Source organism: Cupressus sempervirens, chromosome 4 (genome assembly GCF_028749045.1).
Source record: "Cupressus sempervirens isolate cs-2001-9-10 chromosome 4, ASM2874904v1, whole genome shotgun sequence".
NCBI classification, from domain to species: Eukaryota; Viridiplantae; Streptophyta; class Pinopsida; order Cupressales; family Cupressaceae; genus Cupressus; species Cupressus sempervirens.
The window spans coordinates 588639529-588711617 of NC_143121.1; the positions used below are offsets into that span (position 1 = coordinate 588639529).

The 72089-nt window shown below is 37.0% G+C and overlaps 1 protein-coding gene across 1 annotated transcript; it reads left to right on the top strand.

The window, feature by feature from the left end:
- The first annotated feature begins 17034 nt into the window (after positions 1–17034).
- On the top strand, positions 17035–49067 carry LOC149562574 (uncharacterized). The gene is made up of 2 exons (XM_089827998.1): positions 17035–17229; positions 48093–49067. The coding sequence occupies exons 1-2, from the start codon at positions 17035–17037 to the stop codon at positions 49065–49067; spliced, it is 1170 nt and encodes a 389-aa protein (XP_089684124.1).
- The last annotated feature ends 23022 nt before the right edge of the window (positions 49068–72089 follow it).

The window sequence follows — 72089 nt, forward strand, 5'->3', positions numbered from 1 at the left end:
CACTTCCAGCCCAAGATAAATAGAAATTAGTCCACCCTAACATAATTATCTAGTTAGGGATTGGGGTGTTAGAGTGCTTCAATACCCTCCTAATTAAATATTACATGATGAATACTCACTTAGGATATAAATGTTTAGGCATACAGTGGAAAGACACGTTATTCACTTCTTTAGATATATTCTTAGGCATCCAAGGGTGTAATTTGGGCTCCTACTCGCACTGATGTGGACACCTCCACCTCTTGATGGTGAGGGAGGGTTAATTAGATGCTTGATTCATTCAAGTCTCTTCCAATTTTTTTATGATGTATCATTTTGAGACCTTGATATCAATGTTTAATTAGTTTAAGGATTAGGGTTCAATTTGGTTTGTATTGTTTGATTAGGTTTACATGCTTAGGTTTCAATTAGGACAAGAGTTAATAAATTGAATTAAGTTTTAAAGTGGTAAATTTGGTTTTAGATATAGAATTATAGTTAGAGCTTTTAGATTAAAAACCAACATTAATTCAAAAAAATTAGGTTTGAATTTTGTTTTAAAATGTTGAATATATTATTGAGTTCTAGTTTAGGGTGATTTGGTTTAGTCTTAAGGTCAACGTTTAACTTGGTTCAATCTTAGGGTAACGGTTCAATTTGGTTAATGGTTGGGGAAAGGAGTTAAGGTTAAATTCAAGGCTGGGATATATAATTAGGTTTATGATCATGGTTTAATTCAATTTGGTTTATAAGTATAATATTAATTAGTTAAGGGCCAGGGTTACCTTTCAATCTAGTTTGATTTATTCAATTTGGTTTAGGGTTAACCGAGGGGTTAGTTTATTTTAGTGTTAAATATTAAGATATAATGCTTTGATATCACTCATTTTTTGATATTTTGATTATATCACCCTTACTGTAATGTTCCCATAGTAGTATATAATTTAAATAATAATTAAATATTTTATATAAATTAATATTAATAATGATATTAAAATAATAGTATTTTATAAAGTAATATTACATTCTAATTATATAATAATATCATATCATGTTATAATAACAATATAATATAATATAGCAACGTACTATATTAATAAAGTATTATAATCTAATAAAGCTGATATATTATTAAATTAATATATATTATAATATAGATATTTTGTGATATTATTATAAACAAATAATTATATAATATTATAAATATTAATATTAATATTAATAATAAATAAATATTAACAAGTAAAAAATAAATAAATATTATATATATTTATATTATCAACAAGATATCAAATTGATATAATATTATATTATATCAATTAACATAGTAGCAAAATGTAAATTATGTAAATAATGAATATTTTATTAATGTAATATATTATATTATTATAATAATATAATACAATTATTAAATTATAAGAATATATATTATTATATTATATTATATTTGGTTCAATAAAATTTTAATATAATATGCATGAATTATATATATATATATATATATATATATATATATATATATATATATATATATATATATATATAATGAAAATTTTAAATCCTTCCTATGCAATAAATGATGTAATTAGATATTTGCAAATATTTTTAGATTCACATGTACATGCCATGTAGATGTAGATATGATGCTCCTCTAGGATAATTTAGTTTAAATCATAAATAAGGTTACAATTTTAGGGTTTGACATTTATAAGATTAGTACTCAATGTAAGATAGGAAAGTTATTTAATTATTTATATATTACTTGGTGTAGGTTTTAGCAAATTAAGATTAAGGTTAAGATGATAGTAAGGGTTATGATTAGAGTTAAATTCAATACAAATTGACATTATAGTTAATCCTAAATGACGCCCAACCAAGATATCCAAAGAACTAATAAAAATTTTTACTAAGCAAGCAATACCATACATACAATAATTTACATTTATAAAAAACATAAGAGATTGCATTCCTTAATGAGCACATTTACATTTCATTTTTAAATAATTGTAAGTACTAAAAGTAAAATAAATAACACATCCACATGAAAGAATATTAACTACTTCAGTTCAATCCATTTAAATAATTTATATACATTTATTTTGGATGCCACTTGGCAAATTAATTTAGAATGCACAATCATCCACTGTACATGTCACAGGGTATGAAAGGCTGAAAGAATATACATTTATAAAATAGTTTACATCATCCATTTTCGATCCATGAAACAAAGTACAATACAATTTAAGTAAAATCATTTTAAATACTAGAAGTTTTTTGTTTGGATCCCTTGGCAGGTTGTTATGTGGTTAAGTACTTAGTTATATATGTTTAGGGTTTTATTGTACATAACTATATGGTTAGGTCGAGCTTATAGTTTAAACAATGAATTTAGGTCGAGGTTATAGTTAAAACAAGGTCAAGGTTATATGGTTCTAGGTCGAGGCTATATTTATTTGTAAAATTACATGTTTAAACAATGAATTTACATCTAATCTAATCATTCAACATTTTAATAAATACATAAATTAAATACATTTAAATATATTTAAAATAATAATTTTTTAAATAAACATTTATGAAACTATATTTTAATTAACAAATACAAAAATTTAAACATCTACTCATTGACAATGTAAATATACAATTTTACATATATTAAAAATGAAAAAAACAATAAATTAACATACATATTAAATTGAAAATTGAAAAAAAGTAGTGAAATAGTACAAAACATATTAAAATACCTGGTATATCAAAACTAGCAGCAAGGGGGTGGTCTGTAGGGCTGAAAATCGGGCTCCCATTTTTGAGATCATGAAAATGACTTCAAAAATGCCAAAAAATGGGGTTAAATAAAGTCTTACAAATCGGGTACCCAATTTTTAAAAGTAATCGGGCGCTCGATATTTGAGCGCCTCGAGCACCCAATCAACTTTTAAATATCAGGTACCTAATTTTTGAAATTAGGCTCGGGTGCCCAAAGCTTAATTTTAGAAATGGGTACCTGATTTTTAAAAAATCGGGTACTCATTTTTGAGAAGTACAATTCCATGGATCTGACTTCCACAGAATTGTGACCCAACTTCTTGCGGTCATCCTATATTGTGTAATACCCTCAAACACATCAACTAAAGTAGATTTGAAATATGTCAATCTGATACATCCACACATTGGTAAAGGAATTAAATGTGAACCATTGCTCTATCTAATATGCATCACCTATTAAAACATGTTATATCATCTCATCACATATTACAACATGTTATATCATCTTTGACACTTTAAGTTCTAATGGATACATTTATCAAGTTACACACTAACCAATGGTTCAGAAACATAAATAATACTCTCTAAATAAGATAGAACCAAAATAATTATTTCACCATGTGTTTCACACTAAATAGGTTTAGCATTGAAATAAGTAAGGATAAAATATTTAAAAACATCATTTGGTAAACACTCAGAAGGATTGGTCAAATAAAAAAGACAATGAGGAAATGCATTCAGAGGAGGCAAAGATTTTGACCTACAAAAGGAAAGGAGGAGTTGAAGAGCCCCATGAAGAAGGTGAAGAAAGAGTTTAAGGGCTCTGGGTCAAAGAAAAAGGTGAGTAGAATGCTAATTCCCTTCGATGAGGAGTATATGGAGGATGCTGATGATATGGATATGAACATTGAGGATTTGGAGAGAAACAGGAAGAAAAAAGACTCATTTCCTATTGGTGGAAAGAAATAGGGAAAAATTCCTACAAAGCCCACAAGAAGAGAATGGAAGAAATGTGGTTCGATTTCCCCAAATAAGAGTTAGTGGGATCCTATTAGGGATTTTTTTGAGGTTGACAAAAAAGGTAAAAGGAAGGATGGTGATTCCCCTAGTATTTTGGTTCAGGATCCTCTTCTTGATTTGCCTACTAAACCCTCAATGAGGGGTACTCCTATTAGGGAGAGGAAGGTCATGTGGAAAAACTATAACATGGATTCAATGTGTCTCAGTATTGCTAGTGAGAAGATTCAGATGGAAGTCAAAAGGGATGGGGGACTAAAGTGGATCTTTGGGAGCTCGATAACCCTTCTATGTTGATTTTAAGAAATTATAGCAAAGATTCATCCCCAGACATCCTCAAAAATTCTAGTAATAACCTCTTGGATAATTTTAGGTCTTCTAAGTATCTTTACCATGAAGTCATTGATATGAAGGATATGATGAGCTACTTGAAAGAAAATTGAAATTATTAGAGGATTGTTGATATTAAGGCTTGGAATGGGGTTAAGACAAGGTCTTTAATGGACATGGCTACCTTTTTATGGATTGGAAGTGAAGGTTCTTGAGCTGGATAACAAGACCTCCAAACTGGAGAAGACATTGAAGAACATTGTTGACTAGAGATACAAAATTTTAAAGGCCTCCAATGAACACATTAAGATCCTTATCAACAACAAGGAGGATTATATAGGTGAGAAAGTCACTGTAAAGTTTGTTCAAGATCAGGGCAACCTTGGAGATAGTCAAGGTGGCCCAATGAAAAGGACTAGGTCTAGCACCAGGAAGCAAGTTGTTGCTACCAATGAGGAGGTGAAGAAAATAAAAAGAACATTAAAGGTATGGATTAGCTTGAGTTGCATGCAATGGAGCTTCTTAAGAGAATGGCATGAGTGGCCTATTTTTGTGTAGCCTCTGGTGCTTTTTTTTTGTTTCTATTATGTGTTTTATTTTGGTTGTTGTTTTTGTTAGTTGGCTCTCTGTCTTGTTGCTAGCCTATTTTTGTATACAATGTTTTGTTTATGTGGGCTCAAGTGTATAAATATTTAGCTATTTATACAAGGTTTTAGGGCCCCTTCAAAACCTTTTCTACATAATCAAACACATCATTTTGTAAACACTTCTACCAATACACACAGGCTATCAACTCACATGAAGTAATACACCAAAACTATTAGAACACATCAACTAATACATCAAAATAACTAAAACATTAATGAATTGCCTCTATACATCAAATATGTTAACATCAATGACAATAATTAATGGAAACAACATGATTAACATCAACCTCACATTCTAACAAAGCTACTATATATATTTAATTCTTCACACCCAGGGATCTCCTTTGTTTATTCATGTAAATAAATTTATTTATCCTAAATGAGTTAAAATCAACATTCCTTGAAATACACATAAAATTAGGTGGGTTATCATTATCAGATTGATGAGAAAAGACTCTTTAGCTAATTCATGGGAAAAGGCATTCCCACCATTATAATCTATGTCTAGGAATCACTCTATAGGACCAACTAGATGAGAATAATCCTTAGAAGCATCAAAGAAAGAAACCAACATATGGAAAGAAAATATTGTTCTGTGTTCTCTCTTCTTAATCACCCTAGGTATTTTACACTCATATCTAGAGAAATTGGGTTAGAATTGTCATTTATGCTTCAATCTTACCCTTTTGAGTATGCACTCTAAGAATTTCCCTTACTAGTCATCTTATCATACCCTAACAAAATAGGGGAATACATATTCTTGACTTTCCAAGATGGGAATTTTAGGAGTAGATATATATTATCTTTAATGCTCTCTCTGAAAGAGGATATGAGATAGAAAAACAACACAGATTGAAACTTATGGAGGAAATGGTTGAGCGATACATAATGGTGCTCATAAACTATGGCATAGTACATGTGAAAGAGAAGTATCACACCAAAACCATGAAATTTCCACCCAAATATTATTGATGTAAATCTTCCCACAACTACTTTTTTGCTGATATAAAATGTTGTAGAAAATAATAGAAATAGAGTTAATAGAAAATTTACATGAAACAATACAAATCCTATGATTTTTTCTTTAGTATTTTCTTATAAAGAATGTTTTCTATTACAAGATATTGTGTTATGTAAAATTAGGGCTTTTGGGAAGAAGATTTTTTTTGTTATCAATAAAACTATGCTGCCATAAATGTAGAATGTGGAAGTTTAGCTAAGACAAGAAACATTCATTCCTAGAAACACCTACTCATTGGATGCATAATTACCATTTATAGGAAAACCAAACTGTTCTTGACTAGACATGGGTTGTCTAATTTAATGATTCAAAGAAAATGACACTCATTGAAAGTGACCTTCAAAAATCATTAAAAGCTGAAGAGAAAAAGGGGGCATTTTGAACCTTGTAGGATGCACATGGAACAAACTTCCACCTTGCTGCATGAGATAGGCATGTATGTATATTACGGGAGCAAAAACTAGGCATGTGATCTTACGCATGCAAATTAGGGAAATACAAACCAAGGAAGTAAAATGAAACACAAAATGCCACATTTCTTAGGAGCTTAATTAGTTTTTCATGAAACAAAATTAATAAAGCACTACCAAAAATAGGAAAGACCAATTTACTTCCTCTTGTTACATACAAATGTTTTATAGTAGATTGTACTCAACAATTTAATTATGTCTTCTAGAGTCATGTTTGAGACTAATGCTTTGAAAAGGCTATTATAGGCCACATACTATTATTTATTATAAAACTATAAGTTGTGCATACATCTTTGAGGGAAATTTTGACTTTTAATGTATTAATCATTGTGTATGTTAATATACATATAATGTTCCTAAGAGAAGCAAGGGATCCATTTTATATGTTGCTATTTTTGTTTGATGTCATTAATCTTATTCTAGAGTATGGTGGAGTATTAGAAGTATATTTTCTTATTTGAGCAACAAGTTTTGATGTTTTGGTATTGCAAAAGAGTTTAGAGATAGCAATATCCTATAGCCCTAAAGATGGAAATTTATAGAAGTGTGTGCTATTACACCAAGAAGGATTGGAAGGTAAAAGTCACAAGGAAGAAAAAACCTTACTAATCGAAGGAAATCAAAAAAATGCATAGTAAAATATAAATGTGTACAATGTTCTATGGAAAATTATACTAGGAAATTTTATTTGAACGACGAATGAAAAATCTACTAACCCATGGAAATTGAAATAATGTCCATAGTAAGATATTAGTGTTCATAATGTTCCATATTTTTAATACTTGGGATAAGAAAGCATTATGAATGCTCTAGATTTTAATGGAGGGGTGAAAAGGATAAACCAAATTACATAAAAGCAATCGTGGGGAGACCATTCTAATTAGTTATTTCTTTTGGGGAATACAAGACGGGGAGGTATGGTAGGTTGCCAGTCCTAGTGAATAAATTAGGTTAAAGGAAATGAATTATGGATTCCAAAGGGTAGGAAGTGAGATCAATGGTTAGCAAAATCTATCATCTCTAGTCTAAAATGTGTAAGTTTAGATAAAAGAAGTAATATATAGTTGATTAAGGATTTGGAATATGCAATGATGGGGAGGCAAGCTAAGCTTGGAATTTGGAACTTAGAGAAAAAGAGATATGAAGGATTAATTATACCAAATATTATGTAATTAACAAGTTAATGAATCAATGTAATATTCATAGGACTCATCATGCATGTGCATGAATAAAAATTTACCTTCTATGCACATTTAGCATTGACAAAAGGGATTTTGGAGTAACAAAGACATGAAGTGAACATATTAAATTAGTGTTGAATAAGGAGAATTGGAGAAACTATTGATGTAATATATAGGCATGTTCCCAAAACCCTTGGCCTTTGGTAAAAATAATCATGTAACTATTTTAAATTTAGTAATTATTTCTTTTTAGAATGTATAACTATTTTAAAATGTGTGCTTATTTATTTCTATAATGCACAAGAAATTTAAAATAAGATCAAATATTTTAAGGAGTATCCATTGTATATTGTTATGCATTTTTGTTTGGGTGCACAATTACTAAATACCTTCATGTAATTTTTTTCTGAACAATCTTTTTTTGGGCCTGTGATGCTTACGGTAAGATTGGAATCAACTCTTTTCTCTCTCCTTCAAAGACAAAACATGAGTAGGGAATAGAAGGAAAACATACCAGTACGTAGAAGCTTGGAAACATAATAAAGTCTAGAGACAAATACAAACAACCTCAAAACCTAGTTTTTTGTTATCTTTGTGCAAGTTAGAACATGTGTCGAGTATAAGTCCCAGAGATAAATCATGAATTAAATAATACATTTTGCCATGAAGGCTTGTTGGATGAATTTCGTAATTGGTCACTAATGATTGAATTGTTAGCGTAATCCATTAAAGAAGGCATTCTTGGAAAAAATTAGAGTATTGAGACAAGTTTAAAGAACATCCTCATCAAGTAAAATATTATTTTAAAACTTTATATACAACACCTATATATAACCTCTATTGTTGTCAAGTAAAATATTATTTTAGAACTTTATATACAACACCTATATATGACCTCTATTGTTGCCGCAATCTAACTAGTGGTGTACTATATAGACAGCTAATCATCTAATTCATACATTACACTCCATCACAACACCATAATATATGGTAGTATCCGAAAATCATAGAGACTGCTCCCATTTTAGAATGTACAAATGCATTATTTTTATTTTCATATTAGAAAATCATTTATATGTAATTGAAATTATTGTTTAATTATTAACCATACTTTTACCAAAACTCCAACCAAGAACTAGAGTCCACCATAGAAGAGTTATAATTCTCTTTAATAAATGATGGTTTGGATACCCTTTCTTAATCTATTATACTTAATTTAATATCTATTTTTATTATCTTTTGTACACATTAATAATTAAAAAAATAAATTTCAATTTCCTATTTGTTAATACTTTTTAGAAAATATTTGAATTTGTAAATATATTTTTTGCAATCAAGATATTTCTTTATAATTCAAATACAAAGTAAAAGTATTAAAACTCACACATTATTTGTGATGTTGTTATCAAGAATTAATTGTGTAGTTTTTTGAGTTAAACTTACCGACTTATGTTTCATGAATAATGGTTCACAAAAATAAATGAAAAATTTACATTCACATACTATTTTTTTATCAACAAACCATCATCTAATGATGTAGTGTTTGGGAAATATTGAGGAGTAATTTTAGATGGTGCATAAATTTATATTAACAATGATAATGATGATGTTTTCACGGCTTAATAGCTCTATTTTATTATTGAGCTCTCTAAAGACTCGACTCCAAGAAATGGCATTATTGTTCTATCACTTAATTTTTTATGAATATATATAATCATTTGCAGCTCAATAGTAACTAACACGTATTCATTAAAAAAGTGCCTCAGGGTGGTGTGTATGCTAATGTTTGTCTCACAGAAAGAAGAAAAGAAGTGCCATTATTTTTGTGTGTAGGTGATTAGAATTATGAAGTAGTTTACTGGTTGCTAAACTCTTGTTCAAAATCTCAAACTATGAATGAGAGTGATGTGAGTGGAGGAAACAGACCATTCCATATTGCTGCTAAATTTGAAAAGATGAATAAATTGATAAGTTATGTAGCCAAAAGTCTTGGGGTAGAAGGAGGAAAAGTGCTCAAGAAAGCAAGAGATATGAAGTATAATGGCAAGGATTCAATCAAAGAAATGTTGTCGGGCATGATTAAAATTGTAACAAAAGAAGAGGATATTATACAATTCATGGGTCCTGCTATGACTTGGAGGTTCAAATTTTATGAAGGTGATGAATATTGTCTTCCAAATTCTATAAAGGCGGAAGATATTGTAGAGCCATTATGGAGTTTTGTGTGCGATAGTTTTGCGGGCTACGTAGTAGAAGTTTGTGCTCTTACATGCCTGCGAGATATTCGTGAGATGAAGACAAGAAGCACCTGTCATGATAATATGTTGATTGTGTTGGAAAAATTAAATGTTGAAGAGCCAGCAGGTTGTCCTTGAGCCCGACGCCCATCTACCCTGTCTATGCATTCCATGAACAACTGGCATTTATATTTGGTAGGTGAGATTTTGAATTTGGACATTAAGGGGGAAAATATGACAAAAATGAATGTTTTGAGATTGATTATTTAGAGTGTGTGTGATCAAGCAGATCAGAAAGAAGTTGTAGAGTAGAGCATAGAAGGAAGAAGGAAAGAATTTTGTGCCTGCAGTTGCATGTGTTTCCCCTATTCACTCCATAAGTTTGTCATTCTTGGATTCAACCTGTTGAACCAGTAATTGCTCCAAGCACCATTGTATGTAGCCATTAGTGTTGCAAGTTTAAAGTTTATTGAAGTTTGAAGTTTTACCAGTTTAGGGTTATTTTAGGGTTTTCTAGTTGAAGCCGAATGCTCCCAGATTTTTTAATACTTTAAATCTCAGTTGAATAGAAAAGAAATCAGGCATACTTGAATCTATTGTTCTTCCTCTTCTATTCATTGCATTTGAGAAATTTGTTTGAAAGGTTAAAGCTTGGCTCTCTGGTTTTAATGGTGAAAGCATTCACATTAGAATTTTTCTTAGTTATAATTTTTTCTTAGTTGGAGCCAAGCTTACTCGACATCCATTGGTGCCGAGCATTTCCATTGTTGTTGAGCATTTCTTTTGTGTGCTAAGCTCACTCGGTACCTATTTCTTGTCACACAACACCTTCAAGTGTCAAGAAAATTGCCACTCAACACCTTCATGTGCCAAGCAAAACTGGCACTCGACAATAGTTTGTCCTAAGAAAAATTTTAGGTTTAGGGTTGTGAGTTTTTGAAGTTGATTTATATTCCTCACATGGTATCAGAGCTTTGAGGCCCCACATCGACAGTGAGTTAGGGCAAATTTTTTTTTCTAGGATATTTAACATGGCAAGAGATGCAGGAATGATATGGTAGTAGCCACCACCCTTCAATAGAAAAAATTATGATACATGGGCAAAGAAAATGAAAACCATTATGATTGCAAATAATTTGTGGGAGTTTTTAGTTAATGGGTTCAATGATGTGACAGATGCAACTCAATATGCTGCCCTCACAAATGCACAAAAGACTCATTTGAAAGAGTCAAGGAGGAAGGATGCTAAAGCATTAAGTTTGATTGAAACAACAATGATAGAGACAGTATTCCAAAAAATTGCAGTAGCAAATTATGCAAAAGAAGCATGGGACATCCTTGAGACAAACTTCAAGGGGACTGATAAAGTCCGTACTATAAAGCTATAGAACATAAGGAGGGAGTTTGAGAACTTTCAGATGAAGGAAAATAAATTAGTTACAGATTTTAGTTCAAGAACCTCCAATGTGATTAACCAATTGAAGTCAAATGGAGAAGACTATCAAGAGAAGAGGATAGTGGTAAAGATATTGAGGAGTTTACCTAATAAATATGACAATTTGGTCATGACCATAGAAGAGTAGAAAGACCTCATTGTTTTGACAATGGATAAGTTAATAGGTACTCTTCAAACCCATGAGCATAGGATTAATAGGTCTACATCTGCTCCTTCCCAAGAGCAACCATTCAAGGCTCAATCAAATCCAAGAGGAAGGGGGAGAGGAAGAAATGGCTTAGGTAGAATCTCTAGAGGCAAAGGCCGAAGTAATGGAAGACAAAAAGATGCTGCAGCAGAAAGCTTAGGAAGAGTAGATGGAGCAAGTAGCTCACAAAATAATTCAAAAGGAGGTAAGAAAAACTACCACTCAAATAGGAGTAATGTAGAATGCTACTACTATAAAAATTATGGGCATTATGCAAGTGAATCTCTGGAAGAAGAAAAATGATCAGTCAGGACAAGTAAATGTGGCTGATGTGAACATGAGAAGTGGAAACAATGCCATTGCCTTCATCATGTGTAATGTTGGTGAAGAAGGAAGCCCTGAGGTTTGGTACATGGATAGTGGATGTAGCAACCACATCAGTGGTAATGAAACCTTGTTTTCATTCATTGACAAGAGTTTCAAATCTGAGATTAAAATGGGTAGCAATGGAACCCTACCAGTAGTGGGTAAAGGATTCATTATGGTCTACACCAAGAAAGGTGAGAAGAAGGAAATAAAAAATGTAAATTTTGCCCCTAGTATGAAGTACAATTTTATGAGTATTGGTTAGCTCATTCAAAATGGATATAACGTGCAAATGGAGAATGACAAGTGTATCATCCAAGAAAAAGATGAGAGAAATAATTCACTTGCAGTTGTTCAAATGAAAAAGAACATGATGTTTCCCTTGAGGATAGAGACATGTTTCTCATCTCAAGTTGGTGCTGCACCTCCCTCATAATCAACTCTAAGGAGTGTGATTGATGACCCCTCATGGCTATGGCACCTTATGTATGGTCATCTTGGCTATGCTGGTTTAAATTAGTTATCAAATAAAAGAATGGAAGAAGGTTTGCCACGCATAGGAAATTCATGTGACAAGTGTGAGGCTTGTATTTTGGGTAAGCAACATAGGCTTCCCTTTAATTATATAAATTATAGGAGGGCTAGATACCCATTAGACTTAGTGCATACTAACCTAGTCGGTCCTATGCAGGTTACTTCCATTGGGGGGAGTACTTATTTTATGACATTTATAAATGATTTCAGTCATAGGACATGGGTGTATTTCTTAAAGAATAAATCTAAAGCATTTGATAAATTTGTAGGATTTAAAGCCCAGGCTGAAAGAGAATGTGGACATTATATCAAGGTCCTAAGATCCGATAGAGGAGGGGAGTATACCTCCAATTCTTTTGTAAATTTTTGTAAGAAACATGGCATAAAGAAAGAGCTCATAGCTAGCTATACACCACAGTAGAATGGAGTGGCTAAAAGAAAGAATAGAACCATTGTTGAAATGGCAAGGAGCATGATGAAAGAGAAAGGTCTCCCTATTGAATTTTGGGGAGAGGCTATGGCAACAATAGTTTACCTAATTAATAGGTGTCCTACAAAGGCAGTCTATGACAAAATTCCAATGGAAGTATGGTCACGAAGAAGATGGACTGTTGGACATCTAAGGGTGTTTGGATGTATCGCATATTCACATGTGCCTAAAGAGCAAAGGCAAAAATTGGATGACAAAGGTGTGAAATGTATTTTCATAGGGTAAAACCTAGAATCTAAGGCATACAAATTGTATGATCCATTGAACAACAAGATGATTCTCTCAAGAGATGTGGAATTTTTTGAGAATCAGTCTTGGTATGGCCCAACTGATGAGTCACCAAGCACTTCAAGTAAAGTGCCAGTTATGATTGAAGAAGATGCTGATGAACAGGAAGAAGAAGGAGCAAATAGAAGAAAAGGCAAGCAGGTTCAATCATTGCTGAGCTCCTCTAGGCACGATCGAGTGTCAGTGCCGAGTACCAGCGAAGATCGAGCTAGTTGGCAATGCAACAACAGTGAAGATTCTGATCCCACACTCTCCTCCCTATTACCAGGAAAGAATAAGAGTCTTAGGGAGTTATATCAAGATGAAAGGTATGAATATTATGATGAGAGTGTTAATTTTCCATTATTTTCTCATAGTGATCAAATATATTTTGAAAAAGAAATCAAAGAGAAGAAATGGTGTAAAGCCATGGATGAGGAGATAGATGTTATAGAAATGAATGAAACATGGGAGCTAACTAAATTGCCTCCCAAGAAGCAAGTGATTGGAGTGAAATGGGTCTATAAGACCAAATGCAATGCTAAAAGCAAAATTGATAGGCATAAGGCAAGGCTTGTAGTCAAGGGCTATAAACAGTAGTATGGAAGAAATTATGATGAGACATATGCCCCGGTTGCAAGAATGTAAACCGTGTGTGCTATCATAGCAATTGCAACTCAACACAAATGGAAGGTATATCAAATGGATGTGAAGTCCGCCTTTTTAAATGGTGTATTGAAAGAAGAAGTATATGTGGAGTAGCCACTTGGTTACGAAGTTGCAGGTGAAGAGAAAAAAGTATATAGATTGAAGAAAGCTCTTTATGGGCTCAAGAAATCTCCAAGGACATGGTACAGTAGGATTGACTCATATTTGATGAGCAATGGCTTTAGCAAAAGCAATGGTGAGCCCACTCTTTACATCAAGGCAACAGATGGTAATGTATTGATTATTGTCTTGTATGTAGATGACTTAATTTTTACAAGAAATGACAAGGCTCTAATTGGTGAGTTTAAAGAGGCCATAAAAAGTGAATTTGAAATAATAGACCTAGGTCTTTTGAAATATTTTCTAGGCACAGAAGTAAAAAAAATGCATGGTGGCATCTTTATCTCTCAAGAAAAATATGCAGGGCAGATCTTAGAGACATTTAAAATGTAGAATAGTAATCCAGCCCCCACACCAACAACAATAGGTTTGAAGTTGAGCAAGGAAGACTCTAGCAAGAGGGTGGATCCAACATTATACAAGAGTATGGTTGGAAGTTTAATGTATTTGACTGCAACTTGGCTAGACCTAATGCATGTAGTAAGTATGATTTTCAGATTTATGGAAACACCAAAGGATTCCCATTGGCAAGCAGGACAGAGGATCCTAAGGTATGTGAAAGGTACCAAGGGATTTGGAATTTTGTATACTACAAATGATGATTTCAAGTTGGTGGGATACACAGATAGTGATTGGGCTAGAAGTTTAGATGATAGGAAGAGCACTTTTAGATATATGTTTCATATGGGATCAAGTGCAATTTCATGGGCATCCAAGAGGCAACCTATTGTTTCTCAATCTATAGCAGAGGCTAAATACATAGCAGAAAATGCAACAACATGTCAAGCTATTTGGTTAAAAAGGATTTTGAATAATTTGAATGCAAGGCAAGAGGATGGAACCACAATTTATTGTGACATCTCATCAATTGCATTGTCTAAGAATCTAGTCTTCTATGGGAGAAGCAAGCATGTAGAGATTAGATATCACTTCATTAGAGAGTTGGTGGAGAATGGGGATATCAAGATGGAATTTTGCAAGTCTGAGCAGCAGTTAGCAAACATCTTCACAAAGTCATTAGGCATTGGAACTTTTGTACACCTAAAGTGGTGATCTTTTTTTGTGGGTCTCAAGACAAAGGGGGAGTGTTGGAAAAATTAAACGTTGAAGAGCCAGTAGGTTGTCCTCGAGCCCCATGCCCATCTATCATGTCTGTATGTTCCATGAATGACTGTCATTTATTTTTGGTAGGTGAGATTTTGAATTTGGATGTTGAGGGGGAAAATATGACAAAAAGGAATATTTTGAGATTGATTATTTAGAGTGTGTGTGATCAAGCAGACTAGAGAGAAGTTGCAAAGCAAAGCAAAGAAGGAAGAAGGAAAGAAGTTTGTGCCTGTAGTTGCACGTGTTTCCCCTATTCACTTTGTAAGTTTTTCATTGTTGGATTCGACCTGTTGAAGTAGTGATTGCTCCAGGAACCATTGTATGAAGCCATTAGTGTTGCAAGTTTAAAGTTTATTGAAGTTTGAAGTTTTACTAGTTTAAGGTTATTTTAGAGTTTTCTGGTTGAAGCTGAATGCTCCCAGATTTTTTAATAGTTTAAATCTCAGTTGAATAGAAAAGCAAGCAGGCATACTTGAATCTATTGTCCTTCCTCTTCTATTCATTGCATTTGAGGAATTTGTTTGAAAGGTTAAAGCGTGGCTCTCTAGTTTTAATGGTGAAAGCATTCACGTTAGAATTTTTCTAAGTTATAATTTTTTCTCAGTTGGAGCTAAGCTTACTAGACATCCATTGATGCCATGCATTTCCATTGTTGCTAAGCATTTATTTTGTGTGCCGAGCTCACTCGGCACCTTCAAGTGTTGAGTAAATTGCCACTCGGCACCTTCATGTGCTGAGCAAAACTGGCACTTGGCAATAGTTTGTGTCGAGCAAAATTTTAGATTTAGGGTTGTGAGTTTTTGAAGTTGATTTATATTCCTCATAGATTGCCACCTCCATTCTCTTGCACCTTTTCAATTATCGATCCGACATCATACACGAACCAACGGCTCCTATCTGCAAGAATAGTTATGACCAAAAGATTATAATTCATGCTACAAAGAAGGCTGCTGGTAGTTCTGAATTGTTTAATGACATTATGAGAAACAACACAATGTGGAGGTCCTATGGTGAGACAGGTAAGTATGGTGTCCTAGATAAGCTTTTAGTCCTAATGGAAAAACCTAAACATAAGAATACCTGTAAAGCAGCTAGAAAGGTTTTAAAAATGCTAATGCAGTGTGGCGCAATGCCTGGAGGACAATATGCATTTGGTAAGCACACAAAGAAAATAGTATTACACTCTGTTGTCAAATTTCCTAACAAAGCCAAGTGGGTAAAGATTGCAGCTGCTTTGATACCCAGGCATTATAATAACGAGCAAACTATGAATGAGTTTGTCAATGCCACAAGGGATAGGGGAAGGACTACTCCACATATCACATCAGAGAGAGGCAATCTGCGTATGTGTGAACTACTTGTTGATTGAGGTACCATAGTGACTGCTCAAGACCAGAAGGGTATGACAGCCCTACATTATGCACTTGAAGGAGGAATTGATGATGTCATGGATGTGGGGATAGAAATTGCAAAGGTTTTACTACATAGCTGTGATGAGTAAAGTCTCTGTGAGTTTGTCAATGCTGCAGATGGGAGTGGTATGACTGCCCTTCACATCACTTCAAAGAAAGAAAATGCGTATATTTGTAGAGTGCTCGTTGATTGCAGTGCTGCAGTGACTACTTAAGACAATAAGAGCATGACAACCCTCCACTATACACTTGATGAAGAGATTGATAAAGTTTTAGGCTTGCGAAGAGAAATCGTGCAAGCTTCGCTACACAATTGTGATGAGCAAATAATATACGAGTTTGTCGATGCCAAAGATGAGGAAGGGAAAAGTGCTCTCCACTATGCTTCAAAGAAAGGATATACAAGTGTCTGTGGACTACTTGCTGACTGCGGTGCTTTAGTGAACGCACAAGACAAAAAGGATATGATAGCCTTGCACTATGCATTTATAGGAGAAACTTCTAAAGTTAAATTTGTAGGGATGGAGATTGCACAAGCACTGCTGGGTAGTTGTGATCGGCAAAGTCAATATCAGCTTGTCAATGTCAAAGATGAGAATGAGAGAACTACTCTTCACTATGCTTCAGTGAATGTAAAAGACACAATGAATAAGACAGCCCTACACTACACATTTGAAGGAGAGATAGATAAGTTAAACATATGGGGATGGAGATTGCACAAGTTTTCCTACTAAGTATGGGTAGTTTTGTCAATGCCACAGATGAGAAAGGGAGAACTATTCTTCACTATGCTTCACAGAATGGAAATGCACCTATGTGTGAACTGCTTGTTGAACACGGTGCTTCAATGACTGTTCAAGAAAACATTGGTATGACAAGCCTGCACTGTGAACTTACTAGACAAAATGATAAAATTGCAGAGACAGAGATTGTAAAAGCTTTGCTAAATAGTTGTAATTGTCAAAATATTGTGAGAAATATATTAAAATCAAACATAAAGTCACAACCATAAACCTAAAATTTTACTCGGAACTTAAAAAATTGCTCGCCGTAGGAAGGTGCTGAGTGCCAGTTTTACTCAGCACATGAAGGTGCTGAGTGCCAGTTATGCTCAACACTTGAAGGTTTCGAGTGATAGGGAACAGGTGCCGACACAAAGGAGAGTTGCTGAGTTAACTTGGCACTCAAAGAATAAAATGGATGCTGAGTAAGGTCAGCTCCAACTAATAAAAATTATAACTTATAAAAATCTAACGTGAATGCTTTCATGATTAAAACCAGAGAGCCGAACTTTAACCTTTCAACCAAGTTTCTCAAATATAATGAATAGAAGCGAAAGAACAATAGATTCAAGTATGCCTGCTTGCTTTTCTATTTAATCTTTCATTAAACTATTACAAAATCTAGGAGCATTTAGCTTCAACCAGAAAACCCTAAAATAACCCTAAACTAATAATCCTTCAAACTTCAATAAACTTTTAAACCTGCAACTCTAATGGCTGCATACAATGGTGCCTAGAGCAATCACTGCTTCAACAAGAAAAATCCAAACAACAACAAACTTATAGACTGAATAGGGGAAAAAAGTGCAACTGCAGGCATAAACTTCTTTCCTTCTTCCTTCTCTGCTCAGCTCTGCATTTTCTCTCTGATCTGCTTAATCTTCTTGAACACTACATAATGAATGAATAAAACATTCCTCTTTTTTTTGTCACATTCCATTTTCCCCCTCTTTTTAGAATTTGAAAACCTCACCTACCCGCATTAATTTTTCTATCTATTCTAGACGTCAAGGGGGTAGGGGAGCATTTGGCTCAAGCGGCAAACGTATGCTTTGTTTAATATTCCAACACTCCCCCTTTGTCCCAAGCCAAACAAGAAAGGATCACAACTAATCCAAATCAACTACACCAAGAATCTCTCTTAAGTGTACAAAAGTTCCAATGCCTAATGGCTTGGTGAAAATATTTGCTAGCTGCTGCTCTGACTTGCAGAATTCCATCTTGATATCCCCATTCTCCACCAACTCTCTGATGAAGTGATATCTGATCCCTATGTGTTTGCTTCTCCCAGGGAAGACTAGATTCTTGGACAATGCAATTGATGAGATGTTGTCACAATAAATTATGGTTCCGACCTCTTGCCTTTCATTCAAATCTATCAAGATCCTCCTTAGCCAAATTGCTGTAAGGCCCATTTGCCGTTGCACCAAAAGCCATGACTGTTAGTGAACATGGAACACCACATAATTAACCACTTGTGGGTAGGGGAGCGCATTGCATCACCCAACAATCTCCCGCTCGACGCGCATACCAGGTGCTTACACGGGTCGGGAAGGCATCGGGGAGATTTGAACCCATGACCAAGCCAAAACCAGGCTCTGATACCAATTGTAAGGAAACTTGGCAACAAAGAATATAACCGTTTCCACATAACCCATAATAGATCTGAAATAAACATGAAATTAAAATCCACATGCAAGAGAATAGACAACATACCCACAAAATTGTGACACAAGATATACCCTGGGAAACCCTCATTGAGGGAAAAACCAAGCCTCCAAAAGCATCCATCATCATGTATTATTCAGCAAAAATACCATTGCCATACAACCATGGAAGCCTTCATGGCCATAGCCACAACCGAGCAAACTATGTGAACAAGCATGAATCCACACATCCCATGCCATGCTTCCAACCTTCACAAATGCTCCCTTGGCTAACCTGTCAAGCCTTATCCTACTCGACTCTTGCCTTTTATCTTCTCCTTGTCACTCTCTCTCTCTTACTACAACAACTACCCTTGTGGCTGCTTATATAGTAGCAAGTCCCACAAAACCACCAAGTGGTATTACATAAACCATGTGCTAAAACCATGTGCTACCTAACCCACTAACCCCACATTTAATATTGGGCATTTAATTCTTTTCCCCAATATTAAATAATTACATCAAATATTATCACAATGTTACAATACAACTCATCAAGAATATTCCATGGGAATCTTTACATGTTGCACGTCCATCTAGGTACAACATTACATAATAAAAATAAAATAATAAAATAACAATATTATGCAATGTGTGCAACACCCATTATCTCAACAATCTCCCACTTGTTGTATATATTGCATAGGGTCAATCCATAGCCACATAAATGAACAAGGGAACAATCCCTCCCAGCACATCCACCATCATGGATCAAAATACACCAAGTGCTCCATCTTGGTACCTGCAACAAAATCAAAGTATCCAGCATCTCAAACATGAATGATCTCACCTCCTATTATGTCACTCCCACTGGACATACATAGAAGCCATCCAAAGAGAAAGCCACCCAACCTGTCGCATTAGAAGATCATAAAATCCTGTACCAACTAAAAATTCCAAGCACAAAAACTTGATCCAAAGGTAATCACATGTATCCATAGTTGTCAAAATATCCATAGCTAAAATAGCACCCACAGCAAAGTGCCAAACCCATCCAACTATCCATACCTCAAAGGTATAACAAGTGAATCTTATATCACCGACATATCCAATCTGCAACCTGCAATCACAAGCCTCAAGAGCAATACCTGCCACATATATACCAAGAAGCTCCCACTGCAAAAGATAATGTCAAATCTATAACCAATCCACTCACAACATCTCAAAGAAGTGAATCCATGTAGTATCAAGGACATCCACAATACATAAACTAATATCTTGCAAGAAAAAATTCTCATAACAAGTCTCCAATAGTCTCCAAGTTCTCCACAACCAACAAAGGAAAGAGATAAAGAAATAACCATGTCATCTCTCACATGACATACATGAGCACAAACCAGTGATCACAATCTCTAACCAATCTCAAATCTAATGTAGGAAAAACTGAACATCTAGGAAGATAACCAAGACCAGAGAAACTATGCAAATCATAACCTGTATCATGTCCTTCTACACACACCTCTAGATGTAAACTGTGCAAGTATGATCTCCTCCATAAAACCCCAACAAGAAGCCTCAACAACACCCAAACCATACCATATAACTCATCATGGATGTAAGCCTCTCACAAGAAGATCAAACTCATAAACCATTCCTAAACCAAGGAATAACCATTCCTAATCCAAGGAATATGCCCAATATAAAACCATCTCCCAAACTCAACCAGCATAACAACATATGCACATGGAGATAACCAATGCTAAACCATCTCTCAAATGAACCCTTCAGAACTAACTCATGTACCATAGCTCAAGATCCATATCCATGAAAGACAAGCATAAATATAATGCAACTGAGAGAAAAAAATGGGCTATACCTCTCAAGTAGCAAACCGCCGAGTAGACCAAGAGTGGGGAATGAGAATGCTCATCAAGATACCCAAGTCTCCAACCAAGACTCATCTAAGAACAATCTCCTCTCAAGTCCATATCAGGTGACTGCCCCTCGGACTTCCTGCTGAAACCATCAACCGTCTCAACAAATACTTCTCTAATCCAAGAGAAATCAGCGTCACCACCGTCTCTAAGTATCCATGAGCACCTGTAACCAATCAATCCATGCCAACTCCAAATGCAACATAGCAATATCATGAAGTATCCAGCTTATGATCAGTGTACTCAATACCAAGAAACTAAACCAAGATCAATGTCAAAAGTTTCAACCATGGCCTCAGGAACATAAACATGACAACATGATCTTACCATCTCAACTAAAGAGATAACATGCTCCATATGAACACACCATAACATGTCACAATTCTAAACGCGTATCAAGAGTATACCATGACATAATAATGAAACCATCCTCACACCAAGGATAACATGCCAAATAAAAACATAAACCACACCTTTGCCAAGAACCCTGTGAGTCCTCAAGATGCAACCATCTCCACACATCATGAAAAAAACCATCTCCACATACCAGGAAGAAACATCTCCACATACCATGAAGATAACCAAGAACTCCATGAGTCCTCAAGATCTAACCATCTTCATACACCATGAAGATAACAAGTTGACCATGCAAATGTCAAAGACGCTTCTGCAGCAACAGGATCTAAGACAAACCTCCAACATTTGCAAACACTCAATAAATATATCAATGCCAACAAATCCCACTCAACCGTGGTACCAAGTCACCGATGGCATCATAAAATCCATCTCCTACTTGAAGATTCAAACCAAACCAGGAACTAATCCTGCACTGTCACCCCATCACTGTCACAAGCTCCCACTAAACCGTGTATCCAAGCTATCCATGACATCATGATGAAAACCCATCCTCTAACCATGAGAATCAACCAAGGCATCAAACCATCAAAGAACTCAAAGTGCACATCATGAGCTCCTCAAAAGAAACTAAATAACTATGATCCTCAACCAAGAAGATATACCACCATAACTAAATCAAAAAAAAAATCCAAGCTAATGAACATCAAGGATGTACCTGTATAACCAATCATGTCATGCCAAAATCCATGACACCATGATCACATCCATGAACCGAGCATCTGGCTCTCAATATGTCCAACCTGTCAGCATAGTCAACCATAATCCTCCACCATGACTGTACCTGGTAACAACATCTCATCCCTTCAACATGAAGATAAAATCATGTGACTTAGGGCATAGACAACCCAAATCCAAGCCACCAATCTGAATATGCATCAATAATAAAATATCAATGGGCAAAGACAACCCATAACCAAGCTATTAATGCAACCTATAAGTATAGACCGCTTACAACACTGCACAACTTGTAGACCCAACAAGTCATCATGCATATCCAAACCAAACACTAATAACCATATCATCATGAGACCAATCTGAAATATGAACTGAGTATACAATGACATCAAATCTTAAATCTCGAATGCCATAAACTCACAATGTTACCATAGTCAAAATATATCTATAAACTGTTCAGATCAATATATCACTAAATAAATCATGCCAAACCTGCACCAAATCTGAACCAATGTGTAGAGCTCTCCAAGAGCTTTCCGTTGACTACTCGAAGTCCAAAATCCAACTCCGTATGCCCAAGTTATGCCCTAATCTATGCTCAAAATAAATAACATTTGACTTTAGGGCTCTTAAAATCTGACAAAATATCAAAATCATAGAACCAAACCTACACCATATTGTAGTGCTCCGAATTATCTTTCCAATGCCTATAAGAACTCTGAAATCCGATATTCTGAGAGAAAGTTATGGCCATTTTACTAAGATAGTCTTTTTACCATTTTCAGTATGATTTTTCATTTTTTATTTTTTTTCAGTGACGAAAATTCCGACGAGATTAAATTTGATGGCCATCATGGGCTGAAACCAAAAAACTCTTTCATTTTCTCTTAACATGGCCAAACTAGGGCATATTATATATCAAAATTTATAGAAATGTCGACTCGGATCCAATGGTGAGGTCTGTTTTTACCCAGGAGGTCATTTCTACAAGCTACCCCCCAAAACCCTCATTTAAATGAAACATCCGAAAAAATCTTTTTGTCCAACAATTTCACATGCCCAAATATTTTAACATCCCATCATAACAGCAAACCCAAAAGCTTCAAATCTGCAATAATTATTCATATATCTTGCCCTTTCTTTTATCTTCTCATGCATTCCCATGGATTCAATCTAGGGTTACAATAATAAAACCATAGCTCTGATACCACTTGTAAGGCCCATTCGCCGTTGCACCAAAAGCCATGACTGTTAGTTAACATGGAACACCACATAATTAGCCACCTATGGGCAGGGGAGCGCGTCGCATCACCCAACAATTGCTTAACATGTTGCTACATTTGCTGCTATGTATTCAGCCTCTGTTGTAGATTGAGCAACAATAGGTTGCTTCTTGGATGCCCATGAAATTGCACCTGATCCCATATGAAACATGTATCTGGAAGTGCTCTTCCTATCATCTATACGTCTAGTCCAATCTCTATCAGTGTAACCAACCAACTTGAATTCATTATTTGTAGTATACAAAATCCCAAATCCCTTAGTACCTTTCACATACCCGAGGATCATTTTTCCCGCTTGCCAATGGGAATCCTTCGATGTTTCCATAAATTTGGAAATCAAACTTACTGCATGCAGTTGGTCTAGCTGAGTTGCAGTCAAATACATTAGACTTCCAACCATAGTCTTGTATAATGTTGGATCTACTCTCTTGCTAGAGTCTTCCTTGCTCAACTTCAGACCTACTACTGTTGGTGTGGGGGCTACCTTACTGTTCTACATTTTAAATCTCTCCAAAATCTTCCCTACATATTTTTCTTGAGAGATGAAAATGCCATTATGCATTTGTTTTACTTCTATGCCTAGAAAGCATTTCAAGAGACCTAGGTCTGTCATTTAAAATTCACTTTTCATGGCCTCTTTGACCTCACCAATTTGAGCCTTATCATTACCAGTAAAAATTAAATCATCTACATACAAGACAACAATCAATACATTACCATATGTTGCCTTGATGTAAAGAGTGGGCTCACCATTGCTTTTGCTAAAGCCATTGCTCATTAAATATGATTCAATCCTACTGTACCATGCCTATGGAGCTTGCTTGAGCCCATAAAGAGCTCTCTTCAATCTATATATTTTGTTCTCTTCACCTGTAACTTCATAATTAGGTGGCTGCTCCACATATACTTCTTCTTTCAATACACCATTTAGGAAGGAAGATTTCACATTCATTTGAAATACCTTTCACTTGTGTTGAGTTGCAATTGCTATGATAGCACACATAGTTTCCATTCTTGCAACTAGGGCATATGTTTCATCATAATCTCTTCCATACTATTGTTCGTAGCCCTTGACTACCAGCCTTGCCTCATGCCTATCAATCTTGCCTTCAGCATTGCATTTGGTATTATAGACCCATTTCACTCCAATCACTTCCTTCTTTGGAGGAAATTCAGTTATCTTCCATGTCTCATTTCTTTCTATAGCATCTATTTCCTCATCCATGGCCTTACGCCATTTCTTCTCCTTAATAGATTGCTCAAAATATACTGGCTCACTATGAGGAAATAATGGAAAATTAACACTTTCATCATAATCTTCATACCTTTCATCTTGGTATAACTCCCTAAGACTCTTAGTCTTTCTTGGTAATAGGGAGGAGAGTGTGGGATCAGAATCTTCACTGCTGCTGCATTGCCGACTAGCTCGATCTTCACTCGTACTCAGCACTGACACTCGGTCATGCTTAGAGGAGCTTAGTACTATCTGAACTTGCTTTCCTTTTCTATTATTTGCTCCTTCTTCTTGTTGTTCATCAGTGTCTTCTTCACTCATAATTGTCACTTTACTTGAAGTGCTTGGTGACTCATTAGTTGGACCATAACAAGACTGATTTTCAAGAAATTTCACATCTCTTGAAAGAGTCATCTTGTTGTTGAATGGGTCATACAATCTGTATGCCTTTCATTCTAAGATGTACCCTATGAAGATGCACTTCACACCTTTGTCATCCAAGTTCTTCCTTTGCTCTTTAGGCACATGTGCATATGCAACACATCCAAACACCCTTAGGTGTTTAAGTGTCCATCTTCCTCGTGACCATGCTTCCATTGAAAATTTTTCACGGGCTGCCTTTGTAGGACACCTATTAATTAGGTAAATTGTTGCTGCCATAGCCTCTCCCCAAAATTTAGTTGGGAGACTTTTCTCTTTCATCATGCTCCTTACCATTTCAACAATGGTCCTGTTCTTTCTTTCAGCCACTCCATTTTGCTATGGTGTGTAGCTAGCTGTGAGCTCTTTCTTTATGCCATGTTTCTTGCAAAAATTTACAAAAGAATTGAAGGTATACTCCCCTCCTCTATCTGATCTTAGGACCTTGATATAATGTCCATATTCTCTTTCAACCTGGGCTTTAAATTCTACAAATTTATGAAATGCTTCAGATTTATTCTTTAAGAAATACACACATGTCGTACAACTAAAATCATCAATGAATGTCATGAAATAAGTACTCCCCCCAATGGAAGTAACTTGCATAGGACCGACTAGGTCGGTATGCACTAACTCTAATGGATATCTAGCCCTCCTAGAATTTTCAAAATTAAAAGGAAGCCTATGTTGCTTACCCAAAATACAAGCCTCACACTTTTCACAAGAATTTCCTACACGCGGAAAACCATCTACCATTCTTTTATTTGACAATAAATTTAAACCAGCATAACCAAGATGACCATACCTGAGATGCCATAACTGTGAAGGGTCTTCAATCACATTCCTTAGAGCTGATTGTGTGTGAGGTGCAACACAAACTTGAGATGAGAAACTTGTCTCTATCCTCAAGGGAAACATTCTATTCTTTGTCATTTTAACTGCTGCAAGTAAGTTCTTGCTCCCATCCTTTTCATGAATGACACACTTGTCATTTTCCATCAGCACTTTGTATCCATTTTGAATGAGCTGACCAATTCTCATCAAATTATGCTTCATACCAAGGGGGAAATACACATTTTGTATTTCTTTCTTCTCACCTTTCTTGGTGTGGACCATAATAGATCCTTTGCCCACAACTGGTAGCGTTCCATTGTTACCCATCTTAATTTTTGATTTGAAACTCTTGTCAATGAATGAAAACAAGGTTTCATTACCACTCATGTGGTTGCTACATCCATTTTCAAGGTACAAAACTTTAGGGCTTCCTTCTTCACCAACATTACACATGATGAAGGCAGTGGCATTGTTTCCACTTCCTATATTCACATCAGCCAAATTTGCTTGTCCTGACTGATCATTTTGCTTCTTCTAGCATTCATTTGCATAATGCCCATATTTATGACAGTAGTAGTATTCTACATTACTCTTATTTGAGTTTTAGTTTTTCTTACCTCCTCTTGAGGTATTTTGTGAGCTACTTGCTCCATCTTCTCTTTCTAAGCTTTCTGCTGTAGCATTCCTTTGTCCTCCATTACCTCGGCCTCTACCTCTGGAGTTTTTTCCTGAGCCATTTTTTCCTCTCCCCTTTCTTCTTCGATTTGACTAATCCTTGAATGCTTGCTCTTGAGAAGAAGAAGATGTGTATCTATTGATCCTATGCTCATGGATTTGAAGTGTACCCATCAACTCATCCATTGCCAAAATAGTGAGGTCTTTTGCCTCTTCTATGGTCATGACCAAATTTTCATATTTATGAGGTTAACTCCTCAATATCTTTTACACTATCCTCTACTCTTGATAGTCTTCTCCATTTGACTTCAACTGGTTAATCACAACGGAGGTCCTTGAACTGAAGTCAACAACTGATTCATTTTCTTTCATCTGAAGGTTCTCAAACTCCCTCCTTATATTTTGTAGCTTTACTGTACGAACTTTATCCGTCCCCTTGAATTTTGTCTCAAGGATATCCTATGCTTCCTTTACATAATTTTCTACTGCAATCTTTGGGAATACTGTCTCTGTCATTGCTGCTTCAATCAAACTTAATGCTTTTTGATCTTTCCTCCTTGATTCTTTCAAATGAGTCTTCTGTGCATTTGTGAGAGTAGCATACTGAGTTGGGTCAGTCACATCATTGAATCCATTAACTAAGAACTCTCACAAATCATTTGCAACCATAATAGTTTTCATCTTCTTTGCCCATGTATCATAATTTTTCCCATTGAAGGGTGGTGGTTGCTGCCATATCTTTCCTGGATCTCCTACCATGTCAAATATCCCAAGAAAAAAAATGTCCTAACTCACTATGGATGTGGGGCCTCAAAGCTCTGATACCATGGAGCATATGCACCGAGTTGTGGTGCCAAAAAGATGACAAGTTTTTTTTTTTTTTTTTTCTAATTTTCAATGGCTTGGGTCACCCAAGACATAGTGTGTACACTATAGCGTGTACGCACTATTCTGATGTCCAAAAAGTTATATGATGGGCTGCAAACTCGTGGCCCATCATTTTCATTTTTTTTTTAGCTCTCCAACAATGCGTATGCGGGTTTGACAGCAAAAATTCACCACCATTTGCCAAAATGCCTCCTCACCGATGAAATCCAAGACAACGAGCACACCCATGACGACAAAGTAAGTGATATAAACTTAACTTTGCATTTTTTAATATGTTTTCCATTTTTTTTTATTGGTTTTTGATATTCTTTTGTAAGGTTTTTACAAATTTCATTTAGATTTGTTTATTTAGTTGGATTTCAATTGATTTTTTATCAGGAAATGTCCATAATCAATCGAAAAATCCACAAAACCCTCAAGAACCTCAAAATCAAAACCCTCCTCAAGAAGAACAACAAATTCCACAACCGGAACCAATTGCAAGACCCCCGCCAGGCACATAAGAAAATATAAGAAATGAAATACAGAGAGGCAAAATTGAATAAGAAAGACTCATTGCTCGGTTGAAAGAATCCAGAAAAACCAATCCAATGAGGGCTTAATTGGCATCATCCCTCAAATCCATTAACACTCAGATAGCCTCAGTTACTGGTCAATTAGATATTTGGCAGGCTAAGAGGGATGAACAAAAAAGATTTTATGCAAATAAATTGTCATATGAAGATGTTAAAAAAAAAGAAATATCAAAAGGTAGTATATGTGCATTATTTAAAAAACCCAGTGAGCCAAATACTGTTAGAGAGGGTACTAAACGATTCTCCATCCATTGGTGCATACACGATGCTATTAGAAATATTTTTTGGGATAGATGGTGGATGGTTTTTGATGCGCCTCCTTGCAACAATCATGAGGTCCGCATGTATTTTTTGAAGAAATTATATTGTGAGTTTGTCCTTGGGGAGATCCCCAATTATTTTGATATGTTAGACTCCCAGGGTAGAGGTGGGGGGTCATCATTTGAGATGCCAGGAGCACGTCGTGACCCTAATGTAGTTAGGGCACTTGTGGTCCATCCACAGCGCGAGCATGTGATTATTCCTTCAATTGTGAAGGAACATGTAGAGGCCAGCACTCTAGGGACCATTAATGCTTTGATACAGACCCTCATCCATTCCATGAGCCCATTAGTTGAGGGGGAGCCTTCTATGCGTTGTGGTCACATGTGCACTCCATGCGGATCCCTATGCACATTTGGCACTCATGCCAGAGATGCTGCGGATGATGGGCTTGTCATCAATGAGTTCCTGAACGAGACATTTGGCATTAACACAAAGGTAAATTACTAATTTGATCAGATTTCATATGTATAGTGAATGATTAATTAATTAGCATTTATTAACATTGTTCAAAATTTAGGGTCAAAGTGTTGCTGGGCCTAGCAGCGATCCTCCAGGCCCATTTTTTGTCCCTTCGACAAGTCCTGAGGTATGTATCAATTTAATCATTTTAATTAATACATATATTTATTACGTAATCATATTAAGGATTGACAAAAAAAATTCTGCATGTGCATCAGTTCTCCACAGGACCCTCAACCTTTAACACAGACACAGAGTAGAGACATCATACGAGCTTCACACAGGTACAATTGTTTCATGTTAATTTAATTCATTTGATTATATTTATTCCATGTTTCATGTTAGATATAACATGTATTGTATGACATGTAGCTCATGATGTCAGACACACCTCCTCATCTACGACAGTCTGTTGATAGTGGAGTGGCAGCAGCTGTGGCTAGCTCACAGTCACTGACGGAGGTATGAAATTTTTTTCTTCATTTTAGTTGTTGTTTATAATAGTTAATCTCAAAATTTCTAATGTTATTTATAAGTGATTATATTTATTGAATTGTTGTAGGGTCTTGTCACGCCTGATCATCCACGAGCATTTGAGGTGGACTTATGGAGTGACTATTTGTTGGTAGTAAGAAAATAATTGATTTTGTGTGTACATATATTTGATTTCAACGTATAATAAATATTGATTCATATCTACTTTCTTTGTATTAGTTGGACCTGGAGAAGAGCCTCAACAAGAGGTCAAGTGAGCATGTCAGGAGGGCCCCGTCATCTCCACTGTCTCCCTCCACACGACAGTAGAGGACATCAAGAGACTTGTTTCCTTCCCCATGTATATATATAGGTATTAGAGAGACATATTCAACATACATTTGATGTACATATGACATTCTATATTTGATGTATGACATTTATTTGATGCATGACATTATTGGTTAATATATGATATTTTTGTTCATATACGACATTATTGGTTATCATAATATATTATGTGTTTGTTAATGTATATGACATTATTGGTTATCATTTTATATTATATGTTTGTTCATGTATGACGTTAAATTAGATATGTTTGTGTATGACATTAAATTAGATATGTGCATGTATGAAATTAAATTCAATTGCTAGAGAGTTTCCATTATGTCTACCAACTAGTAGATGTTATTTTTTGCTTTATTAGTATTTCTAAAAAACTATAAAGAAGCTATTTCTGGTGAATAGTTGTAAACAATTGTGATCATCGACTTCATGTACTCATGGCTTTGGCTGCGAACACTCGTAACTTGGGCTATAAGCATCCATGGCTTTGGCTATGTGCACTAGTGGCTTTGGCTTCGAGCATTTATGGCCTTGGCTATAGATTGTCTTTCTTGCTGCATGTCAAAGTTACCTTCAAGAATATCATTAGTCTAAGATTATTACAATTAAAATACAATGACATAATAACTTGGAAATAATAGTCTTTAACCCATTACTTTATTTGTTAAAACATCATGTAGTATCTACTATAGTGCTTCTACTCAAATATGTTTTCAAAAATACTTAGTATGGCAAAGAAATGTCTATGGAAAGCTTGTCAAATAGGATATTGAAGAACTTAATGTGGATAGTCATTAGTACCCATCAATAAGAACACATACATCTTTCTCAAGCAAGCCATATGACATTAGCTTAATTTATAAATTTCCTTTACAAATAACTAGAAGATGCTATGAATCTTAATACAGAGTTAATCATGAACACATTATTCCATCCAAGAAGCATATATCACCCTAAGCCAATTAACCGACAGGATCAAAATTAATTCAATTTCAAAAAAATTTTGAGTATAACAAGCATCTTAGGGATTCTTACAAGAATTAACATGATGTTCACAAGAGCATTACAAGTTCTCATAATGCTATTTCACATATTGTAATCATATTCAATTTTGAATGGCCATTTGTGTTACAAGCATAAATTTTCTTTAAGGTCTTTTAATTCTAGACATGAATTTTATTCTGAAGCTTTTCTATGACAACCCACTCAATGCATATATTATTGTTTCACATTATGCTGATTTGACTTTCATTGGTTGATTTGGGTCTAGACATGACATTATTCACTACCTTTTTTATATATTATTTTTTTGTAGTGAGTTTCTAGCCTGAATGAATGTATTAATCATCGAAGTTGTGAACCTTGGTGGAGATCCTTACAAATATATTTTCAAATTGGACCTCAAATAGTTTTCTCAGTCACCCCCTGTACACAGATACTGAAATTGTAGTTAATTACAAAATTAATATTGAATTAACACAAGTTTAATTGAGAAGTATTATGTACCTCAATAGGTAGATTATTATTGACCGGGAAGCTTTATCTTAGAGTAATTGGTTTCCTAAGTCTTTAGTGCAATGACACTCTTATGGAATGTGAAATTAGATATGCTAGCTAAGGAACGTTCTTTAAAAGATAGAGGAAACTCAAGAATCACATGTTTCCAATCAATATAAATGTTTAAATCGCTTCTCTAATTTTTTCTATTTATGATCTTCTTAAAACTTAACTTTCTAAATGCATTGATGGGGAAATAAAGATCTTCTAGGAACTAAAGGCTAATCATGTTTAATACTTACAATTCTTTGTTTTTATCTAATAATTTAAAAAAGATTGTACAAGTGTTTTCGAAGAGCAACACTTGTCACTAACATCATAAGAAGGAATATCCAAGGAGAATTACCATTGATCCCCCACCACCAAATTCAAGAGAAAACAAAAATCCACTACTAAAGAAATAGTAATAATGATCATCCCTAGTCTCTCCCTTATCACAAAATGATTACCATTAAAATTTGCATTTCCAACTGTGTCATGTGCGTTGAAGCGATAGTAACATTTTCACTCTCTTACCTAATGTCTCCCATTTTTGAAACTCCTGGGGAAGGGTAAGGCCATCCTCTCAGTACTTCAAAATACAACGAGTTCCATTTTTCCCATATTGATAATCGTTGACTTAAAGTATAGTCAAAGTATTGATAGCCCATAGGAACTCAACCTTTGAACATCCCATCTGTAAATGACCTCATAAAGAAAGTTCAACAAACTTGCATGAAATAGTGAAACAAAAGTTGCATACTTGTGAAGATGATCAAACTGCAGGTGATCAATATGTCTCAAATCTATATTCAGCTCCTTTACTATGCATATAAATGGTTTGTTATATAAAAGACTTATATCCACCAGATAAATAATCATTTTCTTACTATGCTATCCTTATCCTTGGCTGATCTTTGGTCTCTGCAACATGGTCCTATAGAACCTGAAATCTCATCCATATCTCGCACAAGCTCCGAGATATGCCCCATCAAAGATTGTAGCCCTGTGGGATTTAGTGACCCTTAGGGACATTCCAGTTCAGCATGCCTGAGAATGTACGAGCACTGAAGGGGACAAGATGAGGTTGGGGATAGGGTTTACCCGGCCACCCAAAGCTAATGGAGTAGAAAATTTGATCCCACGATGAAAGATGAGAGAGATTTGGCTGTTGGCAACTTTGTACTGACCAACACTACAAGTTTCAGCATCACCCGAGATGGCATTGTAGAATGAAAATAGAATGTGATCTCCAAAAAGAGAGAGAGGTTATTGTAGGTCTCTGCAACACATTCTTGTAGGAACTAGAATCTCATCCATATCTCGCACAAACTCTGAGATATGCCCCATCAAAGATTGCATCCCTGTGGCATTTAGTGACCCTTAGGGACATTTCGGTTGAGTGTGCCTGAGAACGTTCAAGCACTGAAGGGGACAAGACAAGGTTGGGGATAGGGTTTACCTAGCCACCCAAAGCTAATGGAGTAGACAGTTTGATCCCACAATGAAAGATGAGAGAGATTTGGTAGTTGGCAACTTTGTACTGGCCAACACTGCAAGTTTCAGCATTACCCGAGATGGCATTGTAGAATGAAAATGGAATGCGATCTCCAAAAAGTGAGAGAGGTTATTGTAGGTCTCTACAACATGGTCCTATAAGAACTAGAATCTCATCCATATCTTGCACGAGCTATGAGATATGCCCTATCAAAGATTGCAGCCCTGTGGCATTTAGTGATCCTTAGGGACATTCCGGTTCAGCGTGCTTGAGAATGTTTGAGCACTGAAGGGGACAAGAAGAGGTTGGGGATAGGGTTTACCCAACCACCCAGAGCTAATGGAGCAGACAGTTTGATCCCACAACGAAAGATGAGAGAGATTTGGCAGTTGGCAACTTTGTACTGGCCAACACTGCAAGTTTCAACATCACCCGAGATGGCATTGTAGAATGAAAGTGGAATGTGATCTCAAAAAAGTGAGAGAGGTTATTATAGGTCTCTGCAACACGGTCCTGTAGGAATTGGAATCTCATCCATATCTCATATGAGCTCTAAGATATGCCCCATCAAAGATTGTAGCCCTATGAGATTTAGTGACCCTTAGGGACATTCGGGTTCAGCGTGCCTAAGAATGCTTGAGCACTGAAGGGGACAAGACGAGGTTGGGGATAGGGTTTACCTAGCCACTCGAAGCTAATGGAGCAGATAGTTTGATCCCACGATGAAAGCTGAGAGAGATTTGGTAGTTGGCAACTTTGTACTGCCCAAGACTGCAAGTTTCAACATCACCGAAGATGGTGTTGTAGAATGAAAATAAAATGCGATGTCCAAAAATTGAGAAAATTTATTGTAGGTCTCTGCAACACGATCTTGTAGGAACTGGAATCTCATCCATATCTCTCACGAGCTTCGAGATATGCCCCGTCAAAGATTGTAGCCCTGTGGGATTTAGTGACCCTTAGGGACATTCCAATTTAGCATGCCTGAGAATGTTCGAGCACTGAAGGGGACAAGAAAAGGTTGGGGATAGGGTTTACCCAGCCACCCAGAGCTAATGGAGTAGATAGTTTGATCCCACAACGAAAGATGAAAGAGATTTTACAGTTGGCAACTTTGTACTAGACAACACTGCAAGTTTCAACATCACCCGAGATGGCATTGTAGAATGAAAATAGAACGTGATATCCAAAAAATGAGAGAGGTTATTGTAGGTCTCTGCAACATGGTCCTGTAGGAACTAGAATCTCATCCATATCTCACACAAGCTTCGAGATATGCCCTGTCAAAGGTTGCAGCCCTATGGGATTTAGTGACCCTTAGGGACATTTCGGTTCAGCGTGCTTGAGAATCTTCGAGCACTAAAGTGGACTAGATGAAGTTTGGGATAGGGTTTACCCAGCCACTTAGAGCTAATGGAGTAGATAGTTTGATCCCACGATGAAAGATGAGAGAGATTTGGCAGTTGGCAGCTTTGTACTGGCCAACACTGCAAGTTTCAACATCACCCGAGATGGCATTGTACAATAAAAATGGAATGCGATCTCCAAAAAGTGAGAGAGGTTATTGTAGGGCTCTACAACATAGTCCTGTAGGAACTAGAATCTCATCCATATCTCGCACGAGCTCCGAGATATGTCTCTTAAAAGATTGCAGCCCTGTGGGATTTAGTGACCCTTCGGGACATTCCAGTTCAGCGTGCCTGAGAATGTTTGAGCACTGAAGGGGACAAGACAAGGCTGGGGTTAGGGTTTAATCGGCCACTCAGAGCTAATGGAGCAGAAAGTTTGATCCCATGATGAAAGATGAGAGAGATTTGGCAGCTGGCAACTTTGTACTGGCCAACACTGCAAGTTTCAACATCACCCGAGATGGCATTGTAGAATGAAAATGGAATGCGATCTCCAAAAAGTGAGAAATGTTATTGTAGGTCTCTGCAACACGATCTTGTAGGAACTAGAATCTCATCCATATGTCACACGAGCCCCGAGATATGCCCCGTCAAAGATTGCAGCCCTATGGGATTTAGTGACCCTTAGGGACATTCCGGTTCAGCGTGCCTGAGAACGTTCGAGCACTAAAGGGGAAAAGATGAGGTTGGGGATAGGGTTTACCTTGCCACTCGGAGCTAATGGAGTAGACAGTTTGATCCCATGATGAAAGATGAGAGAGATTTGGCAATTGGCAACTTTGTATTGGCCAACACTACAAGTTTCAACATCACCCAAGATGGCGTTGTAGAATAAAAATGGAATGCGATCTCCAAAAAGTGAGAGAGGTTATTGTAGGTCTCTACAACATGGTCTTGTAGGAACTAGAATCTCATCCATATCTTGCACGAGCTCTGAGATATGCCCCATCAAAGATTGCAGCCCTGTGGGATTTAGTGACCCTTAGGGACATTCTAGTTCAGCGTGCCTGAGAACGTTCGAGCACTGAAGGGGAGAAGACGAGGTTTGGGATAGGGTTCACTCAGCCACTTAGAGCTAATGGAGTAGATAGTTTGATCCCACGATGAAAGATGAGAGAGATTTGGCAGTTGGTAACTTTGTACTAGCCAACACTGCAAGTTTAAACATCACCTGAGATGGCATTGTAAAATGAAAACAGAATGCAATCTCCAAAAAGGGAGAGAGGTTATTGTAGGTCTCTGTAATATGATCCTGTATGAACTAGAATCTCATCCATATCTCACACGAGCTTCGAGATATGCCCCATCAAAGATTGCAGCCCTATGGGATTTAGTGACCCTTAGGGACATTCGAATTCAGCGTGCCTGAGAATGTTCGAGCACTAAAGGGGACAAGACAAGGTTTGGCATAGGGTTTACCTAGCCACTTGGAGCTAATGGAGTAGACAGTTTGATCCCATGAAGAAAGATGAGAGAGATTTGGTAGTTGGCAACTTTGTACTGGCCAACACTACAAGTTTCAACATCACCTGAGATGGCGTTGTAGAATGAAAATGAAATGCAATCTCCAAAAAGTGAGAGAGGTTATTGTAGGTCTCTGCAACACAGTCCTGTATGAACTAGAACCTCATCCATATCTTGCATGAGCTCTAAGATATGCCACTTCAAAGATTGCAGCCCTTTGGGATTCAGTGACCCTTAGGGACATTCCAATTCAGCGTGCCTGAGAATGTTTGAGCACTGAAGGGGACAATATGAGGTTGGGGATAGGGTTTACCTGACCACTCAGAGCTAATAGAGCAGACAGTTTGATCCCACGACGAAAGATGAGAGAGATTTGGCAGTTGGCAACTTTGTATTGGCCAACACTGCAAGTTTCAACATCACCCGAGATGGCATTGTATAATGAAAATGGAATGCGATCTCCAAAAAGAGAGAAAGGTTATTGTAGTTTTCTACAAGACAGTCTTGTAGGAACTAGAATCTCATCCATATCTCGCATGAGCTCCGAGATATGCCCCGTCAAAGATTGCAGCCCTATGGGATTTAGTGACCCTTAGGGACATTCCGATTCAGTGTGCCTGAGAACATTCGAGCACTGAAGGGGACAAGATGAGGTTTGGGATAGGGTTTACTCGGCTACTCAAAGCTAATGGAGAAGATAGTTCGATCCCATGATGAAAGATGAGAGAGATTTGGCAGTTGGAAACTTTTTACTGGCCAACATTGCAAGTTTCAACATCACCCGAGATGGCGTTATAGAATGAAAATGGAATGCGATCTCCAAAAAATGAGAGAGGTTATTGTAGATCTCTGCAACATCCATATCTCACACGAGCTCCGAGATATGCCCCATCAAAGATTCCAGCCCTATGGGATTTAGTGACCCTTAGGGACATTCCAGTTCAGCGTGCCTGAGAATGTTTGAGCACTGAAGGGAACAAGACGAGGTTGGGGATAGGGTTTACTCAGCCACTCGAAGCTAATGGAGTAGACAGTTTGATCCCATGACGAAAGATGAGAGAGATTTGGTAGTTGGCAACTTTGTACTGGCCAACACTGTAAGTTTCAACATCACCCGAGATGGCGTTGTAGAATGAAAATAGAATGCGATCTCCAAAAAGTGAGAGAGGTTATTTTAGGTCTCTGCAACACGGTCCTGTAGGAACTAGAATCTCATCCATATCTCACACGAGCTTCGAGATATGCCCTGTCAAAGATTGCAGCCCTGTGGGATTTAGTGACCCTTAGGGACATTCTGGTTTAGCGTGCCTGAGAAATTTTGAGCAATAAAGGGGACATGAAAAGGTTTGGGATAGGATTTACCAAGCCACCCAAAGCTAATGGAGCAGACAGTTTGATCCAATGATGAAAGATGAGAGAGATTTGGCAGTTGGCAACTTTGTACTGGCCAACACTGCAAGTTTCAACATCACCCGAGATGGCATTGTAGAATGAAAATAGAATGCGATCTCCAAAAAGAGAGAGAGGTTATTTTAGGTCTCTGCAACATGGTCCTGTAGGAACTGGTATCTCATCCATATCTCGCACAAGCTCCGAGATATGCCCCGTCAAAGATTGCAGCCCTGTGGGATTTAGTGACCCTTAGGGACATTCTAGTTCAGCGTGCCTGAGAATGTTTCAGCACTTAAGGGGACAAGATGAGGTTGGGGATAGGGTTTACCCAGCCACCCAGAGCTAATGGAGTAGACAGTTTGATCCCACGATGAAAGATGAGAGAGATTTGGCAGTTGGCACCTTTGTACTCGCCAAAACTGCAAGTTTCAACATCACCCGAGATGGCGTTGTAGAATTAAAATGGAATGCGATCTCCAAAAAGAGAGAGAGGTTATTGTAGGTCTCTAAAACATGGTCCTATAGGAACTAGAACCTCATCCATATCTTACACGAGCTCTGAGATATGCCCCGTCAAAGATATTTGAATTCATAGTTTTTAATGAGAATATAGTTGAGGCTTGCTTTACTTTTCTATGTTAAGTTTGGCTTTCAATTTTGGTTTCCCTACTTATCTATGTGAAAGTTCCACTTTCATAAGTAACATGGATACAATAATACAAAATTAAGTATAGGTCCATGGTTCTAGAAGCTTCACATAGCTTCTCTTCAACTATGGATCTTGTAAGCATTGTACCATGACTATTGGTGTTGTGAGAATATACAAAGCATATATATTGTTTGACCAAATGTCTTCAATGGACATGAACTATATGGAAGAAGAGAAGACATGTTGCAAAGTCTTTGAAAATTTTCTTGAAGAAATGTAAGGAGCCATGGGTGATTCATCCAAATTATTTGGTAAAATAAGAGGAGGAATGAATCAACCTTGATGATAGAGGTAAATGCTGAATAATATTTATTTAATCACATTGTTTGGAAAAACTTTAATGACCTTTAAATACAATTGAAAGAAATGGAATTGATCTCCCTTACTCATGTAGATGAATAAAATTGGAATTTAAAAAAGAGAGGGACATCCACCATAAAACCATGCGATCATGCACTTCTTGATGGGAGTATCATAAGTTCATTGTTAGATGGATATGCCAAATGTGAAAGAATTAAAAGGAAAATATGTTGATTGATTGAATACAAGCATCAAACCAATGTGATAACACAAAATCAAAGTTGATTCCATAAGGTCTAACAATATCATATAATTCATTTATCAATAATTTGAAACATCATAAGCATATGTCTAATAATGTCATACATGAAATATATGTAAAAAATGACATACATAGAAAAAACTATACAAAACATATGCCCAATAATGCCATATAGGTGTAAAATGTACATCATTAGATATATACTCTTTCCAACTAGGGGAACAAAATAAATCCCTAATTGTCTTTAATTGCGAACAAGTGGGAGACGACCAATGTATATAACGAGGTCTTCCTAGCATGCTCACTAGTCCATTAGTCTAGAATCTTCTATAACTCGACATGTTACAATCAAAATTATATATGAATAAATAACTATTTTATATTTTTAAAAAAAAAATTTACACATAAAACTTAATATTTTCTTATAGCTAGCTTATAATTCCTCTGTATATAAATGTCAGGGATACACTGATGGCCAGGAATAATAAGACCCTACAAAAACCATCAAAGTTACCACTTGATTGTTCCTATGAATTTTATATTGAATTTTAGTACTAATGAAATTTTAATGTAAACTCTTTCATACCTTAGTCATTGGCTTAGAACTAGTGAGTGCAATAAGGACTCGTTGATCAATACAATGATGAAGATGTAAAGGTATCTTTGATGTCAATAGCTGAAAATGATAATACATGAGACTCAAATGCAGTTATGAAGAATACACATTTTATTTTATCTCCATATCAAATAAAATATTTTGGTACCTCTGTGAATGTAGTATGACATCCTTCATTTTATAGTGTTGATCCCAAAGCTACAATTCCAGGCATAAGATGATTAGCATACAATGGTACTTGAACAAAGAACACTAATAAATATTGAGGATGTGAATTGATAATACCATTTCGTAGATGATTTTGGCATCTCACCCTTTATCACTTGTGTGTCAAATTTATTAGCCCTCTTCTTTGGTGACCTACAAATGAAGAATTAGCACAGTAACAAATCTAAGATAAGATTAAAAAAATGGGTCCTATTAAAGAATCTAATAGAAATTCAAATAATGTATCTATATTCTAAACAAATCAAAACTAAATCTTGTCACTTACACATCATAACAATACGGTCCACCTTAGTCATGTGATAGTCTTGGGGAAGAGGTTGTAACATTGTATTTGGATCCAATTGATCACTTTTTCTCTCTCTCCCAATTCAATCTAATGAGCCAAGTGGATCTGCTCGACATTTTAATGTCTCAAGTATTGCCTCATGATCTGACTCGCGAACTTTCCAAAGAAACTTATTATGTGGTTTTTCACCATATTTTATCAAGTGGACATTTGATGCAACAACAAGGTTTGAACAATGAAGAATCTTCCTCTCTATTTGTCAATCCTCAAATAACCACAAGTTAGGATTCTTCATAGGATATCATCTAAGCCATGTGCATGTTACAACCACCGCACTAACATGGTACTCTAAACCTTCACCATCTATAACCAAGTGAACCAATTTTTGTTTGGCTTCAACACAACGACACAAATAATAATATGTCCCTTCTTCATTGTCTTTGGGTGCAATAATAGAAAAAACATGGCCTATAGTGACAAATGTACAAAATGCGGCCATTAATTCAAAAAATACTTGGGTAAAAGTTATAAAGTTACATATTAAAATTACAAAGATATATATATATATATACATACATATATACATATATATACATACATATATACATATATATACATACATATATATATATATATATATATATATATATATATACATATATATATACATATATATATATACATATATATATACATATATATATACATACATATATATATATACATATATATATATATACATATATATATACATACATATATATATACACATATATATATACATACATATATATATACACATATATATATACATATACATATATATATACATACATATATATATATATACATATATATATATATATATATATATATTTATATATATATATTACCAGGTTGCACTAAATTTGACAAGCGGTCAAAGTCAATAGATGAATCCATCTCTACCATTTCTAGTGCTTGTGGGGGACGATAGGTGTCAATTGGGTCCAAAACTCGTATATCCCATTTGTACACCCATTCAGTTGACTCACAGTCATCCCAATTTTCCTCTGCACATGATGGACAATAGAATGCCATTTTTCGTGTGTGGATACTCCATGAACCTGCATCAGGGCTTCTAAAAGAGTGTAACTCACTAGATCCTATTAGTGTGTAACAATCTTGATATGGTGCAATGTTAGTATTATCTATCAACCAAAAAAATCTACGAACTATAGACTCACCTTCCTTACCTGGACCCATTGTAGCATTACACCATTGGACGATGGATTTTGCATCTATCAATATTGCTCCATCTTTGTACTTTAGTTCTTCATGAGCCAAGGCTCTTTTAATGCATGCGCCTGCACCACCGTGCTCTCCCTTACCATGACCAGCCTCTGTGAATTTCCACATATATTGAATTCTACACAACCTGTGCATCCTACTCAACCAATAGAACATCCATGCATTCTTGAATTGAGATGCACAATTGTCTGACCAAATAATGTGTTGACAATATGATATGCCCCTGTTAGCCAAATCTCCATAAAATAGTTGAAAACAACCATGTACAAACTCTATAGAATGTGATCGATCATCGTTGATGTAAAAATGGTACTCCCTCAAAATCTTTCTGTCATCCTCTATACTTGTAGGTGAATGCATGAATGTTATGTAAACAAATATAGAAACCTGTTGAGATATATAATACTTTGCTTGCACCTCATTTTGTGGTTTTAGTGTGTAGTTCTCTACAAAATCTACAACCGAAACAATGGTATCCAATGTAAATGTATCCTTGCACAACTTGAATTGCAAATCCAACCATCGAGCTCTATGGGTATGCCTTGCATACTTGTACATAATCTTTTCATGACAAATCTTCATGAACTCATACACTGGAATCTTTTCAATAACTAGATCACATCTTTTACGATGTCTCCCATCTTTTAGAGCATATGTCACTGTCTTGAATTTTTTGTAATCTACTATTTCATTTCCAATTGCATGTGTACTATCCATATGTTGACAAGTTGATTAAAGTTGCAAAGAACCACAAAATAAGCACGTACCATCCAAGCATGATGTCTTGTAAAATTGTTGGCCGTCCTCTATTTCACATAAAATGTTGGATATGAATTCCCTTGAAGATCTTGGTGGCTCTTTTATGTCAAAATCCTACAAAACAAACTGAGAATGCAAAACTACGCATATGTACCTAAAAATATCAAAATGGTTAGAAAATTCAATATGTATCCTACAACAACAAATTGTGCGTGTGTGATTTATTTTCACATAAAAAGGTTTACCCATCTCAAAAAATCTTTGACATATTCGAATTTGAGGATACATACCAATAAATTTTGCAAAAAATTGTGTCTAAGTTGAGTCCAAAAAATGTTTCGCATGTGGCTCGTGATTTCAGCAATCCTCCTTCTTACAACATCTCTTTGATTAGGAGAAACACGTGTATTATTTTTCCAAAAATCTTCGATCAATGATTTCACGGCTTCACTGATTTCTTTATCCTTTCACGGTAGTCTACCACTAAATGTCCATAACTCATTTTTTGTTGGATCTTCTAATCTCTCATGCCTTAGCATGGCTCTCCTTAAGGTACCTCTACCAATTTTTAATGTTTTACTTGTCTTTCTCATGAGTCGAGCTTTTTTCATTTGGCTACTTACTATTGTCGATTTGAGTACTCGTCTTGTGATATTACTATCTTTGGTGCATGATTTAGAACCCACTTTATCATAAGCACTCATTAGATTCTTTACAATATTTCTTTTATTTGAATCATCCATCATTCTTAGCCCAAGAATCTTCATGATAGGCCTAAATTTCAAATTCCTCATCATTTCAACAAATAATTGGCATTGACCTGTAATATTTAATTCTTCAAAAAATAATCTCCACATATGATTAACTTTTCTTTGACAAGTACGCTTGCTAATCTTGTCAGGTATTGATTTCAAAATGTTAGTATCAATATCAATCAAATATTTTGGTTTTCTAAAACGAATTCTAGAAGGTGTTCTAATCTCTTCAATTCTCTCAACATTTTGAACATCAATATAAGGTTGAGTGTATTTTGTACCTTGAACTGAAGATGATGTGCCTTGGCAATAAGATGTAAAAGATTGAATATCACCTACTTGATGTGTTGATGTTGTGCTTTCAACATTATATGATGGAGTGTGTATATTGTCAGATCTATAAATCAATGTCTCTTCAACATGAGACGATGATATGACTTCAACATTGGAAGATGGTGTAGTGGATGATATGACTCCAAAATTCAAAGATGGTGTAGCGGATGATATGACTCCAACATTGGAGGATGGTGTAGCTTCACAATTCAATTGTCTTCTTGAGTGTAACAATCTCATTCGTTCTCTTTGTCTTTCTAATTCTTCCTCCTTGTTTCTTTGTACTAGTGGTTCTTGATCCTCTTCGAAAGTTAATTCTTCACCATTGCTTTGCAATTTTCTTTGTTCTCGTAGTAATTTCATTTTATCTCTTTTAATTGTCAAATCTCTCTCCCTATCTGCATTTGTTTGAATCTTTGATTTCTTCCTTAGCATGATGATTTCTACATGTCAAATTATTCAAACATCCAAATTACTTAAAATGTGTAAATTAAAAATTATTCAATTACATATAAAAATTATAATTATTTGAATGAATACACAATATATATCAAACGACTTTATAAATTTCTAACCATTTCGAAATAACATTTCATTCAAACATACAATTTTTAATGAATTCATTATATATTACATAACATATCAAATTATAATCAAATTTGTATCTATATATCGACAAACAATATATAAAATGGATTGCACTAACCTTTTCTACTAAAAGAATATTCAAAATTTCTTCAAATCACGTATCCAATGATTGAATTTGGTGTTTGCTAGCTTCCAGAAGTGTTGAAATAGTGTTTGCTAGATGTTGAAACCCGTGTTTTCTGTCAGAATAAGAGAGAGCATAATAGACCAAAAGTTAAAAATGGATGAAATGGGCCCTAAGGTTGGTTTTTGACCCTTTTTGCTGATTTGAGATAGTGCGTATGCACTATAGCACGTACGCACTATAAAGTGTGTATGCACTATAAAGTGCATATGCACTATAAAGCGCATACGCACTATAGTACGTACACACTATCTCAAAACACATCACTCCCCATCCTCCCTACTCTCTCTACCATCCCCTCCCTCTCTCTCTTCCTACTCTCTCCCATCCTTTACTCTCTGTCACCCTCCCTCTCCCACCACCTACTCTCTCTACCTCTCTCACCCCCTCTCCTCTCCCATCCCCGACTCTTTAGATCTCTCACACACACTCTTATCCCCCCTATCTCTCTCCCTCTCCCTCTCCTACCACCTAATTTCTCTCCCCGATCCCCTACTCTCTCTCTTCTATCCCATCCCCTACTTTGTCTCTCTTATACACATTCCCATTCCCCCCCCTCTCTCCCTCTTCCGCCGCCTACTTTCTCTCCCCCATCGTCGTACTCTCTCTACCACCCACTACTCTCTCTCATCCTCACACTACTACTACCTACTATCTCTCTCTCCCCCATCTTGTACAAGCTCTCTCTGCCTCTCCCACTCTCTCTCCCATCGCCTACTTTCTCTCCCCCATCCCTTGCTCTCTCTCTCTCTCTCTCTCTTGTCTTCCATCCCCTACTCTCTCACACTCTCACACTCTCCCCCATCCCCTACTCTCTCTCTTCTCTCCCATCCCCTACCCTCTCACACTCTCACTCTCTCCCATCCCCTACTCTCTCACACTCTCATTCTCTCCCATCCCCTACTCTATCTCTCCTACACATAAACTCCCATCCCCCCCTCTCTCTTTCCCTCTCCTACCACCTACTTTCTCTCCCCATTGTCGTACTATCTCTCTCTCTGCGACCCCCTACTCTCACACTCTCACACTCTATCCCATCCCCTGCTCTGTCTCTCTTACACACACGCTCCCATCCCCCCTCTCTCGTTTCCTCTCCCACCGCCTACTTTCTCTCCCCCATCATTGTACTCTCTCTCTTGCACCTCCTACTTTCTCAAAACACATCACTCCCCATCCTCCCTACTTTCTATCCTCCCTACTCTCTCTCCCATCCCCTCCCTCTCTCTCTTTCGACTCTCTCCCATCCTTTACTCTCTCTCACTCTCCCTCTCCCACCACCTACTCTCTCTACCTCTCTCACCCCCTCTCCTCTCCCATCCTTGGCTCTTTAGATCTCTCACACACACTCTTATCCCCCCTATCTCTCTCCCTCTCCTACCACCTAATTTCTCTCCCCCATCCCCTACTCTCTCTCTTCTCTTCCATCCCCTAATTTGTCACTCTTACACACATTCCCATTTCCCCTCTATCTCCCTCTCCCACTACCTACTTTCTCTCCCCCATCGTCATACACTCTCTACCACCCCCTACTCTCTCTCACACTCACACTCCTTCTACCTACTATCTCTCTCTCTCAAGTTCTCTCTCCCCCTCTCTACTCTCTCTCTCTCTCCCATCTTGTACAAGCTCTCTCTGCCTCTCCCACTCTCTCTCCCACCGCCTACTTTCTCTCCCCCATCCCTTGCTCTCTCTCTCGTCTCCCATCCCCTACTCTCTCACACTCTCACACTCTCCCTCATCCCCTACTCTCTCTCTCCTCTCCCATCCCCTACTCTGTCACACTCTCACTCTCTCCCATTCCCTACTCTATCTCTCTTACACATACACCCCCATCCCCCCTATATCTTTCCCTCTCCCACTGCCTACTTTCTCTCCCCCATCGTCGTACTCTCTCTCTCATCCACCCCCTACTCTCACACTCTCACACTCTCTCCCATCCCCTGCTCTATCTCTCTTACACACACACACTCCCATCCCCCCTCTCTCTTTTCCTCTCCCATCGCCTACTTTCTCTCCCCCATCGTCGTACTCTCTCTCTGCCACCCCCTACTTTCACACTTTCACACTCTCTCACTTTCATAGATACACACACTCTTATCCCCCCACTCTTCTTCTTCTCTCCCATCCCCTACTCTCTACATCTGTCACACACACTCCCATCCCCCCTATTTCTCTCCCTCTCCCTCTCCCTCTCTCTCTCCCTCTCCTACTACCTATTGTCTATCTCTCTCAAGTTCTCTTTCTTCCTCTCTACTCTCTCTCTCTCTCTCTCTCTCTCCCCCATCACCTACTACTTTCTCTCAAGCTCTCACACTCTCTCCCATCCTTGACTCTATCTCTCTTATAAATAAATACACATTCCCATTCTCCCCCTCTCTCTCTCTCGCAGTCCTTGTCCCACTCCCTACTCTCTCCCATCCCCTACTCTATCTCTCTTAAATGCTTCCATTCCACCTCTCTCTCCCTCCCACTCCCTCTCCCACTACCTACTCTCTCTCTCTCTCTCTCTCTCTCTCTCTCTCTCCCCCATCCCTATAGCATTGCCTACTCTCTTTATCTCTCTCTCCCCTCTCTCATTCTTGACTCTCTCTCTTTGGCACACACACACCCATCCCCCCTCTCTCCTCTTCCATACCTTACTTTTTCTCTCACTTTCTCTCCCTCTCCCACTCCCTCTCTCACTGCCTACTCTCTCTCTCACTCTCATACTCTCTCCCTCTCCACACTCTCTCTCTCTGCTACCCTCTAGTCTCTCTTAAATTTTCACACTCTCTCCTATCCCCTACTCTCTCTCTCTCTCTCTCTCTCTCTCTCTCTCTTCCCCCCTGTCTCCCCCTCTCCCACTCCCTCTCCCATCGCCCACTCTCTCTTCCATCCCCTACTCTCTCTTGAGCTACTTTTTCTTCCCCCTCTCCCATTCCATACTCTCTCTCTTTCACACACATGCACTCCCATCCTCCTCTCTCTCAAGTTCTTCCTCTCCCACTCTGTCTCTCATCACCTACTCTCTCTCTCCTTCATCCCCTACTCTTAATCTCTCTCTCCTTCATCCCCTACTCTTAATCTCTCTCTCCCAACCTGCACTCCCTCTCACACTTCCTCTCTCTCCCATCCCATACTTTAAATCTCTTTCCCCCATCTCGCACTCTCTCTTTTCCACCCGTACTCTCTCTCACACTTCCTCTCTTTGCCACCCCTACTCTCTCTCTCTCATCCTATACTCTCTTGGCCACCCCTACTCTTTCTCACTTTCTCTCTCCCATCCTGTACTCTCTCCCCTCTCCTATCCCCTACTTTCTCTCTATCTCTTTCATGCACACACATAGTCATTCCCCTATCCCCCCCCCCCCCCCACCCCCACCTAGTTCTCTTTTGCAACTTACATCTTAATAGTGTGTGTGCACTATAGTGCTTACACCCTATAGTGCACACGCGCTATTAAGAGCTAAGGTTTAAATAGTGCGTGCACGCTATAGTGTGTGCGTGCTATAGGGCGCACGTGCTATTTAAACCTTAATCAAACCCAAGCCTAAGGCTTGGTTTTTCCTTGGAGATCCAACCCAAAGGTTTGGATTTGATGAATAGGCCTAAGACATATTTTCCAACAAACATACAAAAAATGATTGTTTTTTCTTCTGTGCTCCCCTTCAAGATTTTTCGTGGTTGGGTATCGATAAGATCAGGTTACATAGCATTATAGGTCTCTGTGTTAGCTATCTAACCATATAATTTATTTTTAATTCGAACTATTTCAAGCCTTTCATCTATAATTTCTTTTGAATGTATGTCCATTTTTTGTCAAAAACCACCACAGACTAATTGGGCTATAGATTTTAGCTCGTTCATCAAATTTTGTAACAACTTAGTTTTTTAGAAACTAGACTCCATTCTGCACACTTTGAAAAAAAAAGTTTTGATTTTAGATTAGTTTTCAATTATTTCTAGGGGGAGCACACAGATATTTCACATTTTTGGGATGTGTCTAGTTAAAAAATTCGTTAAAAAAAATAGACATTATAAAATTACTCGAAAAATCTTGGATAAACTACATAGTGTTAAGTAACTTTTGACTAGAGCAATTAAAAAATTTCAAAAATAAAGTTAAAATTTTAGGGGGGCCACACTTTGTACTGTGCTATGTTTTTTTGGAATAAATAGTACCACTTTTTGTGGCCCCCTTTTTTGAGGACCTAAAACTAAACCATTTTGAAAAAAAATTAGTAGTTTAGAAACTAGATTCAAAGGACTACGACTTTTTTTTTGGTGATATCTAAAAATTTTGAGCGTAACTATCTTCAAATTCTTGTTGTCGTTCAAAATTTGCAATTTTCAGGAAAAAGGTGTTCACTTATACCCCCCTTTTGGCACCACAACTTTGTGCACTTACCCCATGTGAGAAATATATTAAAATCAAACTTAAACTCATAACACTAAACCTAAAATTTTACTCGCCACTTAAAAAAATGCTCGGCGCAGGAAGGTGCCGAGTGCCAGTTATGCTCGGCACTTGCTCGGCACTTGAAGGTCCCGAGTGACAGGGAACAGGTGCCGAGTGAGCTCAGCACACAAAGGAGAGGTGCTGAGTTAACTCGGCACTCAAAGAAGACAATGGATGCCGAGTAAAGTTGGCTCCAACTAATAAAAATTATAACTTAGAAAAATCTAACGTGAATGCTTTCATGATTAAAACCAAAGAGTTGAGCTTTAATTTTTCAACCAAGTTTCTCAAATACAATGAATGGAAGAGGAAGAACAATAGATTCAAGTATGCCTACTTGCTTTTCTATTCAATCTTTCATTAAACTATTACAAAATTTGGGAGCATTCGGCTTCAACTAGAAAACCCTAAAATAACCCTAAACTGATAATACTTCAAATTTCAATAAACTTTTAAACTTGCAACTCTAATGGTTGCATACAATGGTGCTTGGAGCAATCACTTCTTCAACAGGATAAATCCAAACAACAACAAACTTACAGAGTGAACAGGGGACACACGTGCAACTGCAGGCACAAACTTCTTTCCTTCTTCCTTCTCAGCTCAGCTCTGCAACTTCTCTCTGATCTGCATGATCTGCTTGAACACTACAGAATGAATGAATGAATAAAACATTCCTTTTTTTTTTGTCACATTCAATTTTCCCCCTCTTTTCAGAATTTTAAAACCTCACCTACCTATATTAATTTTTTTGTCTGTTCTGGACGTCAGGAGAGTAGGTGAGCTTTTGGCTCAAGGGCCAAATGTATTCTTTGTTTAATATTCCAACAAATATAAAAGATTTTATCAATGTCGAGGATAAGGGAGGGAAGATTGCTCTTCACGCAGCTTCAAAGAGAGTATATACGCATGTCTGTAAATTGCTTGTTAATGGTTGTGCTTCATTGAGCGCACAAGACAAAAAGGGCATGACAGCCTTGCACTATGTATTTGAAAGCCAGATTGATAAAGTAGTAGTTGTAGGGAAAGAGATCACAGAAGCTTTGCTAGATAGATGCAATGAGCAAAGTATAAATGAGTTTGTGAATGCCGTGGATGAGAGAGGGAGGACTGCTCTTTACGGTGCTTCAGAGAAAGGGGATGTAGATGCCTGCGAGCTGCTTGTTGAAAAAGGTGCTTCAGTGATTGCTCTAGACAAGAAGGGTATGACAGCCCTTCACTATGCATTCGAAGGAGGGATTGATAAAGTTCTAGATGTGGGGACCAAGAATTCACAAGTTTTGTTGGCCGAGTGTAATGAACAAAGAATATGTGAATTTGTTAATGTCGTAGATCTTGAGAGAGGGAGGACTACTATGCACGGTGCTTCAGAGAAAGGAAGCACGTGTATCTGCGAACTACTTGTTGACAGCGGTGCCTTAGTGAACATTCAAGACAAAACAGGCATGACAGCTTTGCACTATGCATTTGAAGGAGGGAATGGTAAAGATATAGATGTTGCGGCAGAGATTGCAAAATCATTGCTATGCAGTTGTGATAGGGAAGGTATGCATAGTTTTATCAATGCCACAGGTGAGAAAGGGAGAACTGCTCTTCACTATGCTTCAGACAACGAAAATGCACCTATGTGTGAACTACTTCTTGAACATGGAACTTTACTCAATGTTCGAGACAAAGAGGGTATCACCGCCCTGCACTATGCATTTCAAGGAGGGATCAATAAAGTTGAAGATGTGGGAATAAAGATTGCATAAGCTTTGCTACGCAGAAGCGATGAGAAAGGTAAGGATAGTTTCAGCAATGCCACAGATGAGGAAGGGAGAATGCCCTTCACTATGCTTTAGTTAACGGAAGTGCACGTATGTGTGAACTGCTTCTTAAACACAGTGCTTTAGTGTCTTTTCAAGACATGAAGGGTAAGACAGCCCTGCACTTCGCAATTGAAGGAGGAATTGATGAAGTTATAGATGAGTTAGTGAGAAGTTCGCATGTCACCAAATCACTCAAATGAAAAGAAAAAAGAGGATCCACGCCCTTAGAAATAAGTCTTGCCAGAATGGACTATAAGTCAAGTGCGAAGTTGTTATTGAAGTCAAAAGACCCAAAAGAATTTTTAGAAAAAGCTTTTGCCCATATGGATTCCAAGTCAATAGCGAAGTTGCTTGAGAAGTCAAAAGAGTCAGAAGCTTACTTGGATTTAGAAGCTTGTTCAGATAAAACTGTTCCTTTTATGGACTACGAATCAAGAGCAAATTTTTTATCAAAGCCAATACAGCCAGAACCTTATTTTAGTAAAGTCGGTCAGCAGGAATAGTTCCTACGTAACTCTTTAGTGCTTGGTTCTGTGGATGTCGTGCATAAGCTGTTACAGAGAGGAATAAAGTTGCCAGCTGGTGAATGTGATGAATACGGGAAAACAGCTTTGCATTTAGCTGCTATGTGTGATAATGAGTCAAATGCATTTAAAATAATTGTCTCCATGATACAGGGAGAAACTCCAGATATTTTGAAAAACAATGTAGCGAAGCAGGATAGAGGAGGGAGGACAGTGCTCCATGAGGTGGCTTTGAATGGACATGAAAGCTCTGCCTAGGTCTTCTAGAGTTAAATTCAGAAGTCGTATATATCAAAGATTTAGAAGGCCAAAACCCATTATATGATGCAGTTTCTGGAGCTTACATGAGCACAACTCTGTATAACAATTTGTTGAAAGCATACTTGAAGAAAGATGTACCTTAGAATGATTTGGTAGACCGCGGCGGACTATCGCCACTGCATGTTGCTGCTTCACAAGGTAAAATTGATGCTCTGAAAGAGCTTTTGTCCAATGATAAAATCAAAACAGGATATTAAGTAGAGGAGATATCCTCACACAAACGGCACTCCATAAGGCAGTAAAACATGGAAACTTAGATTCAGTGGTGATTTTGCTGAAGCATGGTGCCCACCCACTGGGGGAGCACGACTGTGATGGCAAAACCGCTCTTCATTGCGCAGTGCAAGCAAAAACTGAAGACAAACAGCAACTGGCGGAAATGCTTTTGTGGCGATGTAAGTCAAACGAAGAGAAATCACTCCTTTTATGGGCCTTTGCAGCAGGCTTAGGTACTGCCAACCAATATCTAAGTCAAAGTGACCCACTTCATAAATTTCTTAATGATGAAAAGGAAAGATTAAAAGATCAGAATTTGTTCAGAACGACTGCTATTCTCGGAAACACTGAAATGGCGAAGGAACTAGTTAGCAGAGGCTATCAAACTGGTGACATTCGCGATTCAAAATGGCAGAAAAAATTAAAAGGAAATGAAAAAGAGAATGTAAAGAAAGGTAATTTTTAATCCTACCGATGATTTTAGGTCATAACTTGTAGTCCTTGTTAACTTCTCGACTTCCTTTGCAGTGCTAAAACAAATTGACACTATCAAAGAGCAAGGAGATGATAATCTGGCCATATCAGACAGTCTTGGTAAATAAATATTTTATGCTCTTTTGCATGAGAAACAACTGATCAAATGTTTAATGACAATAATATATTTATTCCAATTCATTCATATGCAATGAAAATAGGGAGATTGAACTATGCAGTAAGTCTTGCAGCACTATTTCTAAATCTATACATTATGCCTCCCATAGCTGTCGGCATCACCGGTTCTTGGGGTATGGGCAAATCTAGCCTAATGCTTCAGGTATCATCTAACTCGGCTTTTAACTTGTACCAAACTTTTTAAATAACGTAAGAGACATCATCTAAATTTTGATTGTTTTCTAAATAATGCAGACTGAGCGCATTTTATTAACGATAGCAGCTCAGATGATATTGTTTCCATCCTCAAAATTATCAACGTCAGGTTTAGTATTGCCAGGTGTGAAATCATGTCAATTATCAAGAAAAGTGGTAAGGATATGTGCACATATATAGACAGATCAAGTCTGGAAGACCAATTTATAGAAACATCTTTATAATCTTGTGGGACTACATTATTAGCATGATAGAACAAACAAGAAAAAAGAAAAATTTGGAAAAGGAGAAAGATTCGGAAAAGGGGGAAATTTTGGAAAAGGTGAATTCTAATCTCATTTAAATTGTTATTCTATTATTAATCAAAAGTTTAGAATATATCTTTTACTAAACATTCAGTGACATTTTTGTTTAGTTGTTGAAGAAATTTCTAAATGAGTATGACAACCCTAAGCATTTGAAGGTTTTTAAAGTACTGGCTGCTATGGATAGTAGTGACATGGCAAGTGTTGGAAATAAATGTCAATGCCTGCAGGTTGTCCTCGAGCCCCATGCCCATCTACCCTATCAGGTCATTGCAGGCATTCATGGACGATAGGCATTCATTTTGGTAGGTGAGATTTTGAATTTGAACGTTGAGAGGGAAAATGCAATGGGACAAAAAAGGAATGTTATTCATTCATTCATTGATTCAGAACAGATCAAGTAGATCAAAAGAAGTTGCAGAGAAGAGCAGTGGAAGAAGATCAGCAGATCCAGTCGTCAGAGTGCAGAGAAAGAAGCTTGTCTTATTTCGTGCCTGCAGTTGCATGTCTTCTCTCTGATCATTTTGTAAGTTTATTGTTCATTGGATTCGACCTATGAAGCAGTGATTTCTCCAGGTGTTTTTGTATGCAGCCATTAGAGCTGCAAGTTTAAAGTTTGAAGTATTGAAGTCGTTTGAAGTTTTAGGGTAAATATAAGATTTTTTGGTTGAAGCCGAATGCTCCTAGATTTGTAATAGTTTAAATCTTAGTTGAATAGAAAGCAAGCAACATACCTAATCCATTGTTCTTCATCTTCTATTCATTGGATTTAACAAATTTGGTTGAAAGCTTTAAGCTTTGGCTCTCTGGTTTTAATGGTGAATGCATTCACATTGAAATATTTCCTAAGTTATATTTTTTAAGTTTGAAATAGAACACTCGACATCTTCTCTCTCAGTTGGAGCCGAGCTCACTCAGCATCCATTGGTGCCAAGCAATTATTGTGTGCCGAGTTCTTCCTGTGCCGAGCTCACTTGGCACCTCTTGCTTGTCACTCGACACCGAGCAAGTGCCGAGCTATCTGGGACTCAGCACCTTCATGTGCCAAGTAAAAATGGCACTCGGCGCTTTCATGTGCCGAGCAATTTTTATGTGCCGAGTATGAATTGTTTTTAGGTTAAGTTGTGAGTTTGGTTTTTTTTTAATCTATATTTCTCACATGGTATCAGACCTTTGAGGCCCCACATCCACAGTGAGTTAGGGCATTTGTTTTTCTTGGGATATTTGACATGGCAGGAGATGCAGGAAAGATATGGCAGCAGCCACCATCATTTAATGGACAGAATTATGATACATTTGCAAAGAAAATGAAAACCATTATGGTTGCAAATGATTTGTGGGAGTTTGTAGTTAATGGATTCAATGATGTGACTGATCCAACTCAGTATGCTGCTCTCACAAATGCACAGAAGACTCATTTGAAAGAGTCAAGGAGGAAGGATGCTAAGGCATTAAGTTTGATTGAAGCAACAATGACTGAGACGGTATTCCCAAAGATTGCAGCAGCAAATTATGCAAAAGGAAGCATGGGATATCCTTGAGAAGAACTTCAAGGGGACTGATAAAGTTCATACTATAAAGCTATAGAACATAAGGAGGGAGTTTGAGAACCTTCAAATGAAGGAGAATGAATCAGTTGCAGACTTCAGTTCAAGAACCTCCAATGTGATTAACCAACTGAAGTCAAATGGAGAAGACTATCAAGAGCAGAGGATAGTGGAAAAGATCTATTATGGTCCGCGCCAAGAAACGTGTGAAAAGGGAAATACAAAATGTGTATTTCACCCCTGGTATGAAGCACAATTTGATGAGCATTGGTCAGCTCATTCAAAATGGATACAAAGTGCTGATGGAGAATGACATGTGTGTCATTCAAGAAAAGGATGGGAGCAAGAACCTACTTGCAGCAGTTCAAATGACCAAGAACAGAATGTTTCCCTTGAGGATTGAGACATGTTTCTCATCTCAAGTTTGTGCTGCACCTCCCACACAATCATCTCTAAGGAGTGTGATTGAAGACCCCTCACGGCTATGGCACCTCAGGTATGGTCATCTTGGCTATGCTGGTTTAAATTTATTGTCAAATAAAAGAATGGTAGAAGGTTTGCCACATGTAGGAAATTCTTGTGACAAGTGTGAGGCTTGTATTTTGGGTAAGCAACATAGGCTTCCCTTTAATTCTGGAAATTCTAGGAGGGCTAGATATCAATTAGAATTAGTGCATACTAACCTAGTCGGTCCTATGTAAGTTACTTCCAATGGAAAGAGTACATATTTTATGACATTCATTGATGATTTCAGTCATAGGACATGGGTGTATTTCTTAAAGAACAAATTTGAAGCATTTGATAAATTTGTAGAATTTAAAGCCCAAGTTGAAAGAGAATGTGGACACTATATCAAGGTCCTAAGATCAGATAGAGGAGGGGAGTATACCTCCAATTCTTTTGTAAACTTTTGCAGGAAACATGGCATTAAGAAAGAGCTCACAGCATGCTATACACCATAGCAAAATAGAGTGGCTGAAAGAAAGAATAGGACCATTGTTGAAATGGCAAGGAGCATGATGAAAGAGAAAGGTCTCCCAATTGAATTTTGGGGAGAGGCTATGGCAACAACAGTTTACCTAATTAATAGGTGTCCTACAAAGGCAGTCTATGATAGAATTCCAATGGAAGCATGATCATGAAGAAGATGGACAGTTGAACACTTAAGGGTGTTTGGATGTGCTGCATATGCACATGTGCCTAAAGAGCAAAGGCAAAAATTGGATGACAAAGGTGTGAAATGCATTTTCACAGGGTACAACCCAGAATCAAAGGCATACAGATTGTATGACCCATTGAACAACAAGATGATGCTTTCAAGAGATGTGGAATTTCTTGAAAATCAGTCTTGGTATGGTTCAACTGATGAGTCACCGAGCACTTCTAGTAAAGTGCCAATTATGAGTGAAGAGGATGCTGATGAATAGGAAGAAGAAGGAGCAGATAGAAGAAAAGGCAAGCAGATTCAGACAGTGCCAAGCTCCTGTAGGCATGACCAAGTGTCAGTGTTGAGTACCAATGAAGACCGACCTAGTCAGCAATGCAGCAGCAATGAAGATTCTAATCCCACACTCTCCTCCCTATTACCAAGAAAGACCAAGAGTCTTAGGGAAATATACCAAGATGAAAGGTATGAAGATCATGGTGAGAGTGTTAATTTTGCATTATTTTCTCATAGTGATCCAATATATTTTGAGGAAGCTATTAAGGAGAAGAAATGGTGTAATGCCATGGATGAGGAAATAGATGCCATAGAAAGGAATGAGACATGGGAGCTAACTAAATTGCCTCCCAAGAAGCAAGTGATTGGAGTGAAATGGGTCTATAAGACCAAATGCAATGCTGAAGGCAACATTGATAGGCATAAGGCAAGGCTGGTAGTCAAGGGCTACAAATAGCAATATGGAAGAGACTATGATGAGAGCTATGCCCCAGTTGCAAGAATGGAAACCGTGTGTGCTATCATAGCAATTGCAGCTCAGCACAAGTGGAAGGTATTTCAAATGGATGTGAAGTCCGCCTTCCTAAATAGTGTATTGAAAGAAGAAGTATATGTGGAGCAGCCACCTGGTTATGAAGTTGCAGGTGAAGAACATAAAGTATATAGATTGAAGAGAGCTCTTTATGGGGCTCAAGCAAGCTCCATAAGCATGGTACAGTAGAATTGACTGATATTTGATGAGCAATAGCTTTAGCAAAAATAATGGTGAGCCCACTGTTTACATCAAGGCAGTAGATGTTAATATCTTGGAGAGATTCAAAATGCAGAATAGTAAGGCAACCCCTACACCAACAGCAATAGGTCTGAAGTTGAGCAAGGAAGACTCTAGCAAGAGAGTGGATCCAACACTATACAAGAGTATGGTTGGAATTCTAATGTATTTGACAGCAACTCGGCCAGACCTAATGCATGCAGTAAGTCTGATTTCTAAATTTATAGAAACACCAAAGGATTCCCATTGGCAAGCAGGAAAAAGGATCCTAAGGTATGTGAAAGGTACCAAGGGATTTGGGATTTTGTATGCTGCATCAAATGAATTCAAGTTGGTAGGTTATACTAATAGTGATTGGGCTGGAAGTTTAGATTATAGGAAGAGCACTTCCGGATACATGTTTCATATGGGATCGGGTGCAATTTCATGGGCATCCAAGAAGCAACCTATTGTTGCTCAATCTACAGCAGAGGTTGAATATATGGCAGCAAATGCAGCAGCATGTCAGGCTTTTTGGTTAAGGAGGATCTTGACAGAATTGAATGAAAGGCAAGAGGATGGAACCACAATTTATTATGACAACATCTCATCAATTGCATTGTCTAAGAATCTAGTCTTTCATGGGAGAAGCAAGCATATAGAGATCAGATATCAGTTCATCAGAGAGTTGGTGGAGAATGGGGATATCAAGATGGAAGTTTGCATGTCTGAGGAGTAGCTAGCAAACATCTTTACCAAGTCATTAGGCATTGCAACTTTTGTGCACCTAAGACAGAGTCTTGGTGTAGTTGATTTGGATCAACAATGATCCTTGTTTGTGGGTCTCAGGACAAAGGGGGAGTGTTGGAAATAAATGTCAACGCCTGCAGGTTGTCCTCGAGCCCCACACCCATCTACCCTGTCAGGTCACCGCAGGCATTCATGGACGGCATGCATTCATTTTGTAGGTGAGATTTCAAATTTGAACGTTGTGAGGTAAAATGGAATGGGACAAAAATGAAATGTTATTCATTCATTCATTGATTCAGAATAGATCAAGCAGATCAAAAGAAGTTGCAGAGAAGAGCAGTGGAAGAAGATCAGCAGATCCAGTCGTCAGAGTGCAGAGAAAGAAGCTTGTTTTATTTTGTGCCTGCATGAGAAGAACCTCCTTATAGCAATATCGTGAGAATGCTCGAAATAACAGAATACAAAGTGATAGCAGAACTCAGAATAAATCTACTGATCGCAGGCCACTTCGAGGGGGTAACCTCCTTTGAGCAAGCTCAATACAATAAATTCGTCCGTGCCCATCAAGGGCCTCAACCTATTCTTATATACTGGGTACGATCTAGAAAAGTAATACTACCTATGCATGTGGGATAATAAAATAAACTCACGGGACGACTTACAAAGAATATGCGTCCAACAACTCTACTCTAACAAAATAAACAGAAGGAACACACAGGTTCCTAACATCCCCTCTCCCTTAGAAAAAAGCTTTGTCCTCAAAGCTTAAGGTGTGGAAATTGTTGTTGAATCTGAAGAAGGGGTTCCCAGGTAGCATCCTCTGGTTGCATGCCATGCCACTAAATCAAGACCTCAGAGATGGAGCGAGAGCGAAGCTGGCGAGTGCGCTGGTCAATGATTGCCACCGGCTCCAGGATAATGGATCCTTCCGTATCCATTTCAGGGAGAGTAGTTTGTGCTCTGACAGTGGTACCCAGAACTTTCTTTAGACAAGAAACATGAAAGACTGGATGAATGCGAGAAGAAGGAGGAAGTTCCAGTTTATAAGCAACTGAACCAATCTTCTGCAGAACCTGATAAGGCCCATAAAATTTTGGGGCCAGCTTATGACGCCCTTTCAGCTTTAGGGAGGATTGTTTGTATGGCTGTAGACGAAGAAAAACCATATCCCCAACTTGAAATGAGCGCTCAGAACGGTGTTGATCTGCGTGTTGTTTCATCCGATTACGGGCCATGTGAAGATTATCTTGTAAGGTACGAAGAATCTGATCCCTGCTGCGGAGAACTATGTCAACTGCCTGGACTGGTGAGCTGTTGGGAGTGTAGGGAAGGAGCACTGGAGGTGCCTGACCATAGACTGCTTCATATGGAGTCATTTTAGAGGCGGTGTGGTAAGAGGTATTGTACCACCATTCAGCTAAAGGGAGCCACTTGGCCCACTGATGTTGCTGTTCGGAAGTGAAGCAACGAAGATAAGTTTCCAAGCATTTATTGACAATTTCCGTTTGACCATCAGTTTGTGGGTGATAGCCCGAACTCATCTTCAGTTTGGTGCCAGTTTTCTGAAACAGTGCAATCCAAAAATGACTGGTAAAAGTTGCATCACGATCAGAGACAATGGAAGAAGGGAGTCCATGAAGACGAAATATCTGGTCCATGAAGATTTGTGCAACAGAGGAGGCAGTATAGGGGTGGCTAAGGGCACAAAAATGACTATATTTCGAGAGACGATCAACCACAACCAAGATCATTGTCTTGCCACCGGATTTAGGAAGCCCTTCAATGAAATCCATAGAAATATCAGTCCAAATCCGTGTAGGGATGGGCAATGGTTCGAGCAAGCCAGGAAGGAGGGTCGTTTCACCCTTGTGGCGTTGGCAAGTATCACATTCAGCCACCATCTGTTGAATCGTCTGTTTCATTCCTTTCCAAAAGAAGTTTCTCCTTGCTCGCTCATAAGTTTTGAGGAAGCCTGAGTGCCCTGCTGAAGGAGAAGCATGGAGTTCATAAAAAATAGCCTGATGTAGAGCTGGGTTCTGAGGAAGCACTAGCCGACCCTTGTATCGAAGAGAAGCACCATCCCAAGAGTAATGTGGTATAGCAGAAGGATTATTGGCTAGCTGGTGAATGATTTGAGATAAAGAAGAGTCACTGTCATAGCTCTGCTGAACAGACGCTAACCAATTGGGAATGGGCTTAGAAATAGCGGAAAGGGAAGCTTGATTATCAAATGTGCGAGAAAGAGCATCTGCCACAATATTCTCCTTACCCTTCTTGTAGGTGATCTCATAATCATACCCCATGAGTTTGCTGACCCATTTCTGTTGTGTAGGAGAGGATACCCGTTGTTCCAGGAAGTATTTCAGACTTTGGTGATCGGTTCTGATGCAAAAATGACTCCCTAAGAGGTATGGCCGCCACTTCTGTACAGCATGCAAAATAGCCATCATTTCTTTTTCATAAGTAGAGAGGGCTAGATTCTTACCAGAGAGGGCCTTGCTAGTGAACGCAATAGGATGGTCATCTTGCAGGAGAACAGCACCCAATCCATTGCCGCAAGCATCACTCTCAATAGTGAAGGGTTTGGAAAAATCTGGCATCGCGAGAACAGGTGTACTGCACATAGCCTGTTTCAGTTGTTCAAATGCAGTCTCAGCAACAGGGGTCTAGGAGAAGGCATCCTTTTTTAACAGAGCTGTCAATGGTGCTGCAATTTTCCCGTAATCTTTGACAAACTTGCGGTAGTAGCCAGTCAACCCCAAAAAACCCTGAAGGCTCTTGAGAGTTTTAGGATGCGGCCAAGTTTTCATGGCATCTATTTTTGTAGGATCCACCCGCACTCCATGGTGTGCAACAATATGCCCGAGATACTCCACTTCCTCCTGGCCAAACACACATTTAGATAGTTTTGCACAAAGTTGATGATCAGAGAGAAGTTGCAAGACAAGCTCCAGATGATGGAGATGCTCAGCCCAAGTTTTGCTATATATGAGGATATCATCAAAGAAGACTAGAATGAATTTCCGAAGGTATGGTCGAAATATGTTATTCATCACTGCCTGAAATGTTGAAGGAGCATTCGTGAGGCCAAAGGGCATGACTAAAAATTCATAGTGACCATCATGTGTGCGGAAGGCAGTTTTAGGTATATCCTCCTCATTAACCCGAATTTGATGATACCCAGAACGAAGATCTAACTTGGAGAAAAAATGAGCCCCATGAAGTTCATCAAGAAGTTCATCAACAACTGGAATGGGAAACTTGTCCTTTATAGTGAGATGATTAAGTGCTCGGAAATCAATGCAGAGTCGCCATGACCCATCTTTTTTGCGAACAAGCAGAACTGGAGAAGAAAAGGAACTGGTACTAGGGCGAATAATACCTTGCTTCAGTAAGTCACGGACAAGTATCTCGATTTCGGTCTTCTGATGAAATGGGTAGCGGTAGGGCCTGATGTTGGGCGGAACACTGCCAGGAAGGAGCTGAATACGGTGGTCCTCTGGACGAGAAGGAGGTAATCCCACAGGTTCAGCAAATATACCAGAATACTTGTCCAAAATGTGTTGGAGATCGGCAGGAGTGCTAGAGACTGCTGATGGCTGCATCTGAATGGAATGGAGCTGAGCGATGACACCATGTGAATTCTTCTTAAGAAGTTTTTCCATACGGTGTGAACTGATGATGCTGAGAGACCCTGGTTGTAAGCCTTTCAAAGTGTGTTGGTGCCCCTCGGCTGAAAACTGCATCCAAAGTTCAGCAAAATCCCAGAGAATGGGGCCAAGAGTGCGTAACCATTGGGCACCCAAAACCACATCACAGCCACCTAAGGGTAAAGCAAACATGTCAGAGCGCATGTTATAATCTCCAATAGAGAGACGCACATTGCGACATTTCCCTTTACAAGGTAAAGTGCCCCCATTGGCAATCATGACTTCAAAGCTAGAGCAGGGATGGATAAAGCAATCAGCCTGTTTGGCTATTCGTGGATCAATGAAGTTATGAGTGCTACCAGAATCAATGAGTATAGTAAGAGGGATCTTCTTGAAGAAACCCTGGACCCGCATGGTTTGTGGAGTAGTGACTCCTGCCAAAGCATGGACAGATATCTCTGGTGGAGCTTCTGGGGAAGGAGGTTCAGGCTGGTGAGGCTCAACCTCAGCATCCACTGTTTCCTGAGCATCTACATATTCTTCCAGTTCCGGTGGAGAATCCACATCCAAGAGATAGAGCTTTTGCTGAACACATCTATGGCCCCGAGACCATTTCTCATCACAATTATAACAAAGCCCTTTGTCTCGCCTAACTCGCATCTCTGTTTCAGACAAGTGCTTGATCGGAGTAGTTCTGGGAGCTGGTATGACTGGAGGGTTGTGAGAACCGGTATTTCTGAATGGAACAAAATTAGATCTGGAGCGTTGTAGAGCACTAATCTTGTCTTCCGCTAACTTAGCCAACCCAAGGGCTTCCATCATTGTAGTAGGTCGAAACATTTTGACTTCTGAGCGAAGTGCATCCTTCAGACCACTGACAAAACAACTACGGAAGAATTCATCAGACAAGCCCTCTGTGTGATTAGCTAATTTTTCAAACTCTGTCTGGTATTCTCTTACAGTGCCTGTTTGACGCAGTTTAGTGAGTGCTCCTGTGAAATCATCAAAGGAACTAGGGCCAAAGCGCTCCAAAATGAGGGTGCACAATTCGCTCCACGTTGGGCCTACATTAGCCTTGATGTACCAACGGAACCATTGAAGAGCTTCATGTTCCAAATGAAAAGATGCAAGGGAGACTTTGTGGTTATCCAAAGTATTATGCAAGCTGAAATACTGCTCTGCCCTATAGATCCATCCAGTCGGATCAGAACCATCGAAGCGTGGAAAATCAAGCTTTGGTCCACGGAAATTGCCAGAAGAGGACCCAGTATCTCCTGAATGGTTTCGGCTCATGGCTGACTGCTGAAAGTTAAGACCCAGAATTTTGTCATCCAGATCTTGAAGTCTGGTTTTGAGGGATGCAATTTCCTCTTCCATGATTTTTGCTCCTGTGCGCGTAACAACCATAAAACAAGGTTTTTTTTTTTTTTTTTTTTTTTGAAATGGGTAGAAGATGAGAAACAAAAACTTTTTTAGTTACGGCAAACTTGGATTTGGGTAAAACTCATATAGGAAATGGGTGTTCGACGGGTGGTGGGAGACTATCTGGGGACAAGGGAAAAAGAAAAATGAGGGTTTCAAGGGTAGGGAGGCGAAATGAGGCGAACAGTCCAAGAGGGATAAGGGAGCAAAATGAGGAATTGAATCTTGTGGCTCAGTTTGGTGGCGATTGGATGAGAGGTGAAAAAGATAGGGCAAACCCTAAAATTAGATAAATGAGGGATTTAGGGCTTTGATATGTAAAATTTGGGGTTGGGTCGCCAAGGAAGGAAGTATGCGAAATGATATTGCAGACGTTCTGCGGAAGTATGAGCAGAAACAGAAAGCAAACAAGGAAGCTACGACTAAAAAACAGTCGACTTAGAAAAATTCACTCACAGACAGAACAACTTAAAAGAGTTATTGCAATAACAAGAGATATTAGAAGTGAGAGGAACCTGAAGGCCACGACAGAAAAAAAATTTGATGTAATTTCCACCCAGCGAGCCCAAGAGAGTGCTCTGATACCAGATGAGAAGAACCTCCTTATAGCAATATCGTGAGAATGCTCGAAATAACAGAATACAAAGTGATAGCAGAACTCAGAATAAATCTACTGATCGCAGGCCACTTCGAGGGGGTAACCTCCTTTGAGCAAGCTCAATACAATAAATTCGTCCGTGCCCATCAAGGGCCTCAACCTATTCTTATATACTGGGTACGATCTAGAAAAGTAATACTACCTATGCATGTGGGATAATAAAATAAACTCACGGGACGACTTACAAAGAATATGCGTCCAACAACTCTACTCTAACAAAATAAACAGAAGGAACACACAGGTTCCTAACACTGCAGTTGCACGTATTCTCTTTGATCATTCTGTAAGTTTATTGTTCATTGGATTCGACCTGTGAAGCAGTGATTGGTCCAGGCATTTTTGTATGCAGCCATTAGAGCTGCAAATTTAAAGTTTGGAGTATTGAAGTCATTTGAAGTTTTAGGGTAAATATAAGGTTTTTTGGTTGAAGCCGAATGCTCCCAGATTTGTAATAGTTTAAATCTCAGTTGAATAGAAAGCAAGCAGCATACTTAATCCATTGTTCTTCATCTTCTATTCATTGGATTTAACAAGTTTGGTTGAAAGCTTTAAGCTTTGGCTCTCTGGTTTTAATGGTGAATGCATTCACGTTGAAATATTTCCTAAGTTATATTTCTTAAGTTTGAAATAGAACACTCGACATCTTCTCTCTCAGTTGGAGCTGAGCTCACTCGGCATCCATTGGTGCCGAGCAATTATTGTGTGCTGAGTTCTTCCTATGCCGAGCTCACTTGGCACCAAGCAAGTGCCAAGCTATCTAGAACTTGGCACCTTCATGTGCTGAGTTAAACTGGCACTCGGCACCTTCATGTGCCTAGCAATTTTTATGTGCCGAGTATGAATTGTTTTTAGATTAAGTTGTGAGTTTGGTTTTTTTTTAATCTATATTTCTCACAGCAAGTAATGATGGTAATTACTAAAGTAATTTAGTTTTAAACCACTTTGATTCTAATTACCAAAGCTTTAACCAAAATTTTCTGAACTTAATTTAAAAGAATTTCCGAAAGTATCAAAGATTCACATTTTCTTCTCATTGTCATTCGCAGTTGTGAAAAAATATGTCACCAGAGGAAAAAGTGCCGGTAGTGCTAACTGTTCAATATAATACCTAGAAATATAGGGACGATACAGAAGCTTTGGCAGGTTTAGCAGTTGAGGTGACCAAAGAATTGGAAGGAATCATGACCCAGGCTCAATGGCTCAACACCTGTTGGCGAAACACTTGGGCAAAGAATAAATATGCTCTGTGGATTGAATTTTTCTTTCCTTCTCTTCTGGCACTGGTTTTGGTAGGTTCATTTACATGGATCGCATGGGTGCTTTTCGACAGTGAGAAGTGAAAGGAATGGGGAAAGGCTAAATACGCTTGGCCGCCAGCAGCCCTAGTAATAACTGTGTAGACTCTAACAAGGTCAATAATGTGCATTTTAAAGCCTGTTAGTACTCAACTAATGTATTATATCTCATTCCCAGATCATAGCGACAAATTGGGTTATCAGGAACGAGTAATTTTAGATATTTGTTTCTTGAAAGATGAACTTGGTAAAAGAGCTCATTGGGTATTCATTGTCCTTGCCTGGGTGTTGACCGCCTTAGCAGTGCTCTGGGGCCTTATTATAGGATCTTTCATCTCATGACTAATATTCCGTCGTGGAAGCCTTGAAAAACCCATGGAAGCTCCAAATGTAGCCCCTGCATTAGGAAGGGTATGAAAAGAAGAGGAGATTTTAATTGCTGTAGCAATAGCATGATGGTAGCAGGAGCAGGGGAGCTCTATTTTGTTGTTTTATTCTAATGCAGAAAGAAGAGCTGCAGTCCTGCAAATGTAATCAAATGTCTACATTCTTAATAAATATATGAACAAAAAAGCATTAACAGTTTACCTTTCTTTTCTTTCTCGTTTCTAGTTTTCTCTACCACTTACCTTCAAACTAAAATGTCTCAATAACTATATACTATAACTCTTCAAAATTTGATTATACTTCTGCAAAAATATCTCTATAGACTATAATCATGCATTACAACAATTTCAATTATAAATGTCCCCGTCTTAAAAATATGATATTATGAATATAAGGGAATAGCTACTAGTACATGATATATTTGTTAATAGACTTCTAAAATATATATTTTTAAATTAATAAATAGAAAATTGAATAAACAATTGAGAAATTTTTCTGTCTTCAATTTTTTTTTCAAATCTTATAGATTTCTCATGAACTAAATTATGACTATGTTAATATTTGTAGGGAAAATGTTCATATGTAGTAGAGGTGAAGACAGAGACACCATTGAAAGCATACATCTTCAAGGGCAAAGGGATCAAAGATGTAGTGCATGTAAGGTTCAAGGATAGAAATGGTATTGAGGTTTTAAAAAAGCATCTGAATGAGGGACATGAAGAAGAACAATTTAACCCTGGAAAAATTGATAATTTCAGTATAATGGGCGATTGCTTAAAAGATGTTGTTTGTCTTCTGGATTTCATGGTTGAAGGTGAAGATAAGTGGATTCCTGAGGCTACTAAAATAAGTGATCTTAGCCCCTGATTTTTGTAGACGATTTGGATAGATGCCAGGAATCTGTGATCTTGCAGTTATGTTAGTGGTAATTCATTTATTTCTTTCTGAATGTATTCTTGGTGTTCAGTTTATAATATATCTTATATCATACTTCTGTTCCGTATTTTGGACAGGTTTTGTCAGTTATTAATCTTGTATTAGCAGAGTGAAAAATCAGTGTTGTGATAGGAATGAACAAAAAATTAATAAAATGAGCTATAATAAAGAAATATAAAGATATAAATGGTAGTAAATCTCTTGAAAGTGATCAAGAATTGGCAGAGATATATCTAGAAAAAATTATACAGCTGCCACTGGATCTCCCTGATCCTGCTGTTGAGGAGTCAAGGAAGTTTTTGAGAGGACAGTTGGGTGTATTAACCAATAGAAGTATGGCTTCTAAGAAGGGTAAGAATAGACTCACTTAAAAGTTACTAAAAACAAACTTTCTTTTAAATCCTTTGAGTTTGCCTATTATCTTATCACCTGTACATAAATCTCTTCAAATATTGCTATCCCAGATGATAGCAGCTCAGGCAATGGTGGTGGGAAAAGAAAAGCTCATATGCTACAAAATAATGTAGCCAAAGACCACTCTATAGACATATCTATAGAAACAGAAGACATGGGTTAGCATCAAAAGGGTTGTGTCATAGGTTTGTGTTGTACAATTACTTATTATTTTTTAGTTTTAATTTATCTCTTTTGATTAAACGTTTATAGTAACTGTAACGACACAAGAATATAATAAAGCCACATATTTAATATGGGTGAAACATGGAAAACAATTAAATATAATATGGGTCAATGAGTTTGACTCAAAATTACACAATTAAATTTTGATAGCAATATCACAATTTGACTTGCTGTAGAAATTATTTCCTACTTATCAAATAAATATAATTTATGTTATTTATATGTACGTTGACAATAAAAACCTCTTTTTATAGGTTGTATAAATTTAATCAAAAGAAGTTTACATGATGAAGGAAGAGGAGAAGATCATGCACCATCAGATGGAGATGAAGGTATTACTATGGACTGGAAAAGGAGAAGTAACAAACGAGATCCATTGTGTTTTGCAATTGCTTTCATTCTGCTTGTGCTTCTATGCATTCAGCGATAGATGATGTTAAGTTTGATCTCGCTTCTTGATCCAGGGAAAGAAAAACTCGGTCTACCTATTCTTGTCAGAGAGATGTTATTTGTGAGATATAGCGGAGGAGAGGAGGATGCTTTTCTATACTTCCAAGAATTGGCTACAGGCTGCAAAAAACAACCTCATGAGTGGAAGCGGCTTCTTAATTACCACAGATTAGTCTGGTACATCTTCTCTATCAGCAACGAAGCAAAGAATTTTTATGGATGGCAAGTAGAGTTGATAATGTGGATTTTTGTTTGCTAGGAATGGCAGGAATGCATGAATATTGTCATAAAGGTATGCCATTCTGCAATTTAACTCATTAGTTCTATACACAATTGAGATTTATAATTTGTTAAAATAGAGATCTTTATAGAAACAAATTGTACCGTGTTTGTAGAATTGGAAAGAAATTGGCGATCTTAAAAAGGGTGCCCCTTCACTGCTGGAGATCGTTGAGCATTTAATGAATAAAAAGGCTACCAGCTCGGAGTACAGAGACATTGTTAGTTTAGAGAAATTGTCCAATTCCACGGAAAACAAGATTGATGCATTGGAGAAATCATTGGTTGAACTGAAGAAAGAAATGAAAGAATTTAAAAAGATGGTCTCCGATGACTTGAAGAAAGATATAAGGGAATTACAGAAGCTATTGTCCGCTGAATTAAAAGAAGTTAAAAAAAAAAATCTCAAAAAGGAAAGTAGGGAGAACGAGGACATCGACAAAACATAAGCAAAGCGGGAATAATGAAGACACGATGGAAGTTAAAGAGCAGAGTGAGGAAAAGGAAATCGGGAAGAATGAAGACATAAAAGAAATAAAAGTGCACATCGTCAATAGGGAAAGCAGGAAGAATGGAGAAAAGTGGAATTCGAGAGACAGAAAGTTGCAGGAAAACTGGGAGAGAATGAGATCAGCATTGAAGAAGTACGACGTGTCAATGCGAGGAATTCAGGCTTTTCAAAAGTTCAGGTTCTACTGTATAGCCGGCTATCTCCCACTCCTTGACAAAGCCCATGAAACTGGTAGGATTTGAAAAAGTTGGTCTTTTGTCACTACATTTGCTGGAAAGAAATATGGTTGATTTCCATGTTCAAATTATAGGTGGAAAGACACTTAGAGTATAAAACTTTACACAAAATATTATTCCATTCACATTAAAGAATATAAGTATTCTATTGTACTCTATTTGCATAAATATGATTGGTTTTTCAAGTGTTCAAAAACATTTATATTTAATGGAGCTGTCTTGATAGATTTATTTGTTTGATATTTATGTTATAGAAAGGTTATTTGTTTGTAGTTATAAAATATAAGAAGTGTTATATAATATTATGGCCGGTCTAATTGATAATTTTTTTAAAAGTAAATTAAAATTCTAATTTTTTTTAGAAAGTTTGTGATTTGATTATTTATTATAAAATTAAAAAAATTATAATATTTTTTAATTGCTTTTATTTGAAAAATAAAGTTATTAATTAGATTTATTTTCTATAAAGATGTATTGAGTTGTTTTAAATTTTAATAGTTTATCTATAATAAAATTTTATAGCTTTCAATTGGAAATTGAGTTGTGTGTATTATTGTTTCACAAAATATAAGCTAGATCGTGTATTTTTCTTTTTGGATATGTACACAAAATTGAATAATAGATCTTGAAATTTTTATTTATTGTTATTTCAACCAAATATATTAACTAGTTTCCTATTCTAAATTAGAACTTAAAATTTAAAACTAAAAGTAGAAAATTATTTGTCCCTACTAATACTTTGCTCCTTGAAAATTGTGCCATCTGGGATTATATTGTTCAAAAGTATAGTTTTGATGATATATTGGAATTAGTGTGATGTCATTTATGCAAATTACACTTTTCTTATTGAATGCTACTATTTTCTTTGATAGTCTTTTCTTTTCCTCAATAGAAATAAAATTAGTTCACTATTTAAGATGTTTAGACAACCTTTTCTTTTTTCAAAAGAAATATTAGTGAAATTTTTAAGATGTTGCAAGTATCATTCTACAAAAGAGTTGTGCATCTTATTTTGCATATCTCCAAACATGTTATGGTTGTAGAGGAAGATAAATCATTGATTAGAACTTATTTGCATGCGTTAAGGTGGAGGTAAGTGTTGGAAGTCTTAATTGGACAATAAAATACTAAGTAGGGTGATGGTGGGGTGAATTAAGGACTTTTGCTCCTTCTAATCTTGTAACCAAATCACAAACCTTTCACCCAATAATCCCTTGGATCGCTTACTCGCATTCATCGAACACTATTTTAATTTTTTCACTTCCTTAATTACTTCACATAGAACATATATTACGAACAAGGAAAATATCATTCCTTTATACCCTATCTTCAAACAATTTCTTGAGTTGGCCTTGAGGCTTTCCTAATTAATTATAATAAGATAACTAATTAATTCACAATTACAATAGCACTATGGGCTCGCAGTCTATACAACTTCTCATATGTGTGATACTAGGGCTTGCGCACTTGTTGGCATCACCATCATATTGTCTTCTATCACTTACTGATCATGCATTATATATCTATTAGAAGATATAAGGGTAAGTGCACCAAGTTGTGGTGCCAAAAGGGGGGTACAAGTGGCAATTTTTTTCTAAAATCAACACTTTCTAAACTTTGACAAGAATTTGAAGATAGTTATGCTCAAAATTTTAAGATATGACAAAAAAAAAAAAAAGTAGTCTTTTGAATCTAGTTTCTAAACTACTAATTTTTTTTTCAAAATGGTTCAGTTTTAGGTCCTCAAAAAAGGGGGCCATAGAAAGTGGTACCATTTTTTTTCATAAAAAACATAACATAGTGCAAAGTGTGGCCCCCCTTAAAATTTTAACCTTTTTTCTTAAAATTCTTTAATCACTCTGGTCAAAAGTTACCTAACACTATAGTTTATCCCAAAAATTTTAGGTAATTTTATAATGTGTTTTTTTTTTTATGAATTTTGTAATTGGACACATTCCAAAAATGTTAAATATCTATGTGCTCCACCTAGAAATGATTGAAAACTAATCTAAAATCAAAACTTGTTTTTTTCAAAGTGTTTAGAATGGAGTCTAGTTTCTCAAAAACTAAGTTCTTGTGAAATTCATTGAACAAGCTAAAATCTACAACCCAATTAGTACACATTTTTTTAGAGAGAACGGACATACATTCAAAAGAAATTATAGTTGAAAGGCTTAAAATAGTTCAAATTCAAAATAAATTGTATGGTTAGATAGCTAACATGGAGATATACAATATCATGTAACTTGATTTTATCGATGCTCAATGATGAGGAAACTTGAAGGAGAGCACACAATAAAAATCAATCATTTTTTTGTATGTTTGTTGCAAAATACATCTCAGACTAGTTTAGAGACTCCAAACATTTGAGTTGGATCCCCAAGGAAAATCCAAGCCTTAGGCTTGGTAGAATCAAAAGTTTTAAATAGTGTGCACACCTTATTTAAAGAATTTTTTAGTTTAGGTTTACATAGCGCGTATGCACTATAGTGTGCATGCACTTTATAAGCCTAAATTTAAATAGAGAGGGAAGGAGAGAGGGGGAGAGGGTAGAGTAAGAGAGAGTAGAGGATGGGGAGAGAGTAGGAGATAGGAGAGGGTGGGATAGGGAGAGAGGGAGGAAGAAACATAGAGAGAAAGAGAGAGAGAGAGAGAGAGTAGCGGATGGGAGAGGGTGGGAGAGTGTGGGAGAGGGTGGGATAGGGAGAGGGAGAGAGAGAGAGAGAGAGAGGGAGAGAGACTAGGGTATGGGAGTGATAGAGAGAGAGGGAGAGAGAGAGTAGGCAATGGAAGAGGGTGGGATAGGGAGAGAGAGAGATTTTTCACAGTGTGTGCCTGCTTTATAGTGCATACACACTATATGAAAATACTAAAAAATGGTTACAATAAAAGTTTGGGTCCCTATTGAACCATATTCTCTTTTATGTTTGTTGTCTAATCTATTGTTCTGATAGAAAACACGGGTTTCATCCTATTGGAAGCTAGCAAACACCAAATTCGATCATTGGATACACTATGTGAACATTATTTCTATAAAAAAGGTTAGTGCAGTCCTTTTAAATATTCTTTACTACTATAGAGAAAAAATTTATTATAATTTGACAAATTGTTTAATATATAGTGAATTTATTAAAATTTGTATGTTTGAATGAATTGTTATTTGGAAATGGTTAGAAATTTGACAAGTTATTTAATACATATTATGTATTCATTGAAATAATTGTAATTTGTATATGTATTTGAATGATTTGTGTTTCACAACTTTTAAGTAATTCAAACATTTAAATAATTTGAAATATAGAAATCATCATCATGCCAAGGAAGAAACCAAAAACTCAAACAATGGAAGAGAGGGAGAGAGATTTGGCAATTAAAAAATATAAAATGAAAATACTATGAGAACAAAGAAAATTGCAATGCTATAATGAAGCATTATCTTTTGAAGAGGAACATGAACCACCAATACAAAGAAGGAAAGAGAATGAATGGGACTCTTACGCTCAAGAAGACAATTGAATTGTTAAGCTATGTCATATTCTAATGTTGGAGTCATATCATCCATCTCATGTTGAAGAGATGAAAATTTCTACATCCAATGATGTACACACTTTATCATGTCATGTTGAAGGCACAACATCAACATATCAAGTAGGTGATATTCCATCTTTTGCATCTTATTGCTGTGACACATCATCTTTAGTTTAAGGTTCACAAAACACTCAACCTTATGTTGATGTTCAAAATGTTGAGAGAATGGAAGAGATTATAACACCTTCTAGAATTCATTTTAGAAGAGAAAAATATTTGATTGATATTGATACTAACATTTTGAAATCAATGCCTAACAATATTAGCAAGCATATTTGTCAAAGAAAACTTAATCATATGTAGAGATTATTCTTTGAAGAATTAAATATGATAGGTCAATATCAATTATTTGTTGAAATGATGAGGAATTTGAAATTTAGGCTTATCATGAAGATTCTTGGGCTAAGAACAGTGGACGATTCAAATGAAAAAAACATTGTAAAGAATCTAATGAGTGCATATGACAAAGAGGGTTCTAAATCATGCACGAAAAATTGTAATATCGGAAGACATGTACTTACATCAACAATAGTAAGTACTCAAATGAAGAAAGCTGAACTCATGAGAAAGACAAGCAAAACATTGAAAATCAGTAGAGGTACTCTAAGGGGAGCCATGGTAAGACATGAAAGAGTGGAAGGTCCAACAAAGAATGAGTTATGGACATTAAGAAATAGACTACCATGAAAGGATAAAGAAATTAGTGAAGCTTTGGAATCATTGATTGAAGTTTTTTGGACAAATGATGCGTGTTTCCCCTAATCAAAGAGATGTTGTAAGACGGAGGATTGATACTCGAAATGGCGATCCACATGGGAAACATTTTTTGGACTCAACTCAGAAACAATTATTTGTAAAATTTATTAGTATGTATCCTCAATTTTGAATAAGTCAAATATATTTTGAGATGGGTAAACCATTTTATGTGAAGATAAATCACACATGCACAACTTGTTGTTGTAGGATACATATTGAATTTTCTAACTATTTTGTTGTTTTTAGGGATATATGTGTGTTTTTGAATTCTAAGTTTGTTTTGTAGGATTGTGACCTAAATGAGCCACCTAGATCTTCAAGAGAATTTATGTCTAACATTTTATGTGAAATAGGGGATGGCCAACAATTTTACAAGATTTCATGCTTGGATGGTACATGCTTATTTTGTGGTTCTTTGCAACTTTCATCAACTTGTGAACATATGGATAGTACACATACTATTGGAAATGAAATAGTAGATTATAGAAAATATAAGATAGTGACATATGCTCTAAAAGATGAGAAACAAGGTAAAAGATGTGATTTAGTCATTGAAAAGATTCCAGTGTATGAGTTCATGAAGATTTTTTTTGAAAAGATTATTTATGAGTATGCAAGGCATAAACATAGAGCTCGATGGTTGGATTTTCAATTCAATTTGTGCAAGGATACATTTCCACTAGATATCATTGTTTTGGTTGTAGACTTCACAAATAACTACACACTACAACCATAATATGAGGAGCAAGAAAAGTATTATACTTCTCAATAGATTTCCATATTTGTCCACATAAAATTCATGCATGCACCTACAAGTATAGAAGATGACATAAAGATAGTGAGGAAGTACCATTTTTACATCAGTGATGATCGATCACATTGTATAGAATTTTTACATGGTTGTTTTCAACTATTTTATAGATATTTGGCTAACAAGAGCATACCATATCCCTAACACATTATTTGGTCAAACAATTGTGCATCTCAATTCAAGAATGCATGAATGTTCTATTGGTTGAGCAGGATGCTCAAGTTGTCTAGAACTCAATTTATGTGGAATTTCACAAAGGCTAGTCATGGAAAGGGAGAGCACGATGGTGCAGGCGCATACATCAAAAGAATATTAACTCATGAAGAATTAAAGTACAAAGATGGATCAACACTGATAGATGCAAAATCCATCCTCTAGTGGTGTAATGCTACAATGGGTCTAGGTAAGGAATGTGAGTCTACGATTCATAGATGGTTTTGGTTGATAGATAATAGTAACATTGCACCATATGAAGATTGTTGCACATTGATAGGATCAAGTGAGTTACACTCTTTTAGAAGCTTTGATGCAAGTTCTTGGAGTATCTACACATGAAAAATGACATACTTTTGTCCATCATGTGCAGAGGAAAATTAAGATGAGTGTGAGTTGACTAAACGGGTGG

Excerpts from the sequence above, each read along its gene's own strand:
- LOC149562574 (XM_089827998.1), top strand. The coding sequence starts at position 17,035 with ATGGGTAGTTTTGTCAATGCCACAGATGAGAAAGGGAGAACTATTCTT. Across the intron at positions 17,230-48,092 it reads AAATTGCAGAGACAGAGATT|GTGAGCTTTTGGCTCAAGGG; the intron begins GTAAAAGCTTTG and ends TCAGGAGAGTAG.